General features: G+C 49.3%; 1 long non-coding RNA gene across 2 annotated transcripts; it reads right to left on the bottom strand.

Moving 5' to 3' along the window:
• Positions 1-43,917: 43,917 nt before the first annotated feature.
• LOC109768768 (uncharacterized) lies at positions 43,918-56,960 on the bottom strand. 2 transcript variants are annotated; one of them, XR_012182017.1, is made up of 5 exons: positions 56,685-56,960; positions 56,334-56,595; positions 55,898-56,253; positions 54,888-55,122; positions 43,918-44,756 (listed from the first exon to the last, which is right to left on the bottom strand). It is a non-coding gene; the product is annotated as an uncharacterized lncRNA (long non-coding RNA). The 2 variants fall into 2 exon arrangements; XR_012182016.1 differs by having other exon boundaries at positions 56,334-56,954.
• Between the last annotated feature and the right edge of the window lie 15,129 nt (positions 56,961-72,089).

Below are 72,089 nucleotides of genomic sequence, written 5' to 3'. Positions count from 1 at the left end.
AATTAGTCCCGAGGGACTGAGTAATCCCGTTACTCGTGGAAAATGGTACTCCCTCTGCAGAGGATATATCCTGTCAGATAGTCCTGTTCTTAAGTAAAGGCCACAACCCGAGTTGAGTCTCTGTAACGGCATTCGGATGGAGAACGATTTAATTAGAGCTTAGTAACGGAATTCGGATGGAGATACGGCTTGACTAAATTATCGGTTTTCGGATGGAGAAACGATTGTACTAAATTTTGTTTATGATTATGGCACCCTTGGATTATGATCTTTATTGTTTTGGACTAACCATTTATATTACGTATATTATTGAGTATCCCTGGGATGGTTCTACCTCCTGGATATTCACTGTGATTATTCTTTTATAAGCCCTTTATGTGGTGTCGCTCAGACGCCCGACTGCGGCATTATTATTTCTGCGTTTTCCGCTCGAGGAGTCATTCAGACACTCGTTTGGCACCAGTATTATTATTTCTGCATTTACCGCTCGAGGAGTCATTCAGACACTCGTTTGACACCAGTATTACTATTCTGCATTTTTCCGCTCGAGGAGTCATTCAGACACTCGTTTGGCACCCAGTATTTTATTTTGGTATATTTTTATCCATATGTGTGCATCATGATTTTTTTTGTATATTTCGTGACGGATGTATGATCATCTATTAAACCTGGAGTATGTTTGATATATTATACCCGTGTTCTTAATGTTTGCGAGTACATTCAAACGTACTCACTGGCTTGTCCCTGGCTATTGTCTTGGCCAGATTCCTTGCTTGGAGTTAAGCATCGCGGTGACAACCTCGGAACCTACGCTGTCAACGTTTGCAGCCTCGCGAAGATAGGAGTTATCCTGGTCAGCTGTTCTTGTGGGAAATGGAGCCCCATAGACGCAGATGTTTCCAACCGCTTCCGCCCTCAACTATTAGAAACCAAGTGTTGTACTCCCAGGCCTAAATGGTCTTGTACTACATATTTTTGTTCCTTGCTTGGAATTCTTGTATCAAGTTGGTACCTCATCAGCTAACAGTAATCCTGGGGCTGGTGAGCACACAGGCCGTTTTTCTGGGAACTTATATCCCAAAATCCGGTCGTGACAGACTTGGTATCAGAGCCAGGCTGACCATTGGCTAATCCTATCTTAGCCAGGTCGATAAACTTAGGTTAACCAAACCATCAGACCTTGGCCTAACCCCCGGTCAAGCTTCCCGCGTAAGGTAGCTCCACAATGACCCGACGACTTTTCGGCGGACGGTGCCCAACCTATCAGCCTAGCCCGTCGATCACGCGCCAGTGACCGACACCCAACCCGTCTCTATCGCAAGCGTGCGGAGGAAGACTCCGTCCCCTTTTCCTATAAAAAGGGCACGCTAGCCACGGCACAGCACAGCCTCTTTCCCCCAAACCCAGCCACGATGCCTGGCCCCATTGTTCACAATGAGACCACAGCGACCAACCTTGGAGGTTTTGTGACCATGCTCGCAAACCTCACCCGCCGTGCCTATGCGTTAGAAGAGCCTCCTGAGTATGTTGTGTACCAAGGACCCATGTACGGTGAAAGCCGTCAGTACTGGGCCACTGTGCACATCTACGGTAGGGGTCTGTCGCCAGAACGCCCCTACAGGTTCACTGGAAGGACAACTTCCTTTGAGCCACAAGCCATCCAACTGGCAGCCCGAGAAGCTATAGTTCAACTCCGGCACTTGTCGCCCAGAGTTAACTGTCGCTCGTTCTACTACTACCCCAGTCGTGACGGGTATGGTAGGCCGCCCCAAGTTGCCAACGGAGACCACGAGACGGATCCTGCGCTGCTGCATCTGGTGCGCTATGTAAGCGCACTAGAGCAACTGTTCGACCAGGTCACTCTGGATCTGATCGCAGCTCGTGGAGAGCTGGTTCGCCGAGCCCCGGCGAGGAGAGAAGCGGAGCCCGACACCGACAACCCAGTCGTGCTGTTCGGACACCCGATCGATCCCCCGAGGTCTGCTCCAGCCATCCACCAGAGCACTTTGGTGACACCAGAAGCGCTTCGTCGCCTTTTGGAAACTCATTCCAGCGGGATCTGGGCCAACAACCCCCGGGATGGTCATCACCATCTCCCCGACCCTGCAGCACCTCAGCCTCAACCAGCAAATCCCGACGGTGAGAACCGTGGAGAAGCATCGGCGTCCGCAAGGCCAGCCCACTTGGACATTAACGAAGTAGACTAAGTCGCTCAAAGTTATATCGAGCCTTAGTTTCCCTACGCTTTGTAATGTGTGGCCTTGTATCGCTTTTGTTGCATGCTGTCTGTTTGAGCGCTCTTATTTTTGGAGTAGTAGCTATGCATGTGTACGTTGGCGTACAATTGCATTTTTATTTATTTATTTTCTCGGGCGCAGCCACCTAGACCAACCCCGTCAACGCCCACAGTAATGCGTCACCTTTATGTGATATGTATATCTGTGGCTTTGACCCGAGTACAGGATCGTCAGCCAGTCGCCTTTTACCCTGGTAGATATCCCAGCCCCGGTGCTATATAAAGGCCACTCCGTGACCTTGCCGAGCACCCCTCACCTTTGTGCGCAGCACCCACAGCCATTCCTTGCCATGTCGACCCCCAGCATTTATCTGAGAACCCCAGACGCAACCCCCGGCAGCTTTGTCAAATTACTGTGGGACTTTACCTGCCGTACTATGAGTGCCACCCGTCCACCCCAGTACGAGTTGCTCAAATCGAGGATCACTCCATCCACCTCGAAATATTGGGCAGTGGTGCACATCCCTCCCGCCTACCCAAACCAAGATCCCACGGAAGTCTCCTTCATGGGGAAATCCATGCCGACTCCACAGATGGCCATAGAAGCTGCTGCGTACGAGGCGCTCACCCGCCTTCGATTCGCGGTGCCCTACGCCAGTGAGCGAGGGTACTATTATTTTCCGAGCCATGCAGCACCCGGAGAAGTTGCATCTTTCCCCGGTGGGCGCATTGAGAGAGATCCAGTACTGGCCAACCTTGCCCAGTACGTCATCGCCCAAGAGCGTTTAACTCAGCGGGTAATGGGTTATCTCCAGAGCCTCGCTGATTTAAATCCTCGGATCGCTATTGGCAGACCACTGAGGCCTGACCAAGAAGGGCGCATTCATCGTCTGCTCAACCCGCTTCCCCCGATAGAAGAGGAGTGTGCCCCAGTGCCAGAGGCGTTTTCTCAGGACCCTGTCGCTTTACCGTTTTCCATGTAAACGTCTCCGATATATTTATTGTCCAGTACTTGTATTTGTGTGTTGCAGCATGTTCGTAAAATCTTTGTGCAACGGATCCGACTTTCTTTAGTTCCTGTTTTATGAGCAGTGTTACTGCTGTTAGTGTTGTTTTAATTATTTCTTCTCTCGCAACGTGTCTTCGAGGAGATTTCTTTTCCCTGAGTTATTACTGCGCATATATGCATTTTTTCCGGCATAGTATTTTATTATTATTATTCGCGCAGCACCATTACAGCAGACTCTCAGCAGCCACTACTCGACCTCGAGCACTGTTACAAATCCCTGAGCACATTTTTGCGCCTATCTAACCACACTCGAGGGCACCACAGTCTCGGTAAGAGAGATTTGTGAGTGTTCATTCAGGCGCGAGCTGCCCCAGCACTCCGACGGCAGTCAGCCTCGATGCTGCGCCTAATCCACATGATCGCCGCCACCGCGAAGAGCTAACACTCGTGCGGCAGCATCACGACGATCGTCCAGGATCATCGCGCACAGGAGCACGGAGAACCCCAGCAGCACCGCCAAGCCCCCCACACACCAGGACCACATACCAGTCCGGCATTGCCTCCGCCATTGGAGCCTCGGCTCAAGCTCCTGACAGCAGCTATGGAGAAGAAGGAAGGAGGAGTAGGAGCGAGGCCGGGTGTGAGGAAGAAGAGAGGAGCACCGCGATCGTTTTATAGCCCGAGATCGGTGTACTGTGGGCGAGGTCCACCAGCGCCACTCGTCGCTCGACCGCCGGTGTTCGGAGGCAAGCCCGCGAGCAGTACCGACAGCGCCCTGGCCCGCGAGGTGAGTGCACGCTGCACCGGCAGCACGCACGCCGCGCACTACCCCGGTACGGCCTTGATGCCCTACGGGCTAGGCATCGCCGGTGGAGGAAGCGCGGGAGAACGCGCGAGGGAGAAGAGAGAGCCAGAGGAAGGAGAAGAGGCCGACAGTGGGCCCTGGGCCCACCTGTCCGCCAGAGAGAGCACGGTGCTCCCGGGTGCGACCAGCGTATTTTAGTAATTTAGAATTTATTCTAAATTACTGTATCCAGTAGAAATATCTCGTTTTCCCTAACCATGGATTTTTCCACGCTGCGCCAGTGTAGCACACTGCGGTTTTACCCCACTTATTGCCCTCTCACTGTAGCCTTTTGGTTTTTGTGCAACTAGAGGATTTCATTGATAAAAGCAATTTTATTTCAAAAACAATTCTTGTCCAAAACAGCTTTTAACAAATCTCGAGGACGAGATTTTTCTTAAGGGGGGTAGTGTTGTGACACCCCAAAATTTTGGCCTCGTTTTATTTATTAAAATGTTGCCAGGAAATAAAACTTTTCCAAATTGTCAAGTTTTACCTTTTGTGATTTTGGATTTTTGCCTCTAGTGGGAGAAACCTTCAAAGGTATTGTTGGATTTGTTTACTCTCTTTTATAAAACCATTATTTATCAGTGGATTCAAATGTTGCAAGATTTATTTATTCAAAAAGCTTTATCTCTTTAAAATGATTCCTTTTGCATTTGGGGCCTATTTGCACTACAACCACTTGACAAATGCTTTTAAAAATTCCACCAAAATTTGGGGATGTCATGTGATGTTTCCACATCACTTTTATGCAAAGATACCTTCTGGCCATTGGAGATTTTGAGCTCTACACCAATTTTTCCAATCTGGTCCAGTAGGCACTTTTGCACTGCAAACCATTTAAATATTTCTTCAAAAATTCTTCCAAGTATTTGGAGATGACAGTGGATGCATACAACTCATCTTCAAGCAAAAACCCAATGATGTTCTTTGGAAAATTTGAGTGGATCAACCTCTTTTGCTTTCTGGTCCAAATTGGTGATTTGTACTGCAACCATATTTTTCCTTGCTCTAGTGACCCTGAGCTTTCTCCTACTTGTAGCCCTCCCTACCAAACTCTTAAGTCCAAGAGATTGGGCTCATTGGAGGTTTTGAAGTGCATGCCCTAAACCCTTCTGTTTTCTGTCCAGAACTGGAGTTTTGCAAAGCTTGCACTATCAACTTTCTGTTTTTGCCAAACTGACCCTACCACCATCTCCTGTGTCTAAGGAGGAACTGATCTGGAGTTTTTGGCCACTCCAAGAGTTGCCTATGTGCATCTAGCATTCTGTCGAACACCTGGTGTGCACAGCCACTTTTGGCAAGCTCTCTGGTTTGCACTATGGACTTGAACCCCTGACCTACCCACCTTGTCCACTGAGTGCCTTGCTACCCCTACCTCCGTCATGTGCAGTGCCAGCTCCACCCTCGAGCTCTAGAGAGTGCTGGCATTGCGTCGAACAGGTGCCGTGCGTGCTCTGGGCGCGCCCAGAGCGCATGTTTTGCACGCGCGCGCACTACGCGGACACGCCGCACTGCCGCACGCGACGCGACCCGACCCTGGCTCCCTCTGCATCGCTGAGCCGCGCACTAGCCGCCCCCTGCTCCACGATCCCTCTGGTGCCCGGCTGCGCCGCTGGCCGCGCCCTTGGCGGCACGCCGGCGTCGGCGGCGGCCTCTGCCATGTTCGGCACCGCCCAGACCGCGCCAGCGCGCCAGCTGCCCCTAGGAATCGCTCGTGCCTATCCTCCTGCCTGTCGGAACGCGTTCGTCGCCGCCAAGATGCCCTGCACCTACAGCAACGGCTGTCGCCGGCGATCCTATCCTCTGCCACCGCGGGAACCTGCCTCGAGCGCTATATAAAGGGTCCCCGAGCCCCTCCGAGCACTCACGCGACTTCAGACACTCCTCGTAGAGCTTCCCGCGTAGTGAATCGAACAGTAGTGGCCGTCTCCCTCAACTCCGGCCAGCCCGACCGCCGCCAAGCTTCGGTGCGATTCGTCGCAACCGGCCACCCTCTCGCCCAACCAGCACCACCAGTCGCTCCCTCTGGTCCTTGCGGAGCTGCCCAGCTACTCATCTTCGATCAGAGACCACCAGAGCACAAAAAGCACTTCACCACCGCAGCTTTCCTCCGCCGCGGAGCTCGCCGCCGGCGACTCCTTCCACCTCCGCCGACCCATCAACCACCCCGAGGACCGCCTCGGTCTTGCCATTCCATTCCCGCCGGCAGATGCCCTCGAGGAGCCGCCGTCCGTCGCCGGCGATCGCCGGAGCCCCGCTCCCGTCGGGCAGAAGAGAAGAGAAGGAGGGAAGGAACGGTCGAACCTGACCAGTGGGCCCTCTGGACCCACTGTTAGTGACCCACGCAGCACCCTCTATCTGTTTAAGTGGAGGCGCAAAACCCCCGAGTGCGTTTCCTCTGCTGCGAAAGCGTATTTCTGCTGAAACGTTTTCCTTTTTTTTCTGGTTTTATTTAAAAACAGAGTTGACCAAACTTTGACTAGCTATAACTTTTAAAATAAAACTCCAAATGAGTTGATTCTTTTTCCTACCTCTCGCAAATTTCATCTAGTTTATTTTAAGATTTATTTCAAAAATATTTGAGACAGGTTTTGGTACTGTGTTTGAAATATTTGTATTTGTGTATTTTGCAAAATAGGATTTTTGGAGAAAAAGGAAAGCTTCCAATAAAGTGCATCCTTTGCATACTCTTGAAGGCAGGCATTTCTGAACTCTGGCATAATATTTGTTGTGGTGTTTTGATGCGATCACAGCACCTTTTGACTTGGAGTAGATGTGACAGTTTATGTATCGATGTAGTCTCGTGCATGAGTGCACTTTGGAGATTGTTTGTGGCCAGCAGTGGATACCCTAAGGATTTGTATCGCCCTCGTGAGCTTCTCTTGCACACCGGTAGGAAGCGGGAAAGTCGTGGTCTTGGGTAGACATGAGCTTGTCCCTAATCCCTCGTTGAGACGAGTATGCCCGGCATAGCATGGTGAGGCTCGAGGAGTGGTGATTTATTTCACTAGTGGTAATATTGTTGGTGGATACTTGGATCACCTGAGTCGGTTGTAGACCGAGTCTTGTTCAGTAGCTTCCTTTGTCGGTACCACCACTTGTCCCTGCAGGGGACAGGGTATGGTTCAGTAGGTTGCCAACCCCTTTCCAAAGCACACACCGTACAGAGAGGCCGTGATGAAGGTCCCGTGGCCACAGATTAAAGCCTGTCATTCGGTCCGGGGGCATGGGTGTTTCGGTTGTAGCCGAAGGGGATAGCTTCCCCAGTTTGCGCGCGGTATAAATTTTGTGATCCCATGCTATGTCGAGGTTGTAGCCTCCCCACTTAGAGTTTTGCTTGGCAGGTGTCGTGGGTGATTCCAGACACTGGTGAGTTAAGCTGGTGTGTGCAGGTCAGGCGTGTTTTCAATCAAAAGACCGTAGACGGAATTAGTCCCGAGGGACTGAGTAATCCCGTTACTCGTGGAAAATGGTACTCCCTCTGCAGAGGATATATCCTGTCAGATAGTCCTGTTCTTAAGTAAAGGCCACAACCCGAGTTGAGTCTCTGTAACGGCATTCGGATGGAGAACGATTTAATTAGAGCTTAGTAACGGAATTCGGATGGAGATACGGCTTGACTAAATTATCGGTTTTCGGATGGAGAAACGATTGTACTAAATTTTGTTTATGATTATGGCACCCTTGGATTATGATCTTTATTGTTTTGTACTAACCATTTATATTACGTATATTATTGAGTATCCCTGGGATGGTTCTACCTCCTGGATATTCACTGTGATTATTCTTTTATAAGCCCTTTATGTGGTGTCGCTCAGACGCCCGACTGCGGCATTATTATTTCTGCGTTTTCCGCTCGAGGAGTCATTCAGACACTCGTTTGGCACCAGTATTATTATTTCTGCATTTACCGCTCGAGGAGTCATTCAGACACTCGTTTGACACCAGTATTACTATTCTGCATTTTTCCGCTCGAGGAGTCATTCAGACACTCGTTTGGCACCCAGTATTTTATTTTGGTATATTTTTATCCATATGTGTGCATCATGATTTTTTTTGTATATTTCGTGACGGATGTATGATCATCTATTAAACCTGGAGTATGTTTGATATATTATACCCGTGTTCTTAATGTTTGCGAGTACATTCAAACGTACTCACTGGCTTGTCCCTGGCTATTGTCTTGGCCAGATTCCTTGCTTGGAGTTAAGCATCGCGGTGACAACCTCGGAACCTACGCTGTCGATGTTTGCAGCCTCGCGAGGATAGGAGTTATCCTGGTCAGCTGTTCTTGTGGGAAATGGAGCCCCATAGACGCAGATGTTTCCAACCGCTTCCGCCCTCAACTATTAGAAACCAAGTGTTGTACTCCCAGGCCTAAATGGTCTTGTACTACATATTTTTGTTCCTTGCTTGGAATTCTTGTATCAAGTTGGTACCTCATCAGCTAACAGTAATCCTGGGGCTGGTGAGCACACAGGCCGTTTTCTGGGAATTTATATCCCAAAATCCGGTCGTGACACTTCCGGAATTGGTGCAGCAACCCGTCTGTTCTTGTCATCATAACTTGCCTGATAGTATGAGAGATCAGCTTCTTTAGCCAATTGACAAGCCAGTGGACGTACTTCCCGGTTTATGGCGCGGAGATCCTCCTGGCCAAATTCTGATCCGTCTTCTTTTAAGCTTGGGAAGCCTTTAGCCACGTCCATCGGATCAAGATCAGGCACCCACGCCTTTGCCTGGGTTAGAGCGGTCAGAGCTCCGGCCCTTGCCGCAACTTTCTTTAGTTCTTCAACCCGGGCAGGCAGCATGGATAGCCTTTCTAAGGTGTCCTTGATCAATGTTGGAGGAGGTTTATTGTGTGAAGCGGTGCAGATGATCCGCTGCGCACCGGTATACAGCTGCTCTATCAGAGTATAGGCCGCTTTTAATTTCTTCTGTACGTCAGAGCCCAGATGGCTAATACGAGTTCCTGCATCATTATAAACGTCAGTAAACCAGCAACACATGGGAAGATATGTTGAAAGTATAAAGCAAGGATGCTTACCAAACACAGCAGCGGTCATAGCATGTACTTGCCGCTTTACACTAGTCAGCTCGTCTACCACCGGTTGAGAGCTGCTTCTGCGTTTTCAGCTCTTTTCTGCAAAGTGGATTTCTCTGTGTTCCAATCCGCCCGCTCCTTGTTGAAGCTCTCCTTTAGCTTTTCCATAGCGGCTAAGGCGCTCGTCAGCTCATCTTTTGCCTTGGAAGCTTCGGCCTGTTGGGACTTGATATTTTCTTGCAGATCGGCGGTTTGAGATTCCTTTTTGCGCAGTTCAGCCTATAAAGAAACCGATATATAATGAGCCAACAGTACATATTTGAAGTACCAAGCACATAACAGGTTATGCCCTTAGTACTTGGGGGCTAATGCATATTTGCTCTTTATCAGAAATTTTTACAAAGTCCCCAGCACAATACAAGTATTAAGCTTGGCACTTCGGGGCTAATGTGTATTTGCTCATAAAATGCTAATATGGGAATTCATCTACAAAGTCCCGGTTCATCTTTATAAAGTTAAACCGGCCCTTGGGGCATCAGTGAAGTTAAGATGCATTCTTGCAAACATGGAATTATTACTAAGTCCCGATTTAAATTGGTATCTTAAACCGTCACTTGGGGGCTACTAGAGTTGAGAAGCTGCAATTAAATATAAGAGAGAAACACTTATGAAGTTACCTCGTATCGCTCCTTCATCATATTTACCAAACCGGCTTCACAGTCACGGCTGGTGTACAGACGGTTCAGGAAGCCAGAGTGAAGGTCTTGAACATTCAGATGGGCATAATTTGACAGATCGGTGTTCCATTTGACTTTGCCAATTGCAGAGAGCTCGTCTTTGGCAGTATGCTTTGACAAAGCGACAGGATTGCCCGGAGCGGTATGGCCAGTGCCAGTAATCATAATATCATCATCTTCGTCATCAGCAGCCTTACTGGAGTTGGTGGTTTGTCAGTATCCTTAACTGGACTGACTGGTTTGTCATCAGTTCGGACAGGGCTGGTTGGCTGGTCTGCATGGCTCATAGTGTCAACTTGCACTTGCTCGGCAAGGAAGTCATGGTCTTGAGGCGACGGATCATTAAGCATGGCGTCGGCATCGGTTTCTTCCGGATCTGGAGTTTTTTCTGGTTCAACAGCTACATTATCATCAGCCGGTTTGCTTAACCGAGCCTTCTTGCTGGGTCTCGGTTTGGCTCTGAGAAAAGATAGACATGAGGATCAGTACAGTATATAAAGATAACACATCAAGAATAAAGACATCTGCATAGCTCACCCAGGAACTGTTTTGAGGGGTAGAAGCTGTGTGGCCGATGACTCGCCAGAAGATGAGTGAGAAGTACCTTGATAATTTGAATCAGACGGGTTAAGAGGCTGGCGGAAACAACCTGCTTTGGGGCATGAAATATCAATGGGATAAGAGACCTCTGATCGGCGTTTCCGAACCGGACTGTTCGGTAAACCGGTGGAGGTAACTACCTGGCCGCTGTGCCGGGTTGTGCGGCGAGCCTCGTGCTGCTGTGTCTTCAAAAGAAAGTTTGGGTCCAAGTAAGCAAGGGGGTGAGAAAATTTTACTTTCCGGTTTGCTCGACGGATTTTTGATATCGGCAGAGGATCTGAATCGGAGGAAAGAATGATTACCTCTACATCATCAGCATGACTGCCTTCAGCGTCGTCCTGATAATAATCATTGTCAATGAGGTGTACGAAAAATGAACCAAGAGAGTCAAGTTCTACCTCTGGTTTCGGATTACCCACATCGTCATCAGCTGGTAGATCGGAGGATGCAGTGGTCCTTTTCTTGGCAGGTTTTTTACCAACCTTGATCTTTGGACGAACTGGCTTGACCGGTTTGTCTTGCGGCTTCGCCGGTTTGTCTTGTGATGGTTTCTTGTTCCAGAACGGATCATCACCCTGTTAGAAAATAATCACACTTTCAGAGAATATTTGGACAGAAGCAACTTCAAATAAAAAGATTATATGATTCTTACAGCTGGTGGTTTGTTGAAGGTGCGGAAGGGGAGTAGTCCGGTTTGGGCACAGACAGCCTCTGGTTCGTTCAGTATCTTTTTTACAGCTTCAGTGACTTCTGCATCTGTAAGCTGAATGTCAATGTGCCGCTGAGCATCCTTCAAACTCCCCGTATACTCACACATCAAACCGGAGCGCCGGCTTAAGGGCAGAATACTCCAGCTTATCCAACAACGAGCAAGATCAACTCCTGTCAAACCGTTTGCCATGAAGGCTCTAAGCTTTGATAATTGAGGAGCATAGTTGGCCCTTTCTCTTGCAGTTAACCTCTGAGGAAAAGGATGTGTGTTGCTCAGGCGTTCAGGGCGGTAACCCGGCAGGGGGTTTTCATCAGGTGGAGATGTATCCATGCAATAAAACCAAGTCTGGTTCCACTCCTTGGGGTGACTATGGAGTTTGGGATGAGGGAAGGTGACTTCTTTCCTTTAAGTGAAAGAAATCCCTAAACAGTTTGACTGTAGGTTCCTCTTGCAGATAAACCTCACAGAAGACTTGGAAGTGGCAGATGTTGGTCACAGAATTGGGACCGATCTCTTGAGGTTGCAGCTGAAAATTGGCTAGTACATCTCGGAAAAATTTCGAACCGGGAGGGCTAAAACCTCGACTCAGATGGTAAGCAAACACGACTACCTCTCCGTCCTTGGGTGTAGGAGGATTTTCCGGGCCAGGGACCCTCCAGTGGATGACATCTTTCTTGGCTAAAGCGCCAGTTTTAACAAGATTGTTTAACTGTTCTTCGGTTACTCGAGAAGGAGCCCAATTGCATTCATAGACTTGCTTGGCCATGGCAATGAAAGATCTGAAACATGATTATTGCCGGTTTAAGATTTACAATGGACAACTATACAGCGGTATAAGGATGTAAGCATATTGTTAAACCGGAATTGATTATTCATAAACCGGAGTCTGACAGTGGAAACAGTACAATGATGAATGCATTGGCGGTTCAACAGGGGACTAATGGTATCTACTGGGTCATCATTCTGTATATGAAGTTAAACCACCCAATCTGGTATTAAGAATGTATAATTGAAGGAAGAAACAAGTTTCACATCTTGCCAGGGTAATTTCAGATCTACCGCGCGCTAGAAAAACAAAATATATTCTGACCTAATTTCCAGCGTGTTAAAGGTTCACCAAGTTCAGATGAGTTGGATATCAAGCAGGTGCCTTAACAAGAAGAAAGGATTCTAAACTACAAAAGGCGCTGCAAATAGTCAGATCTAACCGGCCATTGGTGCTACCGAAGGAAGAACAGCTTCAAGCTATGAAGAACATCGAACCCTAATGGCGGATCTAGGGCAAGAAGAAGAAGGACTTACTGGTGCAGGAGGAAGCAGCAGAGGATCACCGCTTGTCTCTTATACGATCAGGTTGATGCAGCGGCCTTTGTCGAAGCAGAGACGAAGGACGACGGCGGCGGCAGAGCTCGAGGGTCGGTCGGCTTGAGGAAGACGACGACGCGAAGAGGCACGAGGGGGAAAAATGGAAAGACCCCCTAGCCCTATTTATAAGGGCAGAAAGATAAGCGTCAGGCGCAAAAATCGAGGAGCCTAAATTTTGGATGAGGCAGAGCTGTCGCCTCGATTGTCGGAGGCTCATTAATGAAGGTGGATTATATACAGTTTTAAATAACAGGTGACGTCACAGCGGTTTACCATGGTCCTAGAAGATGATGTCACGACGGTTTACAAGATTATGTGAAGATGTTGAAGAAGAAAATTTCTTAAGTATTGAGGATTGACATGAACCAGTTCAAATCAATCTGGGGCCTAATGTTGGGGATATTACCACTGGGCGTAAACTGGCCAGGAGAGGCCGGGTTAACCCCACAAGTAGTTCATCTGTATCTGAAGTCCATGAAGATAGACGGTGATGCTTTATGAAGGCCCAGGGCCCAAAAGCCGGTTTATGGCCTGTAGACATAAACCGGCATTGGTATGTAAACTTGTGTTGTAAGATAGAAGTAGCAGAGACCGAGCCGGACACGGTTATGAGCCGGCCTCGGGATTCTGTAAACCGACGGGCGTCAACCCATGTATATAAGGGGACGACCCGGTGGCGGTTCAAGGACAACAGACAACAACTCGAGACCCAGGCAAAGCGTATTCACTCCCTGGTCATCGAAACCCCAGCAATTCCATCACAACTAGATGTAGGCTTTTACCTTCATCGTAAGCGGCTGAACTAGTATAAAACTCTCTTGTGTCCCTTGTCCGCTTTAACCCCTTTATGCTAACCCATAGCAATGGCTCCACGACTAAGTCCTTTCTCTAGGACATCTGCCGTGACAAAACCACGACAAAAAACATTGCAATCATGCTCATCATTCACATATTTTATGCCAAGCATTCTATTTAATTCTTATTCTAGTACTTGAGCACAATTTTCCTTCCCATCATTTTCACGAAAGACATTAAAAAGATGAAGCATATGAGGCAACCTTAATTCCATTTTTTTGTAGTTTTCTTTTATAGAATAAACTAGTGATAAAACGAGAAACAAAAAGATTCGATTGCAAGATCTAAAGATATACCTTCAAGCACTCACCTCCCCGGCAACGGCGCCAGAAATTGGCTTGATGTCTACTACACAACCTTCTTCTTGTAGACGTTGTTCGGCCTCCAAGCACAGAGGTTTGTAGGACAGTAGCAAATTTCCCTCAAGTGGATGACCTAAGGTTTATCAATCTGTGGGAGGCGTAGGATGAAGATGGTCTCTCTCAAGCAACCCTGCAACCAAATAACAAAGAGTCTCTTGTGTGCCCAACACACCCAATACAATGGTAAATTGTATAGGTGCACTAGTTCGGCGAAGAGATGGTGATACAAGTGCAATATGGATGGTAGATATAGGTATTTGTAATCTGAAAATATAAAAACAGCAAGGTAACAAGTAATAAAAGTGAGAGTAAACGGTAGTGCAATGCTAGGAAACAAGGCCTAAGGTTCATACTTTCACTAGTGCAAGTTCTCTCAACAATAATACCATAATTAGATCATATAAATATCCCTCAACATGCAACAAAGAGTCACCCCAAGGTCACTAATAGCGGAGAACAAACGAAGAGATTATTGTAGGGTACGAAACCACCTCAAAGTTATCCTTTCTGATCGATCTATTCAAGAGTCTGTAGTAAAATAACACGAAGCTATTCTTTCTGTTCGATCTATCATAGAGTTCGTACTAGAATAACACCTTAAGACACAAATCAACCAAAACCCTAATGTCACCTAGATACTCCAATGTCACCTCAAGTATCCGTGGGTATGATTATACGATATGCATCACACAATCTCAGATTCATCTATTCAACCAACACAAAGAACTTCAAAGAGTGCCCCAAAGTTTCTACCGGAGAGTCAAGACGAAAATGTGAGCCAACCCCTATGCATAAGTTCACAAGGTGTCGGTGTGGAACGACACCTATGGGATCACAAGAATCCCTACCATGGTTGCCGGGGCGCAGGGTTGCGAGAAGAGCAGGATCAGTAGTCAGCACAAGGATCCTTTACCTAGGTTCGGGCCGCGAGGATGCGTAAAACCCTGGTCCTGCTTTGGTGGGTGTATTTCAGAGAGTTCTTGAGCTCTCGAACTAGCTATGGTGAGTGCGTGGTTCAAAAGAGCCGAATCCTTCCCCAGTATGCCATGGGCCTCCTTTTATAGGCGAAAGGGGCTGCCACAGTGGCATACAGGAGGTGGAAAGGCGTACAGTATTGCGAGCTTATCGCTCGCATTACAGGACAAGTTGCATTTAATGCGCCGCTGAGGTGTCCCCTAGCTTTATCGGGGGCGGGGGTGAGGCCCCTCCCGTCCGTCGCCGCTCCTCCTTGCTTCGACACGCGCCCTGGCCAGCGATGCGTGCGGCGCCATGTAGGCAGGCAGGCAGCTGAGGTGGCGCGGTGGTAGGGCCTTCACAAAGATCTGCATGCCGCCACGCAGGCGCCTGCTGAGTTGGCCTGGAAGCTGCATGTTGCCACGCAGGTGCCTGCCCAGCTGGTTTGGGCTGGCAGCTGCATGCGAACGGCGGTGGAGACTTGGCTGGTGTGGGCCTGGCAGTGGTCCTGCTGGAGTCTTCGGCGAGAGCCTTGCCGGGGGGCCCGGCAAGGGTCTTGACGTGTCGCGCTGTCGTCCCCGGCAAGAATCTTGCCGGGGGGTCTCATGGCAATCCTCGGCAAGGATCTTGTCGAGGGTTGTTGCCTTCTGATCCTCATCTTGAATATGTCTTCACAAAGATCTGCATGCCACCACGGAGGTGCCTCCCGAGCCCTGGCCCTATGTGGCTGATGGTGTTGGGGACGTGGGCTCAAGGCTGGCTCGCCCTGTTGGTGTTTGGGCGTGCTACCCCGGCAAGAGTCTTGCCGGGGCTGCTGAGGCAGTCCCCGGCAAGGGTCTTAATGGGGGAACTACTCCGCCCCTCTGCTTCTTTGCATTCTTGGTCTTGGCGTTGCTCTGGCTGTCTTCGGCTTCGGTTTTTCCTTGGTTTACCTCCCCTGTTCTGCTTGGTGTGACCGCGGGCGCGGCTCCAACTGCCCGTGCATAGGTAAAGAGGTACAAAGGTGCGCCCCTTCTTTTGTACACCGGCAGGAGCCCCCGGGCCTGGGCCACACATAAGCGTGACGCGTTGTTGGGCCAGGCCCAAAATGGTGCGCGGGCAGGCAAGGCGTTTTTTTTACTGCGGTAAAACTTTTCGCGTGCTTCGCTTCCCACGACCCGCGCGCGGCGTGGCGCGGCGTGAAGGGGTGCGCGTGACGTGGACGGCATGCGTGGGGCGATTCCCGCATGCATTCGTCACATCATGGTAAAGAGGCGGCTCGCGCCTTCCCCATAAAAAGAGGGAGGCGTGGAGGCGCGGCTCATTTACCGCGTGGGGCCGGGTCGCGGTCTTCAAGGCGTCCACACCCCATGATCATGGGGTGGGGAGAGGTCGCCTCACCTGTCCCCTCGATTATGCACGTTCGCCACGCGTCCTCCATGCGCTTGGGGTGGCAAGCGGTGAAGGCGGGAAACCGGGCCGTCGCTGGTTGGGGCAGTGGGTCGATCCCGATTCCCTACGCCTCTGGTGGCTGGATTGGCCGAGCGGGGCGGCCGAGCCCCAACCCCACCCCTTTATAAGGAGGGGGAAGGTGGGATGGCGTCCCGCACTCTTCTGTCATCCATCTCCTCTCGCTTCTGCTTCTTCCTTTCACTCGCCATGGAGAAAGGGAATCCTGGTCCCTCGACGGTGCCGGCGAGGGTCGCCGCTCGACAACGCGTCCCTCCCCTCCTGAGCCCGCAGTGGTGGAGCCGGCCGCGAGGGGAAGGGGGAGGGGGCGAGGCCGTGGGCGAGGCCGGGGTAGAGGTCGTAGTGCTCGGGGAAGAGGAGGGCGGGGTGGCGCGCCGGCTTCGCCCCCGCCAATGATGCCTTTTCCGATGGAAGGCCATGTTGGAGACCAGCCCCGCGAATTCTTCATCAGGCTGCGCCGGCCTCCGCGTCGCCGTCTTCGTCTTCCCGCCCCGTTTGCTTGGGAGATGGAGCGTGACCCGCCCCAATCCCTCAGATTGCACATGAGGGGCTGTGGGAATTGGGGCACGCGGGTCGACGTCGACTTCCCGGCCCCTCGGGTCATGTACCTCCATCGTGGGTGGAAGACGTTCGCTCGCATCCACAGCCTGACGGCGGGGCTCGTCCTCTACTTCAAATTAATGGAGGACGGCCTGCTCTCCGTCAAGGTCTTCGGAGACTTCGGGACTCGCCTGAAGTGCTGCGTGGAGAGCTCCTCCGACGGAGATTCCGACGATGGAAGCTCTTCCTTGAGCGAAAGTGATGAGGAGGAACAGCGGGGGCAGATGACGGGGATGAGTCCGACTAGGCGTCGGACGCCCCACGCCTGGGCGGGTGCGGCAGCAGCATATGCACCTGGCCGCTCCTCCGGTAGAGTTTTGCCGGGGGTGGGGCCAGCTCCTTGAACTTCTCGGGGCCGTCTCCTTGGGCGGCTGGCGTCGGGAGGCTGCGGAAGAGGAAGAGGGCGGGCGGCAAGGCCGTCAACTCGGAGTACGCGGGCACCGACGCCTTCATCGCGTATTGCCGGTCCTGCCGCCTCGTCTTCCAGCTCCTTTCCCGGCACCGTCATCACCGGCCCACCCGTAGGCGGCCACCGAGGTGTTCTCTTGGTGCTTTCTGCTGCTCGTAGCTCGCCTAGGCGCCCCTTTTGCCCTTTCGCCTCCTTGACCTGCCTCTTGAGGAGAGGGACAAGGAAGGGATTACGGGCATCTCATCTCTTTTTTAATCTGTAAGCCTTCGGGCCTTGTTAAATTTAAAGCTTGTAATCCCCCTTGTTCATGCTTTTCATTCCGTACGGACTATACCTGTGTGGGATGTTTTTAATGAAAAAGGGATGTTTGCCGGGCTTTTCATTCGTGGGTAGACCCCGCGACAAGGAGCGAATCCTTGTTACAATTTAAGATAAACGTTTTCCGCCCGGCAACAGGCCTTGCCGTCCCCCTACTTCGCTCGACCACTCTCGCGCCCTTGGCGGAGGCGGGGATGAAGCGGGCTTAGGCTCCTCGTTCTACTTTGTTGCCACCGTGACTACAACCAAATCCGGGCCCAGGAGATAATCCTTGGGTATAGAAAAGGGGAGCACGGTGGCCTAGAAATAAAACGAGGTTTCACATATCCCAGCTCCATTTCGAAATGCATGATAGAGGATGAAAGACTTATCTGTATCTGCAGCCCCCAGCAACCTTGTCTTGCCGCGGTTGGATCCTTGTGCTTGCAGCCCCCGGCAACTCTGGTTTGCCGGGGTCGGGACGCCAGTCCGTTTCCTTTCTTCCAAGTAGCTCATCAGAAGTGCTCATGTGCCCTGCGAACCAAAGGAGGACAGAAAAGAAACAGATAGACGCGCACTCGACCTCTAGGCTAGGGGTTAGTCTCCGCTAAGCACTATCAACCCTAACCAAGGAAGAGACTCGACCTAGCATGCATGCTATAACTTAGGGTGTCAGCGCTTCATTTATTTATGATCAGGGTCTACGCCTGGCTTTGTACAAAGGGTTACATGCCTTGCCGGCAAAGCTTGTACAAAAGGTGGCTTGCCGGGAGGCCCGGCAAGCCGCGCATTATGGGTAAAACTTGCGAAGATGCTTGATGTTCCAGGAGTTGCTCACTGGGACAGCATCTTCGGTCTCCAGGCGGACTGCGCCGGGCCTGGTGACTCATATTACCCGATAAGGGCCTTCCCACTTTGGCGTCAACTTGTTGGAATTCTTGGCCGACTGAGCACGCCAAAGAACAAGGTCGCCTTCCTCAAAGCTTCGGGCATGAACCTTGCGGCGCAAGGCTTGCTGGTAGCGTGCTGCTCTCATAGACGCCCGAAGACGTTCTTCCTCAAGGAGCATTGCGTCATCTTGCCGCAACTGCTCTTGCTCAAGCTCATCATAAGCGAGCACTCGAGGTGACCCGTATATGAGTTCCGTGGGGAGAACTGCCTCCGCCCCATATACTAGGGCAAAGGGTGTCTGACCGGTGGCTCGATTTGGTGTCGTCCTGATCGACCAAAGAACCGCCGGCAACTCATCAATCCAGCGCCTTCCACTCTTGTGTAGCTTGTCAAAGGTCTTCGTCCTTAGGCCTCGCAACACTTCAGCATTTGCCCTCTCCGCTTGGCCGTTGCTCCGTGGGTGTGCCACGGAAGCAAAACAGACCTTGCTACCGAGGTCTTGAATGTATTGCATGAAGGTGTGGCTCGTGAACTGCGTCCGTTGTCAGTGATGACTCTATTTGGCACACCAAAACAGCAGACCAGTCCCTTGAAGAACTTGACAGCTGACTGAGCAGTCACCTTTCTAACTGCTTCCACCTCCGGCCACTTTGTGAACTTGTCGGTTGCAACGTACAAGTACTCAAAGCCCCCGACAACGCGGGGGAAAGGGCCCAGTATATCGAGCCCCCAGACCGAGAATGGCCAGGAGAGAGGGGTTGTTTGAAGGGCTTGAGCTGGTTGATGAAGCTTCTTTGAATGGAACTGACACACTTCACACTTGGTTACTAGTGCCGTCGCATCCTGGAGGGCGGTGGGCCAGAAGAAACCTTGCCGGAATGCCTTTCCGTCAAGGGCCCTCGACCCTATGTGGGAGCCACATATGCCTCCATGTATCTCTGCCGACAGCTCCAGTCCTTCCTCCCGGGGGATGCACTTCAATTTCACACCGTTCGGCCTTCTCCTGTACAGGACGTCGTCGATGAACTAGTACAGGGCGGACCGGTGGGCTACTTTTTCCGCTTCCTCCTGCTCCTCAGGAAGTTCGCCTATTTGGAGGAATCAGACAGTATATTGTGCCCATGCTGGAGCCTGGGGCTCGACGGCAAGGACCAAAGGCATTTCCTCAGCCATGGGCGCGGCTGTCTCCATGGCCAGGGCTTGACGCCCTGCCGGAGCCAGTTGCCCTTTGGCAGGCTCAGTGTCCGCGGCAGCACCCTTGCCGGCAGCCCCATGGGGCTCGGTAGGAAAGTACTTGCCCGGGCCTGACTTCCTCCGCTTGTTCTACCCCGTTGATGGTTTGACGGATGGTTGAGTTAACTGGAGCAAAAAGGTACCTGGTTCCATAGGTAGCTTGAATGCAGCATGCTTCGACAGGTAATCGGCAATGTCGTTCTCCATTCGGGGGACGTGCTCCGCTTGGATACCGTCAAAGCGTTCCTCCAGCTTCCTCACCTCATCTACGTAAGCCTCCATCAATGGGCTCTGGTAATCCTTGTTGACCTGCCTAACAACAAGCTGTGAGTCACCCCTGACGATGAGCTTCTTAACCCCGAGGTCTGCCGCGATCCTGAGACCAGCGAGCAATCCCTCATACTCACCAGTGTTGTTGGTGGACATCTCCCTGGGAAAGTGCATCTGGATCACGTACTTGAGGTGCTCTCCGGTGGGTGCGACGAGCAGCACACCGGCACCGGCGCCTTGCAGCGAGAAAGCCCCATCAAAGTACATGATCCAGTCGCGGTCTTGCTCCTTGCCGGGGAGAGTGGTCTCCTGGATTTCTTCGTCAGGCGTTGAGGTCCATTCTGCAATGAAATCCGCCAAGACTCTGCTCTGGATTGTCGAGGTACTTTCAAACTTCAAACCGAAACTTGATAACTCCAAGGCCCATTCCACAATCCTTCCGGTTGCATCTGGGTTATGCAGTATCCGTTGCAACGGGAGGCGGGTGACGACAGGGATCTCGTGGGCTTGGAAGTAATGACGCAGCTTCCTCGAGGCCATAAGGAGGCCGAAGAGCAATTTCTGCACATCGGAGTACCTCGGCCTAGCTCCCTGCAAGAGGGAGCTACCAAAGTAAACCGGGTGCTGCATCATCTTCTTCTTCTACGCCACCTCACTCGACTGCGCGGGCACTGCCTTGGTGGCATCAGACTCTGCCGGGGGCCTCGCCTTGCCGGCACCAGGCCCTGCCGGGGGAATCTTTGGCTTGCCATCCGCTGGTTCTGCCGCCGTCACTGCCTCCTCGTCGACCTCCCTCTGTGCCACCAGTGCGGCGCTGACCACTTGATTCGTCGCCGCCAGATACAGCAGCAACGGCTCTTGTGGTTTAGGCGCAACCAGTATTGGCGTGGAGGAAAGGTATTTCCTCAGATCCTGCAATGCTGCCTCGGCTTCTGGGGTCCACTCCATTGGACCTGCCTTCTTCAAGATTTTGAAGAAAGGAAGGGCGCGCTCGGCGGACTTGGAGATGAATCGGCTCATGGCGGCGACGCAGACGGTGAGTCGACGCACATCCTTGATTCGCTTGGGCGCCTCAATCTGCTCAATAGCCTTGATTTTGTCTGGGTTTGCCTCGATCCCGCGCTGCAAAACAAAGAACCCGAGAAGCTTGCCGGACGGAACGCCGAAGACACCCTTCTTGGGGTTTAGCTTGAGGTTGATCTTGCGCAGGTTGGCAAATGTCTCTTCCAGATCTTGCACAAGAGTTGCCCCGTCTTTGGTTTTGACCATTATGTCATCCATCTATACTTCCATATTTCTGTGGAGCTGGGGTTCAAAACCGATTTGGACTGCTCTTGCAAACGTCGAGCCAGCACTCTTCAACCCGAAAGGCATCCGTAAAAAGCTATACGTACCACATGGGGGGATGAATGTTGTCTTCTCTTCATCTTCTCTTGTCATGAAGATTTGGTGGTAGCCTGAGTAGGCATCGAGGAATGACAACAGATCACACCCGGCCGTGGAGTCGACAATTTGGTCGATGCGCGGCAACAGGAAGGGGTCCTTGGGACAAGCTTTATTGATATCTGTGTAGTCAATACACAGCCTCCACTTCCCATTTGCCTTGCGCACCACTACTGGATTGGCCAACCACGTGGGGTGAAGCACTCCTCTCACCAAACCTGCCCTTCCAACTTCTTGATCTCCTCTATGATGAACTCCTGCCTCTCCAGAGCCTGCTTTCTGACCTTCTGCTTGACGGGCCGCGCATGAGGACAAACAGCTAGGTGGTGCTCAATCACCTCCCTGGGAACACCGGGGATGTCGGATGCTTTCCACGCAAACACGTCGACATTCGCCCGCGGGAAGGTGATGAGCGCGCCTTCCTATTTGCTGTCGAGGGTGGAGCGTATGGTGAAGGCCCCTCCCATGCCATCCTCCCTGACGGACACCTTCTTGGTCTGCGGCGGCTCAGCTCTGGATTTCTTGCTCTTGACGGTAGATCTCTCTGGCACGTCCTTGATGGTAGCACAACACTCCGAGGAGGTGCGCTTGCCAGAGTGGGTGCGAGAGGTCTTGCCGGGCTTCTTCTTCCCTCCCGGGCCTTCAGCGGCAGGAGCAGGTGCCTTGACGGCAGCTGCTGCAATTGCTTCCCGGTAGAGTTGGTCGGTGCAAATCAATGTGTCCTTCTTGTCGGAGGGGACAGAGATGATGGTCAACAGCTCGGGCATCTTTAGCATGTTGTAGGCGTAGTGTGATGCCGCCATGAACTTGGCTTGTGCCGGGCGGCCGAGGATCCCGTTGTAGGGCAAGGGGATCTCGGTCACGTCGAAGATGATCCTCTCCGTCCTGTAGTTCAACTCTCCTCCAAACGTCACGGGCATTGTGACCTTTCCCTTCGGCTGGCTCCTCCCCGGATTGACCCCTTGAAACGTGCCCGTTTCCTCGAGGTCTTCATCAGGAATTTGCAGCCTTTTGATCACAACGGGCGAGATCAAGTTTAGGCCGGCCCCGCCGTCAACCAACATCTTGTTCACCTTGAGGTTGCGTATCGTTGGTGAGACCAACAATGGAAAACACCCGACCATGGTCGTGCGGTCAGGGTGGTCCTCGGCGTCAAAGATGAGGGGCGTGCTGGACCACTTTAGCGGCTTCTGAGCGTCGAACGATGGCTCCGCCGCTGTAATCTCACGCGCCCACTGCTTGAGCTGGCGGTGAGAAGTATGCAGCGAGGCGCCACCATCGACGCACATGGCCTCCGTAGCCTTCTGGAACTCTTGCTCACCGGACTCGTCGTCCTCGTCGTGATCATCGTCTTCTTGTTTCTTGTCACGGCCCCGGGCGGGCATCTCTTGCTGGTTGTCCTTGCCGGGGCGGCTTCCTTGGCCACCACGCTTCTTGCCGGATCCCTCGGCACCGTCCTGACCTTTCTCCTTGTCCCGCCTTTCATACTCGGCCTTTTGCTTTTCAGCAAGCAGCTCGACTTGTCAGCAGTTCTGGAGGTCGTGGCCCTTGGTGCGGTGGATCTTGCAGTACTGCTTGCCAGAGCCCCCTGGCTTGTCGGCAGCTGCTAAGGTTCGGCAGGCGGCGCACCCGGCAATCTCCTTGCCGGGGCCGTCTGCCTTGACCTTCTTAGCAGCGCCGGTGTCGTCAGACCCCTCGAAGGCAAGTACGGCCTTGCCCTTACGTTTCCTGTTGCGACACCGGCCCTTCTTCGTTGGGGTGGCGGCGTCTTCATCGGTAGAGTCGGTTTCTGCATCGGCGTCTTCGCCGGGGTACTTCCTTCCCTCTTCAGCTCGGACGCATTTATCGGCCAGAACGTAGAGCTCGGCCACATCCTTAACCTTGGTCATCGCCAGCTCTTCGCGCATCTTGTGATTGCGCATGTTCTGGTGGAACGCGCTGATCATAGCGGCGGGATGAACGTCAGGGATGTTGTACTGCACCCGGCTGAACCTCTGGATGTACTTGCGTAGGGTTTCCCCTTCCTTCTGGGGAATGATATGCAGGTCACTGGCCTGGCCATGAGCTTGGTGGCCTCCTGTCAAGGCGCCAACGAACTCATGGCACAGATCTGACCAAGAAGAAATGGAATCCGCCAGCAAGTGCATCAACCAAGACATAACATTGGGCTTCAGTGCCAGCGGGAAATAATTGGCAAGCACCTTGTCGTCGCGAGCTCCGGCCGCCTGCATCGCGATGGTGTAGATGCTTAGGAACTCGGATGGATGGGTCTTGCCAGTGTACTTCTCGCCGACGTCGGGCTTGAACGTGCGGTGGGACGGCCACTGGAACTGCCGCAGCTCACGGGTAAAGGCCAGGCAGCCCACCTCGTAAGGTAGGCCGCCGGGGCCCCCGGTGCTGGGTGGTCCATAGCGGGTCACGCCCGCTTGTCGACTGGTGGCGTGTATCACGCCGGCGCTCAATAGTGGTCCGAGCATCTTCGTGAGCTCGTTCTCGAAGAACTTGGCGCTGGTCGCGGTGGGTCCGCGGGTCAGACGACGCTATAGAGATGTTATCACAAGCGTCATCACGACGGGCAGACGCCCGCGGTGGCTGGCGAGGAGGAGGAGAGTGCACCGTGGCCGCAGCTCCCCCGGACCTCCCAGTGCCAGCATGGGGTGGCTCGGTGGAGCGCCGCCCCGAGGGCCCCGCCGGTCGCGCATCATCTTTGTTGGCGACGGCGACGAGGCTCCGGATGGTGGCCCTCCACTCGTCGAGCTTCTCTGCAGCAGGAGGGAAGTCGAGGAGCAGCTGCGCGCACGCCAAAGCTTCCGCTGGCGTGGGTGGCGGCGATAGCTGCGTGGACCATGGCGTGCTTCGACTTCTAACCATGCTAGAAGGAGCTCCACCACGGCCCAGCGGCTGCGCGCCATTTTCGCCAGCACTTCGGCGGGCATGCTGAACTCCTTCATCCCGCGGATGATGCACAGGGCTCTTCCCACAGCGGTGCCCAGGGTCGCCGGCGTGGTGACGCTGTTCGTCGCGCACACCATGGGAAGAGCGCAAAGTGGTCGCCGGCGTGGGTGTCTTGGAGGTCGCTGCGCCGCCCGGAGGTGGCACAACGACACCCCTGGAGGGCCCCGCGCCGCCTGCAGGGGGCCCAGCTCCGTCTTTGGATCTGGCGATGTGCGGCCGGTCGTCGAGCGTGCGAACAACGCCGCTCGCCAGGCTCTGACTGCCAGGGTGATGCTGGTGCTCACGGACCACGGCCCGGGTCATGTCCGCGACCGGGCCGCTGCTCGCCCGTAGTGGTACGGGCCGTTCGGCCCCCGACGAGCCGATCGTCGTGACCGTCTTCTTCTTGGGAGCCATAGTGATGAAGAGACGCTAGGCTAGCAACTAGACCAGATTCTCACAATTGCGCACCCCCTACCTGGCGCGCCAAACATGTCAGTGTGGAACGACACCTATGGGATCACAAGAATCCCTACCACGGTTGCCGGGGCACAGGGTTGCGAGAAGAGCAGGATCAGTAGTCAGCACAAGGATCGTTTACCCAGGTTTGGACCGCGAGGATGCGTAAAACCCTAGTCCTGCTTTGGTGGGTGTATTTCAGAGAGTTCTTCAGCTCTCTAACTAGCTATGGTGAGTGCGTGGTTTAAAAGAGCCGAATCCTTTCCCAGTATGCCATGGGCCTCCTTTTATAGGCGAAAGGGGCTGCCACAGTGGCATACAGGAGGTGGAAAGGCGTACAGTATTGCGAGCTTATCGCTCGCATTACAGGACAAGTTGCATTTAATGCGCCGCTGAGGTGTCCCCTAGCTTTATCGGGGGCGGGGGTGAGGCCCATCCCGTCCGTCGCCGCTCCTCCTCGCTTCGACACGCGCCCTGGCCAGCGATGCCTGCGGTGCCATGTAGGCAGGCAGGCAGCTGAGGTGGCGCGGTGGTAGGTGTTGGAAATATGCCCTAGAGGCAATAATAAATTGGTTATTATTATATTTCCTTGTTCATTATAATCGTTTATTATCCATGCTAGAATTGTATTAATAGGAAACTCAGATACATGTGTGGATACATAGACAACACCATGTCCCTAGTAAGCCTCTAGTTGACTAGCTCGTTGATCAATAGATGGTTACGGTTTCCTGACCATGGACATTGGATGTCGTTGATAACGGGATCACATCATTAGGAGAATGATGTGATGGACAAGACCCAATCCTAAGCCTAGCACAAGATCGTGTAGTTCGTTTGCTAAGAGCTTTTCTAATGTCAAGTATCATTTCCTTAGACCATGAGATTGTGCAACTCCCGGATACCGTAGGAATGCTTTGGGTGTACCAAACGTCACAACGTAACTGGGTGGCTATAAAGGTGCACTATAGGTATGTCCGAAAGTGTCTGTTGGGTTGGCACGAATCGAGACTGGGATTTGTCACTCCGTGTAAACGGAGAGGTATCTCTGGGCCCACTCGGTAGGACATCATCATAATGTGCACAATGTGACCAAGGAGCTGATCACGGGATGATGTGTTACGGAACGAGTAAAGAGACTTGCCGGTAACGAGATTGAACAAGGTATCGGGATACCAACGATCTAATCTCGGGCAAGTACTATACCAGTAGACAAAGGGAATTGTATACGGGATTGATTGAATCCTCGACATCATGGTTCATCCGATGAGAGATCATCCAGGAGCATGTGGGAGCCAACATGGGTATCCAGATCCCGCTGTTGGTTATTGACTGAAGAGTCGTGTCGGTCATGTCTGCATGTCTCCCGAACCCGTAGGGTCTACACACTTAAGGTTCGGTAACGCTAGGGTTATAGAGATATTAGTATGCGGTAACCCGAAAGTTGTTCGGAGTCCCGGATGAGATCCCGGACGTCACGAGGAGTTCCGGAATGGTCCGGAGGTAAAGATTTATATATGGGAAGTCTTATTTTGGTCGCCAGAAAAGTTTCGCACTTTATCAGTATTGTACCGGGAGTGCCGAAAGGGGTCCGGGGGTCCACCAAGGGGCTCCACCAGCCCCGGGGGGGCACATGGGCTGTAGGGGTGTGCGCCTTGGCCTATATGGGCCAAGGGCACCAGCCCCAAGAGGCCCATGCGCCAAGAGATAAGGGAAAGGGAGAGTCCTAAAGGGGGAAGGCACCTCTAAGGTGCCTTGGGGACGATGGACTCCTCCCTGGCCGCACCCTTCCTTGGAGGAAGGGCCAAGACTGCGCCCCCCCCTCTCCCTTGGCCCGATATATAGTGGCGGGGAGGGAGGGCAGTGTTGGGTAACGTAGTAATTTCAAAAAAATTCCTACGCACACGCAAGATCATGGTGATGCATAGCAACGAGAGGGAAGAGTGTTGTCCACGTACCCTCGTAGACCGACAGCGGAAGCGTTATCACAACGCGGTTGATGTAGTCGTACGTCTTCACAATCCGCCCGATCAAGTACCGAACGCACGGCACCTCCGAGTTCTACACACGTTCAGCTCGATGACGTCCCTCGAACTCCGATCCAGCCGAGTGTTGAGGGAGAGTTTCGTCAGCACGACGGCGTGGTGACGATGATGATGTTCCACCGACGCAGGGCTTCGCCTAAGCTCCGCAACGGTATTATCGAGGTGTAATATGGTGGAGGGGGGCACCGCACACGGCTAAAATATCGTATATCAAGTGTGACTATGGGGTGCCCCCCCTGCCCCCGTATATAAAGGAGCAAGGGGAAGAGGGCCGGCCAAGGGGAGGTGGCGCGCCCAAGGGGGGAGTCATACTCCCACCGGGAGTAGGACTCCTCCTTTCCTTGTGGGAGTACGAGAAGGGAAGGGGAAAGGAGAAAGAAGGAAGGGGGCGCCCCCCTTCCCTAGTCCAATTCGGACTAGCCCACGGGGAGGGGTGCGGCCACCCTTTGAGGTCTTTCCCTCCTTTCCCGTATGGCCCATTAAGGCCCAATACGAATTCCCTTAACTCTCTGGTATTCCAAAAAATACCCGAATCACTCGGAACCTTTCCGAAGTCCGAATATAGTCGTCCAATATATCGATCTTTATGTCTCGGCCATTTCGAGACTCCTCGTCATGTCCCCGATCTCATCCGGGACTCCGAACTCCTTCGGTACATCAAAACTCAATAAAACTGTCATCGTAACGTTAAGCGTGCGGACCCTTCGGGTTCGAGAACTATGTAGACATGACCGAGACACCTCTCCGGTCAATAACCAATAGCGGGACCTGGATGCCCATATTGGCTCCCACATATTTTACGAAGATCTTTATCGGTCAGACCGCATAACAACATACGTTGTTCCCTTTGTCATCGGTATGTTACTTGCCCGAGATTCGATCGTCGGTATCTCGATACCTAGTTCAATCTCGTTACTGGCAAGTCTCTTTACTCGTTCCGTAATACATCATCCCGCAACTAACTCATTAGTCACAATTCTTGCAAGGCTTATAGTGATGTGCATTACCGAGTGGGCCCAGAGATACCTCTCCGACAATCGGAGTGACAAATCCTAATCTCGAAATATGCCAACCCAACAAGTACCTTTGGAGACACCTGTAGAGCACCTTTATAATCACCCATTTACGTTGTGACGTTTGGTAGCACACAAAGTGTTCCTCCGGTAAACGGGAGTTGTATAATCTCATAGTCAGAGGAACATGTATAAGTCATGAAGAAAGCAATAGCAACATACTAAACGATCGGGTGCTAAGCTAACGGAATGGGTCAAGTCAATCACGTCATTCTCCTAATGAGGTGATCTCGTTAATCAAATGACAACTCATGTCTATGGCTAGGAAACATAACCATCTTTGATTAAGGAGCTAGTCAAGTAGAGGCATACTAGTGACACTCTGTTTGTCTATGTATTCACACATGTATTATGTTTCCGGTTAATACAATTCTAGCATGAATAATAAACATTTATCATGATATAAGGAAATATATAATACTTTATTATTGCCTCTAGGGCATATTTCCTTCAGTCTCCCACTTGCACTAGAGTCAATAATCTAGTTCACATCGCCATGTGATTTAACATCAATAATTCACATCACCATGTGATTAACACCCATAGTTCACATCTCTATGTGACCAACACTCAAAGGGTTTACTAGAGTCAATAATCTAGTTCACATCGCTATGTGATTAACACCTAAAGAGTACTAAGGTGTGATCATGTTTTGATTATGAGATAATTTTAGTCAACGGGTCTGTCACATTCAGATCCGTAAGGATTTTGCAAATTCCTATGTCTACAATGCTCTGCACGGAGCTACTCTAGCTAATTGCTCCCACTTTCAATATGTATCTAGACCGATACTTAGAGTCATCTAGATTTAGTGTCAAAACTTGCATCGACGTAACCCTTTACGACGAACCGTTTGTCACTTCCATAATCGAGAAACATTTCCTTATTCCACTAAGGATAATTTTGACCGCTGTCCAGTGATCTACTCCTAGATCACTATTGTACTCCCTTGCCAAAATCAGTGTAGGTATACAATAGATCTGGTACACAGCATGGCATACTTTATAGAACCTATGGCCAAGGCATAGGGAATGACTTTCATTCTCTTTCTATCTTCTGCCGTGGTCGGGCTTTGAGTCTTTACTCAATTTCACACCTTGTAACACAGGCAAGAACTCTTTCTTTGACTATTCTATTTTGAACTACTTCAAAATCTTGTTAAGGTATGTACTCATTGAAAAACTTATCAAGCGTCTTCATCTATCTCTATAGATCTTGATGCTCAATATGTAAGCAGCTTCACCGAGGTCTATCTTTGAAAAACTCCTTTCAAACACTCCTTTATGCTTGCAGAATAATTCTACATTATTTCTGATTAACAATATGTCATTCACATATACTTATCAGAAATGCTGTAGTGCTCCCACTCACTTTCTTGTAAATACAGGCTTCACCGCAAGTCCGTATACAACTATATGCTTTGATCAACTTATCAAAGCGTATATTCCAACTCCGAGATGCTTGCACCAGTCCATTGATGGATCGCTGGAGCTTGCATATTTTGTTAGCACCTTTAGGATTGACAAAACCTTCTGGTTGCATCATATACAACTCTTCTTTAATAAATCCATTAAGGAATGCAGTTTTGTTTATCCCTTTGCCATATTTCATAAAATGCGGCAATTGCTAACATGATTCGGACAGACTTAAGCATAGATACAAGTGAGAAACTCTCATCGTAGTCAACATCTTGAACTTGTCGAAAACCTTTTGCGACAATTCTAGTTTTGTAGATAGTGACACTACTATCAGCGTCCGTCTTCCTCTTGAAGATCCATTTAATCTCAATGGCTCGCCGATCATTGGGCAAGTCAATCAAAATCCATACTTTGTTCTCATATATGGATCTTATCTCAGATTTCATGGCCTCAAGCCATTTCGTGGAATCTGGGCTCACCATCGCTTCTTCATAGTTCGTAGGTTCGTCATGGTCTAGTAACATAACCTCCAGAACAGGATTACCGTACCACTCTGGTGCGGATCTTACTCTGGTTGACCTACGAGGTTCAGTAATAACTTGATCTGAAGTTCCATGATCATCATCATTAACTTCCTCACTAATTGGTGTAGGAGTCACAGGAACAGATTTCTGTGATGAACTACTTTCCAATAACGGAGCAGGTACAGTTACCTCATCAAGTTCTACTTTCCTCCCACTCACTTCTTTCGAGAGAAACTCCTTCTCTAGAAAGGATCCATACTAAGCAACGAATGTCTTGCCTTCGGATCTGTGATAGAAGGTATACCCAACTGTTTCCTCTGGGTATCCTATGAAGACACATTTCTCCGATTTGGGTTTGAGCTTATCAGGATGAAACTTTTTCACATAAGCATCGCAACCCCAAAATTTTAAGAAACGACAACTTTGGTTTCTTGCTAAACCTCAGTTCATAAGGCGTCGTCTCAACGGATTTTGATGGTGCCCTATTTAACGTGAATGCAGCTGTCTCTAATGCATAACACCAAAACGATAGTGGTAGATCGGTAAGATACATCATATATCGCACCATATCTAATAAAGTATGATTACAACGTTCGAACACACCATTACACCGTGGTGTTCCAGGTGGCGTGAGTAGTGAAACTATTTCACATTGTTTTAACTGAAGGCCAAACTCGTAACTCAAATACTCTTCTCTACGATCAGATCATAGAAACTTTATTTTCTTGTCACGATGATTTTCCACTTCACTCTGAAATTCTTTGAACTTTTCAAATGTTTCAGACTTATGTTTCATCAAGTAGATATACCCATATCTGCTCAAATCATCTGTGAAGGTCAGAAAATAATGATACCTGCTACGAGCCTCAATATTCATCGGGCCACATACATCTGTATGTATGATTTCCAACAAATCTGTTGCTCTCTCCATAGTACCGGAGAACGGCGTTTTAGTCATCTTGCCCATGAGGCACGGTTCGCAAGCATCAAGTGATTCATAATCAAGTGATTCCAAAATCCCATCAGTATGGAGTTTCTTCATGCGCTTTACACCAATATGACCTAAACGGCAGTGCCACAAATAAGTTGCACTATCATTATTAACTTTGCATCTTTTGGATTCAATATTATGATTATGTGTATCACTACGATCGAGATCCAACAAACCATTTTCGTTGGTGTGTATGACCATAGAAGGTTTTTATTCATGTAAACAGAACAACAATTGTTCTCTAACTTAAATGAATAACCGAATTGCAAAAAACATGATCAAATCATATTCATGCTCAACGCAAACACCAAATAACACTTATTTAATTTCAACACTAATCTCGAAAGTATAGGGAGTGTGCGATGATGATCATATCAATCTTGGAACTACTTCCAACATACATCGTCACCTCACCTTTTACTAGTCTCTGTTTATTCTGCAACTCCCGTCTCAAGTTACTACTCTTTAGCAACTGAACCAGTATCAAATACTGAGGGGTTGCTATAAACACTAGTAAGTACACATCAATAACATGTATATCCAATATACCTTTGTTCACTTTGCCATCCTTCTTATCCACCAAATACTTGGGGTAGTTACGCTTACAGTGAACAGTCCCTTTGAAGTAGAAGCACTTAGTCTCAGGCTTAGGACCAGACTTAGGCTTCTTCACTCGAGCAGCAACTTGTTTGCCGTTCTTCTTGAAGTTCCCCTTCTTCCCTTTGCCCTTTTCTTGAAACTAGTGGTCTCGTCAACTATCAACACTTGATGTTTTTCTTGATTTCTACCTTCGTCGATTTCAGCATCACGAAGAGCTCGGGAATTACTTTCGTCATCCCTTGCATACTATAGTTCATCACGAAGTTCTACTAACTTGGTGATGGTGACTAGAGAATTCTGTCAATCACTATTTTATCTGGAAGATTAACTCCCACTTGATTCAAGCGATTGTAGTACCCAGACAATCTGAGCACATGCTCACTAGTTGAGCGATTCTCCTCCATCTTTTAGCTATAGAACTTGTTGGAGACTTCATATCTCTCAACTCGGGTATTTGCTTGAAATATTAACTTCAACTCCTGGAACATCTTATATGTTCCATGACGTTCAAAACGTCTTTGAAGTCCCGATTCTATGTTGTTAAGCATGGTGCACTAAACTATCAAGTAGTTATCATATTCAGCTAGCCAAACGTTCATAACGTCTGCATCTGCTCCTGCAATAGGTCTGTCACCTAGCGGTGCATCAAGGACATAATTTTTCTGTGTAGCAATGAGGATAATCCTCAGATCACGGATCCAATCCGCATCTTTGCTACTAACATCTTTCAACATAATTTTTCTCTAGGAACATATCAAAAATAAACAGGGAAGCAACAACGCGAGCTATTGATCTACAACATAATTTGCAAAATACTATCAGGACTAAGTTCATGATAAATTTAAGTTCAATTAATCATATTACTTAAGAACTCCCACTTAGATAGACATCCCTCTAATCATCTAAGTGATTACGTGATCCAAATCAACTAAACCATGTCCGATCATCACGTGAGATGGACTAGTTTCAATGGTGAACATCACTATGTTGATCATATCTACTATATGATTCACGCTCGACCTTTCGGTCTCTGTGTTCCGAGGCCATATCTATATATGCTAGGCTCGTCAAGTTTAACCTGAGTATTCCGCGTGTGCAACTGTTTTGCACCCGTTGTATTTGAACGTAGAGCCTATCACACCCGATCATCACGTGGTGTCTCAGCACGAAGAACTTTCGCAACGGTGCATACTCAGGGAGAACACTTTTATCTTGAAATTTTAGTGAGAGATCATCTTATAATGCTACCGTCAATCAAAGCAAGATAACATGCATAAAGGATTAACATCACATCCAATCAATATAAGTGATATGATATGGCCATCATCATCTTGTTCTTGTGATCTCCATCTCCGAAGCACCGTGTTCGTGATCTCCATCTCTGAAGTACCGTGTTCGTGATCTCCATCTCCGAAGCACCGTGTTCGTGATCTCCATCTCCGAAGTACCGTGTTCGTGATCTCCATCTCCGAAGCACCGTGTTCGTGATCTCCATCTCCGAAGCACCGTCATGATCACCATCGTTACCGGCGCGACACCTTGATCTCCATCGTAGTATCGTTGTCGTCTCGCCAACTAATTGCTTTTACGACTATCGCTACCGCTTAGTGATAAAGTAAAACTATTACATGGCGATTGCATTTCATACAATAAAGCGACAACCATATGGCTCCTGCCAGTTGCCGATAACTCGGTTACAAAACATGATCATCTCATACAACAAATTATATCACATCATGTCTTGACCATATCACATCACAACATGCCCTGCAAAAACAAGTTAGACGTCCTCTACTTTGTTGTTGCAAGTTTTACGTGGCTGCTACGGGCTTAGCAAGAACCGTTCTTACCTACGCATCAAAACCACAACGATAGTTTGTCAAGTTGGTGCTGTTTTAACCTTCGCAAGGACCGGGCGTAGCCACACTCGGTTCAACTAAAGTGAGAGAGACAGACACCTGCTAGTCACCTTTAAGCAACGAGTGCTCGCAACGGTGAAACCAGTCTCGCGTAAGCGTACGCGTAATGTCGGTCTGGGCCGCTTCATCTCACAATACCGCTGAACCAAAGTATGACATGCTGGTAAGCAGTATGACTTATATCGCCCACAACTCACTTGTGTTCTATTCGTGCATAGCATCAACGCATAAACCAGGCTCGTATGCCACTGTTGGGTAACGTAGTAATTTCAAAAAAAATCCTACGCACACGCAAGATCATGGTGATGCATAGCAACGAGAGGGGAGAGTGTTGTCCACGTACCCTCGTAGACCGACAGCGGAAGCGTTATCACAACGCGGTTGATGTAGTCGTACGTCTTCACGATCCGACCGATCAAGTACCGAACGCACGGCACCTCCGAGTTCTACACACGTTCAGCTCGATGACGTCCCTCGAACTCCGATCCAGCCGAGTGTTGAGGGAGAGTTTTGTCAGCACGATGGCGTGGTGACGATGATGATGTTCTACCGACGCAGGGCTTCGCCTAAGCTCCGCAACGGTATTATCGAGGTGTAATATGGTGGAGGGGGGCACCGCACACGGCTAAAATATTGTATATCAAGTGTGTCTATGGGGTGCCCCCTGCCCCCGTAGATAAAGGAGCAAGGGGAAGAGGGCCGGCCAAGGGGAGGTGGCGCGCCCAAGGGGGGAGTCCTACTCCCACCGGGAGTAGGACTCCTCCTTTCCTTGTGGGAGTAGGAGAAGGGAAGGGGAAAGGAGAAAGAAGGAAGGGGGCGCCCCCCTTCCCTAGTCCAATTCGGACTAGCCCATGGGGAGGGGTGCGGCCACCCTTTGAGGTCTTTCCCTCCTTTCCCGTATGGCCCATTAAGGCCCAATACGAATTCCCGTAACTCTCCGGTACTCCGAAAAATACCCGAATCACTCGGAACCTTTCCGAAGTCCGAATGTAGTCGTCCAATATATCGATCTTTACGTCTCGGCCATTTCGAGAGTCCTCGTCATGTCCCCGATCTCATCTGGGACTCCGAACTCCTTCGGTACATCAAAACTCAATAAAACTGTCATCGTAACGTTAAGCGTGCGGACCCTTCGGGTTCGAGAACTATGTAGACATGACCGAGACACCTCTCCGGTCAATAACCAATAGCGGGACCTGGATGCCCATATTGGCTCCCACATATTCTACGAAGATCTTTATCGGTCAGACCGCATAACAACATACGTTGTTCCCTTTGTCATCGGTATGTTACTTGCCCGAGATTCGATCGTCGGTATCTCGATACCTAGTTCAATCTCGTTACTGGCAAGTCTCTTTACTCGTTCCGTAATACATCATCCCGCAACTAACTCATTAGTCACAATGCTTGCAAGGCTTATAGTGATGTGCATTACCGAGTGGGCCCAGAGATACCTCTCCGACAATCGGAGTGACAGATCCTAATCTCGAAATACGCCAACCCAACAAGTACCTTTGGAGACACCTGTAGAGCACCTTTATAATCACCCTTTTACGTTGTGACGTTTGGTACCACACAAAGTGTTCCTCCTGTAAACGGGAGTTGCATAATCTCATAGTCAGAGGAACATGTATAAGTCATGAAGAAAGCAATAGCAACATACTAAACGATTGGGTGCTAAGCTAACGGAATGGGTCAAGTCAATCACGTCATTCTCCTAATGAGGTGATCTCGTTAATCAAATGACAACTCATGTCTATGGCTAGGAATCATAACCATCTTTGATTAACGATCTAGTCAAGTAGAGGCATACTAGTGACTCTGTTTGTCTATGTATTCACACATGTATTATGTTTCCGGTTAATACAATTCTAGCATGAATAATAAACATTTATCATGATATAAGGAAATATATAATACTTTATTATTGCCTCTAGGGCATATTTCCTTCAGGCAGCAACAGCTAAGCCCTGGCGCCTCCCTCTCCCTCCCGTGACACATCTCCCTCCTCCCGCAGCGCTTGGCGAAGCCCTGTTGGAATCCCGCTACTTCCACCACCACGCCGTCGTGCTGCTGGATCTCCATCAACCTCTCCTCCCCCCTTGCTGGATCAAGAAGGAGGAGACGTCGCTGCTCCGTACGTGTGTTGAACGCGGAGGTGCCGTCCGTTCGGCGCTAGGATCATCGGTGATTTGGATCACGACGAGTACGACTCCATCAACCCCGTTCTCTTGAACGCTTCCGCTCGCGATCTACAAGGGTATGTAGATGCACTCCTTCCCTCTCGTTGCTAGTAAACTCCATAGATTGATCTTGGTGATGCATAGAAAATTTTGAATTTCTGCTACGTTCCCCAACAGTGGCATCATGAGCTAGGTCTATGCGTAGTTTCTATGCACGAGTAGAACACAAAGTAGTTGTGGGCGTCGATTTTTTCAATTTACTTGCCGTTACTAGTCTTATCTTGATTCAGCGGCATCGTGGGATGAAGCGGCCCGGACCGACCTTACACGTACTCTTACGTGAGACAGGTTCCACCGACTGACATGCACTAGTTGCATAAGGTGGCTAGCGGGTGTCTGTCTCTCCCACTTTAGTCGGATCGGATTCGATGAAAAGGGTCCTTATGAAGGGTAAATAGAAATTGGCATATCACGTTGTGGCTTTTGCGTAGGTAAGAAATGTTCTTGCTAGAAACCCATAGCAGCCACGTAAAACATGCAACAACAATTAGAGGACGTCTAACTTGTTTTTGCAGGGTATGCTATGTGATGTGATATGGCCAAAAGGATGTGATGAATGATATATGTGATGTATGAGATTGATCATGTTCTTGTAATAGGAATCACGACTTGCATGTCGATGAGTATGACAACCGGCAGGAGCCATAGGAGTTGTCTTAATTTATTGTATGACCTGCGTGTCATTGAAAACGCCATGTAATTACCTTACTTTATTGCTAACCGTTAGCCATAGTAGTAGAAGTAATAGTTGGCGAGACAACTTCATGAAGACACAATGATGGAGATCATGGTGTCATGCCGGTGACGAAAGTGATCATGTCGCGCCTCGAAGATGGAGATCAGAGGCGCAAGATGATATTGGCCATATCACGTCACTTTATGATTTGCATGTGATGTTTGTCATGTTTACATCTTATTTGCTTAGAACGATGGTAGCATAAATAAGATGATCCCTCACTAAAATTTCAAGAGACGTGTTCCCCCTAACTGTGCACCGTTGCGAAGGTTCGTTGTTTCGAAGCACCACGTGATGATCGGGTGTGATAGATTCTAACGTTCGAATACAACGGGTGTTGACGAGCCTAGCATGTACAGACATGGCCTCGGAACACATGCGAAACACTTAGGTTGACTTGATGAGCCTAGCATGTACAGACATGGCCTCGGAACACAAGAGATCGAAAGGTCGAACATGAGTCGTATAGTAGATGCGATCAACATGGAGATGTTCACCGATGATGACTAGTCCGTCTCACGTGATGATCGGACACGGCCTAGTTTGACTCGGATCATGTATCACTTAGATGACTAGAGGGATGTCTATCTGAGTGGGAGTTCATTAAATAATCAGATGAACTTAATTATCATGAACACAGTCAAAAGGTCTTTGCAAATTATGTCATAGCCTACGCTTTAGTTCTACTGTTTAAGATATGTTCCTAGAGAAAATTTAGTTGAAAGTTGATAGTAGCAATTATGCGGACTGGGTCCGTAAACTGAGGATTGTCCTCGTTGCTGCACAGAAGGCTTATGTCCTTAATGCACCGCTCAGTGTGCTGAACCTCGAGCGTCGTCTGTAGATGTTACGAAACATCTGACATACACGTTTTGATGACTACGTGATAGTTCAATGCGTAATGCTAACGGCTTAGAATTGTGGCACCAAAGACGTTTTGAAACGTCACAGAACATATGAGATGTTCCAAAGACTGAAATTGGGATTTCAGACTAGTGCCCACGTCAAGAGGTATGAGACCTCTGACAAGTTTCTTAAGCCTGAAAACTAAGGGAGAAAAGCTCAATCGTTGAGCATGTGCCCAGATTGTCTGAGTACGACAATTGCTTGAATCGAGTGGGAGTTAAACTTCCAGATGAGATAGTGATGGTTCTCCATAGTCACTGCCACCAAGCTATTAGAGCTTCGTGATGAACTATAACATATCAGGGATAGACATGATGATCCTTGAGCAACTCGTGATGTTTGACACCGCGAAAGTAGAAATCAAGAAGGAGCATCAATTGTTGATGGTTAGTAAAACCACTAGTTTCTGCAACGGCAAAAGGGATACTTCATGAAACAGCAAATCATTTGCTGCTCTAGTGAAGAATCCCAAGGTTGAACCCAAACCCGAGACTAAGTGCTTCTGTAATGAGGGGAACGGTCACTGAAGCAGAACTACCCTAGATACTTGGTAGATGAGAAGGCAGGCAAGGTCGACAGAAGTATATTGGATATACATTATATGAATGTGTACTTTACTAGTACTCCTAACAGCACCAGGGTATTAGATACCTGTTCGGTTGCTAAGTGTTAGTAACTCGAAATAAAAGCTGCGGAATAAACGGAGACTAGTAAAGGTGAGATGACGATATGTGTTGGAAGTGTTTCCAAGGTTGATATGATCAAGCATCGCATGCTCCCTCTACCATCGAGATTGGTGTTAAATCTAAATAATTGTTATTTGGTGTTGGTGTTGAGCATAAACATGATTGGATTATGTTTATCGCAATACGGTTATTCATTTAAGGAGAATAATGGTTACTCTGTTTATTTGAATAATACCTTCAATGGTCTTGCACCTAAAATGAATCTCGATCGCAGTGATACACATGTTCGTGCCAAAAGATATAAAATAGTAATGATAGTACCACATACTTGTGGCACTGCCATTTGAGTCATATTTGTATAGAACACATGAAGAAGCTCCATGTAGATGGATCTTTGGACTCACTCGTTTTTGAAAAGATTGAGACATGCGAACCATGTCTATTGGTATATATGCATGAAGAAACTCCATGCAGATGGATCGTTTGGACTCACTTGATTTTGAATCACTTGAGACATGCAAATCATACCACATGGGAAAGATGACTGAAAGGCCTCGTTTTCAGTAAGATGGAGCAAGAGAGCAGCTTGTTGGAAGTAATGCATTTTGATGTATGCAGTCCAATGAGTGCTGAGGCATGCAGTGGATATCGTTATGTTCTTACTTCACAGATGATTTGAGTAGATGCTGAGAATATTTACTTGATGAAACACAAGTCTGAATTATTGAAAGGTTCAAGTAATTTTAGAGTGAAGTTGAAGATCGTTGTGACAAGAGGATAAAATGTCTATGATATGATCATAGAGATATCTGAGTTACGAGTTTTGGCACACAAATAAGACATTGTGGAAAGTGTTTCACAATTAATACCGCCTGGAACACCACAGTGTGATGGTGTGTCCGAACATCATAACTGCACCCTATTGGATATGGTGCATACCATGATGTCTCTTATCGAATTACCATTATCGTTTATGGGTTAGGCATTAGAGACAACCGCATTCACTTTAAATAGGGCACCACGCAATTCCGTTGAGACGACACCGTTTAGAGAAACCTAAGTTGTCGTTTCTTAAAAGTTTGGGGCTGCGATGCTTATGTGAAAAGTTTCAAGCTGATAAGCTCGAACCCAAAGCGGATAAATGCATCTTCATAGAATACCCAAAACAGTTGGGTATACCTCCTATTTCAGATCTGGAAGCAAAAGTAATTGCTTCTATAAACAAGTCCTTTCTCGAGGAAAAGTTTCTCTCGAAAGAATTGAGTGGGAGGATGGTGGAGACTTGATAAGGTTATTGAACCGTCACTTCAACTAGTGTGTAGCAGGACACAGGAAGTTGTTCCTGTGGCACATACACCAATTGAAGTGGAAGCTTATGATAGTGATCATGAAACTTCGGATCAAGTCACTACCAAACCTCGTAGGACGACGAGGATGCGTACTACTTCAGAGTAATGCGTGATCCTGTCTTGGAAGTCATGTTGCTAGATAACAGTGAACCTACGAGCTATGGAGAAGCGATGGTGGGCCCATATTCCGACAAATGGTTAGAAGCCATGAAATCCGAGATAGGATCCATGTATCAGAACAAAGCATGGACTTTGGTGAACTTGCCCAATGATCGGCAAGCCATTGAGATAAATGGATCTTTAAGAAGAAGACGGACATGGATGGTAATGTTACCGTCTATGAAGCTCGACTTGTGGCAAAGTGTATTTTCACAAGTTCAAGGAGTTGACTACAATGAGATTTTCTCATCCGTAGCGATGCTTAAGTCCATCGGAATCATGTTAGCATTAGCTGCATTTATGAAATCTGGCAGATGGATGTCAAAACAAGTTTCCTTACCAGTTTTTGTAAGGAAAGGTTGTATGTGATACAATCAGAAAGGTTTTATCGATCCTAAGGATACTGAAAGGTATGCTAGCTCCAGCGATCCTTCCATGGACTGGAGCAAGCATCTCGGAGTCAGAATATACGCTTTGATGGAGTGATCACAGTTTTTGGGTTTATACAAGGTTTGTTAGAAACTTGTATTTACAATAAAGTGAGTGGGAGCGCTACAACATTTCTGATAAGTATATGTGAATGACATATTGTTGATCCGAAATGATGTAGAATTTCTGGAAAGCATAAAGGGTTGTTTGAAAGGAGTTTTTCAAAGGAAGACCTGGATAAAGCTGCTTACATATTGGGCATCAAGATCTATAGAGATAGATCAAGACGCCTGATGATACTTTCAAAGAACGCGCACCTTGACATGATTTTGAAAGAAGTTCAAAATAGATCAGCAAAGAAGGAGTTCTTGGCTGTGTTACAAGGTGTGAGTATTGAGTAAGACTCAAGACCTGACCACAGCAGAAGAGAAAGAAAGGACGAATGTCGTCCCCTATGCTTTAGACATAGGCTCTACAGTATGCTATGCTGTGTACCGCACATGAAGTGTGCCTTGCCATGAGTTGGTCAAGGGGTACAATAGTGATCCGGGAATGGATCACATGACAGCGGTCGAACTTATCCTTAGTATCTAGTGGACTAAGGAATTTTCTCGATTATGGAGGTGAAAAGGAGTTCGTCGTAAAGGGTTACGTCGAGGCGAACTTTGACACTAATCCGGATGACTCTGAGTAGTAAACCGGATTCGTATAGTAGAGAAGTTATTTGAAATGGCTCCAAGTAGCGCGTGGTAGCATCCACAAGATGACATAGATATTCGTAAAGCACACACGGATCTGAAAGGTTCAGACCCGTTGACTAATAACCTCTCTCACAAGCATAACATGATCAAACCAGAACTCATTGAGTGGTAATCACATAGTGATGTGAACTAGATTGTTGACTCTAGTAAACTCTTTGGATGTTGGTCACATGGTGATGTGACCTGTGAGTGTTAATCACATGGTGATGTGAACTAGATTATTGACTCTAGTGCAAGTGGGAGACTGTTGGAAATATGCCCTAGAGGGAATAATAAATTGGTTATTATTATATTTCCTTGTTCATGATAATCGTTTATTATCCATGCTAGAATTGTATTAATAGGAAACTCAGATACATGTGTGGATACATAGACAACACCATGTCCCTAGTAAGCCTCTAGTTGACTAGCTCGTTGATCAATAGATGGTTACGGTTTCCTGACCATGGACATTGGATGTCGTTGATAACGGGATCACATCATTAGGAGAATGATGTGATGGACAAGACCCAATCCTAAGCCTAGCACAAGATCGTGTAGTTCATTTGCTAAGAGCTTTTCGAATGTCAAGTATCATTTCCTTAGACCATGAGATTGTGCAACTCCCGGATACCGTAGGAATGCTTTGGGTGTACCAAACGTCACAACGTAACTGGGTGGCTATAAAGGTGCACTACAGGTATCTCCGAAAGTGTCTGTTGGGTTGGCACGAATCGAGACTGGGATTTGTCACTCCGTGTAAACGGAGAGGTATCTCTGGGCCCACTCGGTAGGACATCATCATAATGTGCACAATGTGACCAAGGAGTTGATCACGGGATGATGTGTTATGGAACGAGTAAAGAGACTTGCCGGTAACGAGATTGAACAAGGTATCGGGATACCGACGATCGAATCTCGGGGAAGTACTATACCGGTAGACAAAGGGAATTGTATACGGGACTGATTGAATCCTCGACATCGTGGTTCATCCAATGAGATCATCGAGGAGCATGTGGGAGCCAACATGGGTATCCAGATCCCGCTGTTGGTTATTGACCGGAGAGTCGTCTCGGTCATGTCTGCATGTCTCCCGAACCCGTAGGGTCTACACACTTAAGGTTCGGTGACGCTAGGGTTATAGAGATATTAGTATGCGGTAACCCGAAAGTTGTTCGGAGTCCCGGATGAGATCCCGGACGTCACGAGGAGTTCCGGAATGGTCCGGAGGTGAAGATTTATAATTGGGAAGTCTTATTTTGGTCGCCGGAAAAGTTCGCACTTTATCGGTATTGTACCGGGAGTGCCGAAAGGGGTCCGGGGGTCCACCAAGGGGGTCCACCAGCCCTGGGGGCCACATGGGCTGTAGGGGTGTGCGCCTTGGCCTATATGGGCCAAGGGCACCAGCCCCAAGAGTCCCATGCACCAAGAGATAAGGGAAAGGGAGAGTCCTAAAGGGGGAAGGCACCTCCGAGGTGCCTTGGGGAGGATGGACTCCTCCCTTGCCGCACCCTTCCTTGGAGGAAGGGCCAAGGCTGCGCCCCCCCCCCCTCTCCCTTGGCCATATATATAGTGGGGGGAGGGAGGGCAGCAACAGCTAAGCCCTGGCGCCTCCCTCTCCCTCCCGTGACACATCTCCCTCCTCCCGCAGCGCTTGGCGAAGCCCTGTTGGAATCCCCCTACTTCCACCACCACGCCGTCGTGCTGCTGGATCTCCATCAACCTCTCCTCCCCCCTTGCTGGATCAAGAAGGAGGAGACATCGCTGCTCTGTACGTGTGTTGAACGCGGAGGTGCCATCCGTTCGGCGCTAGGATCATCGGTGATTTGGATCACGACGAGTACGACTCCATCAACCCCGTTCTCTTGAACGCTTCCGCTCACGATCTACAAGGGTATGTAGATGCACTCCTTCCCTCTTGTTGCTAGTAAACTCCATAGATTGATCTTGGTGATGCGTAGAAAATTTTGAATTTCTGCTACGTTCCCCAACAGTAGGGCCTTCACGAAGATCTGCATGCCGCTACGCAGGCGCCTGCTGAGTTGGCCTGGAAGCTGCATGTTGCCACACAGGTGCCTGCCCAGCTGGTTTGGGTTGGCAGCTGCATGCGAATGGCGGTGGAGACTTGGCTGGTGCGGGCCTGGCAGTGGTCCTGCTGGCGTCTTCGGCGAGAGCCTTGCCGGGGGGCCCGGCAAGGGTCTTGCCGGGGGGCCCGGCAAGGGTCTTTCCGTGGCGTGCTGTCGTCCCCGGCAAGAATCTTGCCGGGGGGTCTCATGGCTCTCCTCGGCAAGGATCTTGTCGAGGGTCGTTGTCTTCTGATCTTCATCTGATCTTGAATATGTCTTCACAAAGATCTGCATGCCACCACGGAGGTGCCTCCCGAGCCTTGGCCCTACGTGGCTGATGGTGTTGGGGGCGTGGGCTCAGGGTGGCTCGCCCTGTTGGTGTTTGGGCGTGCTGCCCCGGCAAGAGTCTTGCCGGGGCTGCTGAGGCAGTCCCTGGCAAGGGTCTTGCCAGGGGAAACTGCTCCGCCCCTCTGCTTCTTTGCATTCTTGGTCTTGGCGTTGCTCTGGCTGTCTTGGGCTTCGGTTTTGCCTTGGTTTACCTCCCCTGTTCTGCTTGGTGTGACCGCGGGCGTGGCTCCGACTGCTCGTGCATAGGTAAAGGGGTACAAAGGTGTGCCCCTTCTTTTGTACACCGACACAAGGTCACTGAACCCGCAAGTTGATCACCAAAACATACATCAAGTAGATCACGTGAATATCCCATTGTCACCACAGATAAGCACATAAAAGACATACATCAAGTGTTCTCAAATCCTTAAAGACTCAATCCGATAAGATAACCTCAAAGGGAAAACTCAATCCATTACAAGAGAGTAGAGGGGGAGAAACATCATAAGATCGAACTATAATAGCAAAGCTCGCGATACATCAAGATCATGCCGAATCAAGAACACGAGAGAGAGAGATATATATATCAAACACATAGCTACTGGTACATACCCTCAGCCCCGAGGGTGAACTACTCCCTCCTCGTCATGGAGAGCGCCAGGATGATGAAGATGGCCACCGGTGAGGGATCCCCCCTCCGGCAGGGTGCCGGAACAGGGTCCCGATTGGTTTTTGGTGGCTACAGAGGCTCGCGGCGGCGGAACTCCCGATCTAGGTTATTTTCTAGAGGTTTCTATATTAATAGGATTTTTTGCGTAGGCCTCACGTCAGGGGGGTCTCCGAGTCATCCACAAGATAGGGGGGCGCGCCCAGGGGGGCAGGGCACGCCCCCCACCCTCGTGGACGGCCCAGGACTCTTCTGGCCCAACTCTTTTATGCCGGGGGCTACTTTTGGTCCATAAAAATCGTCAAAAATTGGCACGTCAATTGGACTCCGTTTGGTATTCCTTTTCTGTAAAACTCAAAAACAAGGGAAAAAACAGAAAACTGGCACTGGGCTCTAGGTTAATAGGTTAGTCCCCAAAATCATATAAAATAGCATATAAATGCATATAAAACATCCTAGATGGATAATATAATAGCATGGAACAATCAAAAATTATAGATACAATGGAGACGTATCACCGGGCAGCTAGTGGTGTGAGACTAAGTGGTGCATTTAATGCACCCTGACAGCCCGCAGAGTTAGGTATGATAGCACTATTTATTATCATATCAATGGGTAATGACTGTGTTTCCACTTTGGTGACCCCTTAATCTATAAAAGGAGGCCCATGGCAATCGTAGGAGGGGGTTGGAGGGTTGGAAACTTGACAAACCCAAGCCACCACACGCTTGTGGTCACCGTAGCCCTGAGGCAGGCCTTGCCGGGCAAGTGTACCACGCACCACCACGCTCATTTCCACCATCAATCCACCAAAGCAGGTCTCACGCCCAATATGCGACTCTATCCTAAAGGAAATCGAAGGTCCTGCCAAGGATAGAAGCACATATTGGAGACGCTTTTGCAAGGTGGATATCATTACATCGTACCATTACATAATAGTTGGGGATACATACAATGGCATACCAATGCCGCATAAATACATCAAACACCATACATGAGAACAACATCCGACTACAGATGAAACACAAACAGAAGCTCAAATGACATCCACCCTGCTAGCCCAGGCTGCCGACCAGGAACCTAACCCAAGATCGGCGAAGGAGAAGAAGAACTCCAAACAAGTAAACATCACTCTCGCGTCATGATCATCACATTACCTGTACCTGCAACTGTTGTTGTAGTAATCTGTGAGCCACGAGGACTCAGCAATCCCATTACCATGGGTATCACGACTAGCAAAGCTTAATGGGTATGGAAAGGATAAGTGGTGAGGTTGCAGCAAGCGACTAAGCATGTATGGTGGCTAACTTACGAGTACAAGAGTAAGATGAGAAACTACGCAAACGGTCGCAAACTAGTAATGATCAATAAGTGATCCTGAACTACTTACGTTCAAACATAACCCAACCGTGTTCTCCTCTCGAACTTTCCCGGAAAGAGACAGTCATAGTTACGCAACGCGGTTGGTGTATTTTAATAGAGTTTACTTCGAGTCCTCTACAACCAGATATTAACAAATTCCCATCTACCACATAACCGCGGGCATGGCTTTCGAAAGTTTAAACCCTGCAGGGGTGTCCCAACTTAGCCCATGACAAGCTCACGATCCGCGGAGACAATCCTCCATCGCGGGACCCTCCGATCAGACTCGGAATCCCGGTGCACAAGACATTTCGACAATGGTAAAACTAATACAGCAAGACCTCCCGGCGTGTCGACACCCTGATAGTAGCCGCGCGTATCTAGTCTCAGGCCATGTCCGGATTGGCTAAGTTTCCGGCTGGCACACCCGTTGGTGGCCCCGGCTACTACCGTTTGGGACCAACACCATCAGCGTTGGCCCCTCCCTGTATGTAGAAAAGAATCCTCGGGTTCATGACACCCTATGCCAATTAATTATTTAGCTCAATATTATTATGGCAAATATTAAAACCAATGTTGGGCCTTGCTGGAAGATTTTTATTCAAAGCAAACTATCAAGAGGGCCCATACCCCTCACCATGTTAGGGACGCAAAATCAAGAAACATAACAACGGTATGACGGAAACTAGGACAGCAAGAGTGGAACAAAACACCAGGCATAAGGCCGAGTCTTCCACCCTTTACCAAGTATATAGATGCGTTAATTAAATAAGAGATATTGTGATATCACATGATATCCATGATATCCAACATGGAACAACCAGCAACTGCAACTGCAACTAACAACGCTATAAGAGGGGCTGAGCAAAGCGGTAACATAGCCAAACAACGGTTTGCTAGGATGGTGGAAAAAGGTTAGAGGCTATCATGGCATATTGGGAGGCTTGATAAACAAGTGGTAGGTGGCGCGACATAGCGATAGCATCGAGTCAACTAGCAAGGCAAAGATAGTAGTGAGTGAGGGAGTCCTGGATTAGGGGGTCCTCGGACAGCCGGACTATATACTTTGGTCGGACTGTTGGACTATGAAGATACAAGATTGAAGACTTCGTCCCGTGTCCGGGTGGGACTCTCCTTTGCGTGGAAGGCAAGCTTGGCAATTCGGATATGTAGATCTCCTCCCTTGTAACCGACTCTGTGTAACCCTAGCCCCCTCCGGTGTCTATATAAACCGGAGGGTTTAGTCCGTAGGACAACAACAATCATAATCATAGGCTAGCTTCTAGGGTTTAGCCTCTACGATATCGTGGTAGATCAACTCTTGTAATACTCATATCATCAAGATCAATCAAGCAGGAAGTAGGGTATTACCTCCATCGAGAGGGCCCAAACCTGGGTAAACATTGTGTCCCCCGCCTCCTATTACCATTAGCCTGAAACGCACAGTTCGGGACCCCCTACCCGAGATCCGCCGGTTTTGACACCGACATTGGTGCTTTCATTGAGAGTTCCACTGTGCCGTCACGATAAAGGCTTGATGGCTCCTTCGATCATCGGCAACGATGCGATCCAGGGTGAGGTTTTTCTCCCCGGACAGATCTTCGTATTCGACGACATTGTACTGCGGGCCAACTCGCTTGGCCATCTGGAGCAGATCGATAGCTACGCCCCTGGCCATCAGGTCAGGTTTGGAAGCTTGAACTATGCTGCCGACATCCGCGGAGACTTGATCTACGACGGATTCGAGCCCATGTCAGGTGCGCCGCACGGTCACGACCAGCATGACTTAGCCCTGCCGTCGGATGGTGTTCGGGAGATCACACCTACGGCTACTCCGGCCCTCAATCCGGAGCAGATCGTGCCATCCGAGGACGGGTGGATGGACCCCGCCATGGAGGCCGCACACTTAGCGGCGATAGAGCTGAATACTGACTTCACCTCCTATGAGACCTGTGTCATCGGACCCTTGGATTCGTCCTCGGCCACAGGCTCTGAACCGCTTGCGTCCGTGCCTATCGAATCTGATTGGGCACCGATCATGGAGTTTACCTCCGTGGATATCTTTCAGCACTCGCCCTTGGGCAACGTGCTAAATTCATTGAGGTCTCTCTCCCTGTCAGGAGAACCTTGGCCGAACTATGTCCGGCTTGAGTGGGAAGCGGACGACGAAGAAATTTGTTCCCCACCCACCACCCACTTAATAGCCACTGTCGACGACTTAACCGACATGCTTGATTTCGGCTCCAAAGACATCGACGGTATGGATGACGATGCAGGAGAAGAACAGGAACCACCGCCCACAGGGCGCTGGACAGCCACCTCATCATATGATATATATATGGTGGACACCCCCAAAGAAAGTGATGGCAATAAGGTAACGGAGGATAATCCCCTCGAGAAGCAATCTAATCACCGGCGTCATCGGCGCCGCTCTAAGCCCCGCCATGGCAAAAGTAGCGAGACCGGCACAAGAGACAATAACGCTACGGATAGTGCCGAAGACGAAGACAATCCCCCCCAGCCGGGCTTCGAGCGGGAGGATGGGCAAGCTAGCCCTAAGGAACAGGCGACAGACGGAGAACCAGAGGATGACAATTACATGCCCCTCTCCGAAGACGAGGTGAGCCTCGGCGACGAAGAATTCATCGTGCCTGAGGATCTCGTCGAGCAGGAGCGCTTCAAGCGCCGGCTTATAGCCATAGCAAAAAGCCTGAAGAAAAAGCAGCAGCAGCTTCAAGTTGATCAAGATCTACTAGCGGATAGATGGACCGAGGTCCTGCCAGCCGAGGAATACGAACTCGAGCGCCCAACCAAAAGTTACCCAAAGTGCAGGTTGCTACCCCAACTCGAGGAGGAAGCATTAAAACCTACACTACCAGCGTATGATGCGGCAGACGGGCCACCTCGTGGACGAGACAAAGCGGCGTATCAGCCCGAAGTCCAGCCCGCACCATGTCGCCAGTCAACAACACCAAGGCCCGGGGCTACACGTAGGACCTGCGAGACGTATTGGAAAACAAAACAGGACAGTCAAGATCGATCTACGGATCACGGGGGCGCGACCCAACGCGTGACGATGACCGTCACGCCGCATATACTAAAAACAAATCCGGACGGGCCAAATACAACAGACCAGACTTATTTGAACTGCGTCGCGATGTAGCCCGGCATAGAGGCGCCGCACACCCCCTATGCTTCACTGATGAAGTAATGGATCATGAATTCCCAGAAGGGTTTAAACCAGTGAACATTGAATCATATGATGGTACTACAGACCCCCACGGTATGGATAGAGGATTTCTTCCTCCACATTCACATGGCCCGCGGGGATGATCTACACGCCATCAAGTATCTCCCACTAAAACTCAAAGGGCCGGCTCGGCATTGGCTGAATAGCTTGCCGGCAAACTCCATCGGAAGTTGGGAGAACCTGGCAGACGCATTACTGGACAACTTCCAGGGCACTTATGTGCGACCACCAGATGCTGATGATTTAAGTCACATAACCCAACAGCCCGGAGAGTCGGCCAGGAAATTCTGGACTCGATTCCTAACTAAAAAGAACCAAATTGTCAACTGTCCAGATGCCGAAGCCCTAGCGGCCTTTAAACATAACATCTGTGACGAGTGGCTTGCCCGACATCTCGGCCAAGAGAAGCCAAAATCCATGGCAGCCCTCACGACACTCATGACCCGCTTTTGCGCGGGCGAGGGTAGCTGGTTGGCCCGTAGCAACAACACAGCAAGCAATCCTGGCACATCAGAGGCCAGAGATAGCAACGGCAAATCCCGACACAACAAACACAAGCGTCGCAAAAATGGTGATAACGCCGAAGACACGGCAGTCAATGCCGGATTCAGTGGCTCTAAATTCGGTCAGCGGAAAAAGCCATTCAAAAATGACAATTCGGGCCCGTCCAGTCTGGACCGCATACTCGACCGTCCATGCCAAATTCATGGCACCCCAGGAACACCAGCCAATCATACAACAAAGAATGCTGGGTCTTCAAACAAGCCGGCAGTTCAGGTGCCGAAAACAAGGAGAAGGGGTCCCAAAGCGATGATGGCGACGAGGAGCCCAGATCACTGAATACAGGAGGGCAAATGAAATTTCCCCCGCAAATCAAAACGGTCAACGTGGTAAACGCCACCCACATTCCCAACCTGGAATGGATGCGCACCCTTAGGGATGTCGACTTAACGAAACCAGTCGCCCCACAATATATACTAGGGCCAATCACCTTCAACCACACGGATCGTCCGGTTAATACCAATCAGGGCAATTCAGCCGCACTAGTCCTCGACCCAATAATTGACGGGTTCCACCTCACACGAGTCCTTATGGACGGAGGCAGCAGTCTAAACCTGCTTTACCAGGACACAGTGCGCAAGATGGGTATCGATCATTCGATGATCAAGCCCGCTAAAGCCATCTTCAAAGGTATTATACCAGGTGTGGAGGCCAGCTGTACAGGCTCCATCGCCCTTGAGGTAGTCTTCGGATCACCGGACAATTACCGTGCCGAAGATTTAATCTTCGACATCGCCCTTTTCGCAGCGATTATCAGGCACTGCTCGGACGAACCGCATTCGCTCGATTCAATGCGGTGCCACATTATGCCTACCGTAAGCTCAAGATGCCTGATCCGCACGGCGTCATCACGGTTAATGGCAAGGCCGAACTCCCCCTCGGTGCCAAAGAGTATACCGCTGCTTTAACAGCACAAGCAACGAGTGGCACCTTTCAATCAAACCTCGAGCTGACGGTCAAGCTCCCGGACACTGTCAAAGGAGTCCGAACTACTTCGCGGCAGGATAGCCCGGCTCGTCCAGAGCTCAATTAAACACTCCGGCAAAGCCAGCACAGGCCACATACTGCGGCTCAACCGCTCTGTGGCATACAAACATTTCTTGCATTTTCTTTATAGGTTCATTTTTGCCCAGGCCAGAATCGGCGATATGGAAACAGCTCGAACGCGCAAGGGAACCCTTAGATATTCCCCTCGATGACCATCCGACTGCACTCCGGATCCGCACACAGCTTCTTCCCGCCCGGTCTTAGTATGTTTCGCAGTCATTTTCTCTTTTTATTACATTACACATACTCATACGCATCGACGTATTATTCAAGTACAACATGTGGATTTATATGACGCTTATCTACTGTTATCTCTTATTTAAACTCTTTTGTCAAATGGCATCCGTACACCGCGATATGCCTTAATATGCTAGGGGCTTCGTTTTACCCATAATACGGCAATAAAGTCCGAACACCTTCATGGTAGTTCGGCACCCCGAACTTACAGCATTATATGCATCAGCTCTGAATCATGTCTTGGGTCAAATGTTGGGTTTGCCCGGCTCCCATGTTTTGCTGCCTTACGTTCAGCTATATCGGCTAAGGCGGCACAGGGAGAACTACTGCGATTGTGTCCCGGTTCTTCCGGACGAGCACCTCAGTAGAGAAAGCCGAAAAATGACTGTCATGATACGGCGAGAGCTGGTCAGCTGTTCGAGAGGTTGTAAAATCTTTAAGGATTCCTCCCGCATAATGCCATAACCAATGCAGCGTGCGATGGATCGGCTTTTCTTCCGATCAGGTGCTTATAGAGCCCCTCGTGCGGTCTTCCGAACACCAAGGGCTGCGCCTACCTTCCTTTTCTAAAGCTCCTATGGCTAAGTGAGAGTGATAAAGCCCTATAGTCCGATTGCCTGGTTCGTTGTGCAGAACACCTCCTTCGAAGGACCCAAAACTGGGATAAAGAGTGTTCAGGTTTATCACGAACACCCCCATACTTCCTACGTGGGGGCAAAAGCCGACGACTGGCCAACTCTCAGGATTAATATATAAAACGGCCGCGCAGGAGGATAAACTTTCATATAACAGGCGATAAATAATAGAAATGACCTTGTTCAACATTACAAAAGACAACATGATTGTATTCATGGAAATATAATGTCCTTGGTGCATTGCTCCGCCGCAAGGCGGGATCCTTTCAAGACACTTTCATAATATAACTCGGGCTTGCGGTGCTCCTTTCCCTCCGGCGGTCCCTCGGTCACCAGCTTTTCAGCATCCATCTTCCCCCAGTGCACCTTTGCGCGGGCGAAGGCCATTCACGCACCCTCTATATAGACCGACCGCTTCATGACGTCCAGTCCAGGGCAGGCACTCACAAGCCGCTTCACGAGCCTGAAGTAGCTGCTTGGAATCAGCTCAGCGGGCCATAGCCGGATAATCAAATCCTTCATGGCTAGCTCGGCCGCCTTATGCAGTTCGATCAGCTGCTTCAGTTGATCGGCAAAAGGCACCGGATAATTTGGTGCCAGATACTGCGACTAGAAGAGCTTATCCACAGTGTTCCTTTCTTCGGCTCGGTAGAATTGTGTGGCATCACATATGTTGCATGGCAGCTCCGCAAATGCCCCTAGAGAAATCCGAACTCAAGATTAGAAACATGATTTTCTCCCCAAATACTTGCTTTACATGGAAAAAGCCTTACCCGACGCGATCTTCCTCGCCTCTTGGATCTCCTACAGGGCAACTTGGGTTTCCCCCTGGGCATCGCATGCGGCCTGATGAGCCTTGGTAAGTTCGGATTCTTTCTCCGTTAGACTCTGCTCCAAGGCCTCGCATCTTTTCACGACCTCTTGAAGCTCTTGCTCAGCTTCAATAACCCTGGCCTCGTGCTTCTCACGAAGAGCCAGCTCTGCGACTGCCTTTCTCTCAGCCTCGACCACAACCTTCTTAAGATCCTCGACTTCGGTCACCGCCCCTGGCGCAAATCATGAAACATATTTTAAACTCATTTGCACTGAACGTGAGCAAGGTTTGTGCATACCTTGTTTATCCTTTAACTACCTTTTCAACTGGACCAATTCTTCTGTGGCCCGCTCCAGACTTTGATTTAGTCCGGAGACTTCCGCAGTATGAGAGGCGGCAGTCGCTACAGATGCCTGTTTATAAAAGAAGAGAGGCAAATGTCATCAAGTGAGTCTCCTGCGAACATGGATTTGATCCTCTGTCCGGTTCTTTCTCTCACCGAACAGTGTATCAGGGGCTACTATCTATACTGTGACACTCTTCGAAACCTCATATAACATACCTCAAAGCCTCTTATAAGGCTAATACAGGCTTCATTCAGTCCACTCTCCGCAGACTAAATCTTCTCAATCACCGCACCCATAAGGGCACGGTGTTCATCGACGATGGAGGCGCTTTTCAGCGCCGCCAATAAAGTATCCAGCACCTCTGGTTGGACAGAGGTTGCCGGTGGAACAGGTACACCCCCTCTAACCGAGGGAGACCGCCTGCCTGATTCTGGAACCATATTGGTCTCCGGAATTGCGTCCGGCTGGGGGTCGAGTTCAAGATGGCTCCCGCCGACGACGCCCATGGGAGCCTTCTCTCCCATGTGTCCGGCCCCTGAAGTTTGACCTCCTGGCGCCACCTTTGCAATCTTTCCCCCCCCCCTCCTTGGCCTGGGTCCTCCTGGGACGAAGCCTCGGGGTCATTCACATATTTGGGGGAAGGGGCCTTTGGGGGTGTCCCGCTCTCCATAGCATCCGAGCCTAGCAAATCCTCCGACGAGGATTGCTCGGCGCGGGACCTTGCCGGACTTCAAAAAGTATGGCCCAGATTAAAATATTATGCCATGATGAGTCTGGACACATAAACGTGTTCAGATTTTGTATACTCACGAGTTCACCAGGGGCTGAGCCCTGGGATCCCACTCCGGGCTGCTATCAGCGGCGGTGGACTCCTCTGGAAGTGTAGTTTTTCCCTTCTTAGGCGACTCGGCCTCCAAGGATGTGGAGGCTGTCCTTTTCTTTCTCCCCCCCCCCCCCCGCTGGGGATACGTCTTCCTCCTCCTCGTCCTCTTCGGAGGAAGAATGGGCATTGGAGTCTTCGGATATCGTGTTCGAGGCGCCACGGTGATGGAGGCCGCCCCTGGTCTTCTTGGCTCTTTCTCGGCCTTCTTCTTCGGCGCCTTGTAGGGCGCCGGGACCAGCATCTTCGTTAGAAGTGGGTCGGCCAGTTCTTCAGGTAGCGGGGCCGGACAGTAGATCCGCCCCGCCTTCTTCGTCCAGCCCTAGGAGAGTTGTGGAAAACACATTAAGCGTTTCCCTTGGGTTATGCGAATAAAACTTATAATGGCTTACCGAACTTGCGGGGCGGGACAGGTGGTACCCGCGGTCCTCGGCTGAGTCCGGCCATAATTTGCCGAACTTAAAAAGCACCTTCTAGATGTCTTTGTGTGAGGAGACAAAGAGCTCTCGCAGGGTCTGGTGCTTGGCCGGGTCGAATTCCCATAAATTGCAAGCCCGGTGTTGACAAGGAAGGATCCAGCGAACCAACATCACCTGGACTACATTGACAAGTTTGATATTCTTGTCTTCCATATCCTTGACGCGCGTCTGGAGCGCTGACAGCTCGTTGGACGAAGACCAATCCAGGCCCTTCTTGGGCCAGGACGTAAGCCGCAGGGGGCTCTGGATCGGAATTCAGGAGCAGCGGCCCATCTTGTGTCGCGCGGCTCAGTGATGTAAAACCACTACTGTTGCCACCCTTTGACGGAATCAGTAAAAGTACCTGTTGGCCATGTGATGTTGGGCATCTTTCTCACCATGGCGCCTCCGCACTCGGCGTGCTCACCGCCCACTACCTTGGGCTTCACATTAAAGATCTTCAGCCATAAGCCGAAGTGAGGTGAGATGCGGAGGAAGGCCTCGCACACGACGATGAACGTCGAGATGTTGAGGAAGGAATTGGGGGATAGATCATGAAAATCGATCCCATAGTAATACATAATGCCGCGAACGAATGGGTGGAGGGGAAACCCCAGCCCGCGGACAAAATGAGGAAGGAAAACAACCCTCTCGTGGGGTTCCGGAGTAGGGACGATCTGTCCTGCCGTCGGGAGACGGTGGCTGATTTTCTGGGCCAGATACCCGGCCTCCCGAAGCTTTTTGATATCCTTCTCCCGGACGGTAGAGGCCATCCACTTGCCTCCTGCTCCGGATCCAGACATTTTCGGAAGGCCTTTGTGGGCAGAGAAGACGAATGCTTAGGCGCTGGGGCTCGAGCGAAGGGAAATGGATAAGCAGAAGAGGAAGGCGTGGGTGAAAAGGGGGAGTCCTTATCTCCTTATAAAGGCGGCAGGAATCCAGCGCCTCCCCACTTGCCCGGTAAACTCGCTTATTCCCTAAGCGTCGCGCTGAAGACGCGGCTGGGTTACCCATACCCATATTGATGAGAATCTCGAGATAAGGGGACACGATCTCTGCTTCGATAAGACATGCCCATAAAACCGCCTCGCGACATGCGCAGTAGCTGGTTAGGGAGAACGGTTTGAATAAAGACCGGGTCGTGGCGTGATTTCACGTTAGGAAAAGTTGTCAGCGGATTAGATTTGTGGAATATTATACTCTCTACGGTGGTATGTGGAATTTTTATTGCAGAGCCGGACACGATCCTTGTGTTCAAAATCTTCTATGGAGTATTCGGAGAGGGAACCCGCCTTGCAATGCCGAAGACAATCTGCGCGCCGGACTCATCATCATTGAAGCCTAGTTCAGGGGCTACTGAGGGAGTCCTGGATTAGGGGGTCCTCGGACAGCCGGACTATATACTTTGGCCGGACTGTTGGACTATGAAGATACAAGATTGAAGACTTCGTCTCGTGTCCGGGTGGGACTCTCCTTTGCGTGGAAGGCAAGCTTGGCAATTCAGATATGTAGGTCTCCTCCCTTGTAACCGACTCTGTGTAACCCTAGCCCCCTCCGGTGTCTATATAAACCGGAGGGTTTAGTCCATAGGACAACAACAATCATAATCATAGGCTAGCTTCTAGGTTTTAGCCTCTACGATCTCGTGGTAGATCAACTCTTGTAATACTCATATCATCAGATCAATCAAGCAGGAAGTAGAGTATTACCTCCATCGAGAGGGCCCGGACCTGGGTAAACATTGTGTCCCCCGCCTCCCGTTACCATTAGCCTGAGACGCACAGTTTGGGACCCCCTAGCCATGATCCGCCGGTTTGGACACCGACAGTGAGATCCAAGGTGACGGTCATCTTGCCTAAAATCCCACTAGGAAGAAGATCGGATCCATGAAGAAGACGAACGGGCATAGTCGAACGGATCCTCACAATCGCAACGTAACCGGAACTATCAAGGAGAAGCGCAACCGGAAAGAAGCAAATGACAAGGTAAACAACCAGCATAAACATGGCATGATGCAGAACCAAATATGATGCATGTTCGGTTTAACGAGGCATGGCATGGCAAAGTGCAACAAACAATACTAAATTAAGTGGAGCTCAATATGCAACTCGTTGCATATTGACGAAACACCACATTCAAGTTATTTAGTTCGCTCTCGTTTATGTACCCAGCAATATTAAATGTTGTTAAACATGGTAATAGGTGAAGCATATGTAAACTACACAATCTAAACAATTTAAATGGGGCCGAAAACAACAAACAACAAATCCAGAAAATCCCCATGTACATATTTTGGAAAATGGTCCTGTTCCACCTAAACCATATTTTAGAGTTGTTATAAACAGCAAAAGTAAGTGCATCATGTTAAACTATGCATTTTTCTATCCCATTTACATACAAAGTTTATTAAATTCGGAGCTACGGTTAATTAGTTATGAAATAAACCATTTTAACATGACATTTATACAAATTAATGCAAACAGCAAGTTTCAACATTTTTTTAACATGGATGAAAGTAGCATATTATGAAACTAGATGAAATTCTAAGCATTTTACATATATAAAACATTTTAATCCGATGCCCGGTTTGTGAGATATTAAATGCATGATCATGAAGGACTTTTGTGTAAAACCGTAAATCCAGGGATAATAGCTAAAATCGCTGGACAGGGAAAAAAACATGCTGGGCTGAAACGGGAATAGTGCAGTGGGCGCTCACCATGGGCAAGCCCAGCCGGTGGAGGTGGGGAGCTGGGCCGCGGTCAACGAGCGAAGGGGAGGCGGGCCGTCAGGCGAAGGAGGCCGCAGAAGTTGGCGCTAGGCTGAGCGGCGCGAGATGTGGCCCGGCCATGGTCAACGCGAGGCGAGCGAGCTGCTCCTTCTCGTTACTAAAGAATAGAGGCAGCTGCAGGTTCATGGTGACGCAGAAGGTGGCATCACCGAAGGTCCTGGCGCCGGGGTCGGCGGGAACCGACCGGAATGGGGCGGATTCGGCGGCTAGGCGGCGGAGCAGAGGAGATCCGGTCCAGATCGGGGCAGGGGCGCGAACTTGATGGGCGGCTATGGTGCTGTTGTCTGAAGAAAAAGACAGAACATTCAGAGGGGAGAACAGGGAAAGGAAGAAGGGAGAGACGGAGATGGCAGGGCATGGCGACCTGCGGGGTCCGTTGGTGCGGCCAGGCATGCGCGAGGAGGAGGCATCGGGCGCGCTGGCGACTTGCTGGTCGGGTGCTGGTCATGGCAGAGGCTCGGGGCAGGGAACCTCCAACGGAGCCATGACCGCGGAGACATGGCTGAAGGCGGTGGGGTCCTGGATCCGATCGAGATGGGGAAGGGCGGCCGGCATGGTCATCTCCTCATGGACCCAAGGCGAGGGTGAAGCAGAGCTTGGGGAGGCCGTGGCGTGGTGCTTTCCTCCTGTAGAGAAAGAAACGGGGGAGAGAGATGAGAAGTGAGAGAGAGGAGCAGAGGAGGAAAGAAAAGGAGCAGGGACGGCGCTCATCTGCTGGGTGCGCCCGCGACGATCGAGGAGCTCGGGAGTCGAGGATGCGAGAGTTGCTGCTGCTGCTGCCGGCGGCAGGGAGCCTCGGCTCAATGAGGAGAAGGAGCTCGGGCGCGGGATGGGGAAGATCGAGCTGGCAGAGGAAGGAGGAGGCGCTCGGCTGGCCGTGATTTGGTTGGGTGGCACTAAAATTGAGGAGGAGGCGGCGCTGGCTGGGTGAATCAAGGGGATCGAGAGGGATCCCGAGGAAGAAGGTGGCGGCGCTAGGGTAGGATCCCTAGAAATTAGGTGGTATGTCTAGATTAGGTTAGGGGTCTATATATAGGAAGGGTCTAGTTTGAGGTAGATTTTTGGTCATCCGATCGAAATCGGGCGGTTCAGAATAAATAGCTTAGGGGGGTCCAACAAATAACCAAAAATGTTTTAGGGATGTTTGAGGATGATCCGAACCCATCTGTCACGACTGCCCGGGACAGGTTTGGGACAGCTTTCGAACGCGCGCGAGGGGTTTGACAAAAGGCCATGGAGACAAGGGGGTTTGATGGGATCAGGAGAGAGAGAGAGAGAAGAGAGCGGTCCGGTTTATCTAAGAGAAGGTCAACAAACAAGAAAGAAGCGACAACTACGAGCAGATGCAAGTTTTATGAAAACAAGCAGATGCAATGCTCATGATGTCATGATGAAATGCAACAAAGAAATAAACACACAGCTGACACACAAAACATGGAAGGCGTCTGGAGCATCAGTCTCGGGGTGTCACAACACTCCTCAACTTACAAGAGATCTCGCCCCGAGGTCTAGGGATGGCACCGGAGAGAAGCGGAAGAGCAAGAGGTAAAACAAAGTTGCTTCTTTGACAAATGAGCGAAACCAGGAACCTTGATAGGTTGAAACTTGAAGAAATGACATGACGGAGATAACAAAATTGAAAACACTCCGTTAGACAAGAGGAACAAAGAATACGACAAGAACAAAGAGGCTGAAGGGATAAGATAGGCTTTGAAACCATTCTGGTTTAATCGAGATGGACAAATAATAAGAACAAAAGAATCCGAATAACACTCCGGTTGAAAAGAGAGGCAAGACTTCATAAGATGAAAGAAACTTGAAAAGAGTACACAACACTCCGGTTAACTGGATAAGGATGGAAAAGAACATGATCTTGCACTACTAGGGAAAAGCCTATACACAGAATCTTACCAGCAGCACGCTTTAAAATAAGGCGCTACTGCTAACTAGCAGCAGCGCGTGCGCACAAAACGCGCTGCTGAAATAAATGTATCAGTAGCGCGCCAGGTCTAAGATGTGCTACTGCTATAATTGCCACGACGCCGCCGCAAGGCTAGTTCTAGCAGCAGCGCGTTAACATGAAGAACGCTACTGCTACGGATCATAGCAGTAGCGCATTTGCACAATAACCGCTACTGATAAGTTTACTACAAAAATTTAGTCCCACCTCACTCCGTGAAGAGAGTTTGTACCACCTTAAATATGTTACTTCTCAAACTTTCACAAGCACTTGGTCTTCATTGAACTCTATGTGTAGAATTTGTGGCCGCAATATGAGTCTTCACCAGTTCCTAAACTGGTGAGGACTCATATTGACAAATCAGATTGTACACAAAAAGATCATTGATGATCAATGTATTTTTGATGTCTATTTTTACATGCTGACACATAGCAGTAGCGCGTTCTTTGTGAAAGGTGCTACTGCTAGGTCGTTTAGCAGTAGCGCCTTTTGCTATAGCGCGCTACTGCTAAGCCATTCCATCCCCCCCCCCCTCTCCTCTATCTGATCCACTCACACTCACACTCACTCGATCTCCCCCTCAACCCCCCACGCCGGTCCTCCCCCGTCGCCCCTCCTCTGATCTGCGCCGCCGTCACCTCCTCCTCCTCGCTGGACTCGATACCGGCCTCGTTCTCCGTCCTCCCTCCAGTCGCCGTTGGTCGGCCCCTCCTCGCTCCGCCTTCCTCCTCCGTCCTCCCTCCACTCGCCGCCGGCCGGCCCCTCCTCGCTCCGTCTTCCTCCTCCATCCTACTCTCTTCTCCCTCCTCGAGTCGCCCCTCCTTCTCCCTCCTCCCTCCTCCATCCACAACCCCTCCTCCCTGCTACATTTTGATTTAGTAGGCTAGTTGATTTAGTTGATTTAGAACATTTTGATTTAGTTGATTTAGTTGATTTAGAACATTTTGATTTAGTTGATTTAGTAGGCTAGTTGATTTAGTAGGCTAGTTGATTTAGTTGATTTAGAACATTTTGATTTAGTTGATTTAGTATGCTAGTGGATTTAGTAGGCTAGTGGATTTAGTTGATTTAGTATGCACCATTTTATTGTTATTTTTTCTGTACATGGATAGGTAGATGCTTTTTTGTAATAAGTTATTTTTTGGCAAAATGTAGGTGCCAATTTAGTAAATTTTCCACTTGTTTTTTAATCAATTATCTTAGGCAATAGGGGCCAAATGAGATGAAATGTCTTGGTAGGTGGTACCCTTATTTGGTAGATATTTGTGAAAAGTTTTTTCGGCAATAGGTGCCACCGAAATGCTTTGTCCATAAAATTGCTTCTCGCGGAAGAACCAAAAATATCACATGCTACTGTTTTTCTTTCCTGTAAAGTGAATCGTTAATCCTTCGCTCATATTGCTTTAGGAAAATGGTGCCACCACCACCACCACTATGTCGACTGTGCAAGTCAAGGTGCGCCAGCAGCCTTGCAACTGGCAAGCTGTTCGGCATCTACTTCCAGCCAAGTTTTCGTCATGCGGCGGTAAGAAATTAGATGAAATGTAACAACTATTTTATTTTTAGTGTTGGCATTACCGCATTGTGTCATTTTGCTTTTTTTACACAGATCGTCCCATGCAATGTGAGATTGAAATTCAACTAGCTGACAGGAGACACTGTGACATTTGAGGCTCCTGGGGGGCCGTACACTATGGAGGTCGAGAAAGGATGCAATATGTCACAGATTGGAGGAGATGGATGGGCCCGTTTCCTTGCCCGCATGCGTCTTACTGGTGGTGAGTTGATCAGCTTCTCCTTCATAGCAGAAAGACCCAAGCTGGCTATCATTTATCTCAACCTGGTGGAAGATGATGAAGATGACGAAGATGATGAAGATGACGAAGATGATGAAGATAATGAGGACCCACTCGATGAAGATGATGAGAACCCACTTCATGAAGCCATCGTAGCTCAAAGAATGAGGCTGAGCAAGGAGGAGGTGTGCAACCGATGGGACATAATTCCGCCACGTGATGACTTTGTCGGGGTGCCATTCGTGACCCGCCTGACAAGTACCATGGTCGATCGGCATGAAATGGTATGTTATACGTACTGACTGTAGTAATTTGATGATATATATATGCTTTATTGTTATACTTACAAATGCAGATTATCCGATGATATGCTTAGTGAATCCGATGATATGCTTAGTGTAGAGTCCAATGATATGCTTTGTGGAATCTAGTCGATGATATGCTTTAGTGTAGAGTCTGATCACATGCTTATTAATGTAGAATCCAAGGAACTATTAATAGTGTAGATAATCCAAATATACTTATTAGTAGAATTCATGATTAGTTAGTACAAATGCGTAGTACTGTGTCTTTTGATAGTGTAGAAATCTAGACTTAATAGAAATATATTTGCAAGAGTATGTGCGAGGCTATTTATTAATTGATATGTTTTTCTTATTCAGAAATTGCCAAAGAACCTATCTGTGAGTTGTGGTATCGAGCCTGATGAAGAAGGCTCAGCTGGACTACGCCTTACTGCAAGGGACTCCGTCACCACCTGTACTTACTGCATGGACACAGACGGTCGCGCACACTTAAACTCGGTTGGGTGGAAGAGATTCCTCGTTGGCAAGAATCTTCGTGTTGGACAGGCCATCCTAATTACTATCAGGAACACCCACCGCCCAGGCTTGAGGATGATGATCATCGTCGATATCATCTAGAACTACATATGTGTGTGTGGCTATATCATCTAGAACTACATATGATGATCGTCGTCGATATCATCTAGAACTACATATGATGATCATCGTCGATATCACCTTGTACTGCTTGAGGATGCATGTTGAGTGTATATGAAATTGTTATCTGGTACTCCCTCCATTCCAAATTACTCGTCGTGGTTTTAGTTCAGTTGGTTTTAGTTCAAAATTGAACTAAAACCACGACGAGTAATTTGGAACCGAGGGAGTACTACCTAGTACCTATAATGCTTTATGAAATTGATATCTAGTAGTACCTAGTATCTGGAAATTGCAGTTTATTGAAGCTAGGAAGCCGGGGGAAAATGATGAAAGATATAGCAGTAGCGCGGGGCCAGGAAATCGCTACAGCTAATTAATAGTAGCGCGCTCCAAAAACGCGCTGCTGATATAGTCCACAGTAGTAGCGCGGGTACAAACCGCGCTACTACTAACAGTTAGCTGTAGCGCCTTATTGGTAGCGCGGCTGCCCGCGCTGCTGATAGCCTCAAAACCCGCGCTACTACTAGGGTTTTCCCTAGTAGTGTTGGCAGAACGAGTGGTGGGACAAAGAGAGCGACCTCACAATGCCTCCGGAAGGAAAGAATAGAAGTTGGACCATTGGAAGGAAAATAATTGAGAAGAAAATGACATCTTCTACCACAATTGAATTTGAAAAGCATCCTTACAAATAAGGATTGAATAGAGCTGATGGAAAATCAACAACAAAAAGAATAAGCTTGTTGTGGGCTTATGGAAAACATCTCAAAACTTGAGGTGAAATTTTGCCACTAACGGAATCAATTGCTTGCCTGAGAGCAACGAAGAGAAGAAAACTTCTTTTACTGAGAGAATAGGAGGAAACTTGGATTATCAATAGGTACCACAATAGCAACATTTCTTAGGGAACGCTTTAGGTGAAATATAACCCAAGATAACTTCAACAAGGAGATTGATGGGTTGAAAAGATCTCTTGAACGAATAGAAAAAATGATGGGTTTAAATATCTCATTCCTGACAACTTGTGAATCAGGAAATTGTCAAGAGTGACATAGCACCACCGCAAAGATAAGGTATAAAGAATTGCACTTTGAAATGTAAGATGAAGAATACTTGAGCTCCTCCGACAAGAATCTTGACAACATCTCGAGAATGAAAGAAATCTTTGATGAACCACCATGAGAAACTTTCGAAGAACTCCGGATAGGTAACAAGATGATCGAAATGAAAGAAAAGTTGAAAAGAGCAAGAAGAAGCCTTGCAATGATTTAGATGGAACTTTGTCGGGATATAACCGAGAAAACTTGGAACTCCGGAGAAGGAAAAGATGAAACACATGAAATGGAGAATTGATAACATGAATGAAGTCCGGAAGAAGGAATTAATCACTTGGATGGAACAAGAATAAGAATTATGTTATGATTATCCTTCATCAACTTAAATTGATGACTAATAATGGATTTTTGCACACCACTTATTCTCGTTGAAAGGGGTTAAGGAGAGATATAAGGCGAACTTGGGAAGGTCTTCAACAAACCACTGGTAGGATTTGGAAACAACGAATGAATTGATACGATAACAAAGGAATAGAAATCTTGAACGAACCACCGTAAGAATTGAAATGAACGATTAAAAGACAATGTCTCTCTAGGAAGCATTAAAACGCATGAAGATACTTGAGAGAATTTAGATATGAGAGGTTGAAGAAATCAAGAGATGACTAAAGAATGCTTGAGTGAAGCACCGGAAAAATTGGAGATGAATGAAGAAATAACAATTTAGGAGAATTGGTGAACAAGAGCTGAATGTTGAGAACGAATATATCTTCTGAAATGATGGCATTTGGATGATCAAGAAACGAAAACAACTCCTGAAATGCTCTGGATGGGTGAAAATAATTCTCACAATAAAAAACAATCATGAGAATGGCATGAAGCTAGAACCATGAATCTTCAATAGAACAGACAAGATTTAGGAGAAAAACTCTTCTTCGGTCTTCCAATGTTGAGAATGACGACGAGGAACACCACCAAAATTGTTGAGATACTCCGGGAGAATGAAAAGTGAAGAGGTTGAGCCAACAATGAAAATGATCTGAAGGCGATCTTGGAGAAGCAATATGGTTGCTGATAATTCATTCTTACGTCAAACTTTGAAAAAGAATTAGAGAATAGCTCCGGGAAAAATTAGAAGAGTCAGATAAGATCCTAGGAAAAGACCTATGGGTTAGGGCCCACTCAAGCGAAACACCGTTGAAATGATTTTGAAGAGAGATTGCACCGGTTGAATTAAATGACTTGAATGAGATAATAATCTCCAAATAGCTTGAACGGATTAAGAATGGAAGCATGAATCTTCTGAGATATCTATAGCACCCCGGATATGAATAGAGAGAGGTGAATAAATAAGAGAGACTTGGTTAAGATATTCCAACATGATAAAACATGTGAAACAAAAGAAAGGGATATGATTAAGATAGAAGCTTGAATTAAGTCCATCGGAGAAGAAAAGGGAATGAAAAATGATAAACTTGAAGCACCTGAGCATCTTCCTGAGAATCATCGGATAAGAACATTGAAAGAAAAAAAGAAGAGACTTCACATCCATAAGATGGATACTTGATTAAGAAATATGAGTCATTGAAGAACAAAAAGGGGTGGGAGGGTGGGAAAAAACAAATGCAACTTGGGACGGATGAAACGAACGAATCTTCAGGCTCCTCAACGGCGCCCGTATGGAATAACTTGAAGAGAAGTGCACCGGTCGAAAAGGGATTGACATGACAATCTCGATAAACAAGAAGGATTAGCACTCCCATAGAAATATAAGAACACCGTTTAGAAAAGGTATGGAATCCACATTTGACATTGAAGCAACTCGAATAGCACAACTCAAAACAAAACAAAGATTTTGCTTGCAGAATAAGCTGGAACAAATACATATGATAGAGATTTACCCAATCCCATATCATGCATCTGTCGGAAAGATATTCTAGGAGCTACTTGAATTCCCACCTATTAACTCTTGAAACTTTTTGGTTATGCAATCTGGTGTCGGGGATACAGGGAGGCACAATATATATCACACAACTAACAAGCCCTACGCTCCAACTGTATCCATCCGTCAACACATAACCAAGAAAACTCCAGAAATCGTGTACCTCGACCTTCGAAAAGCATCCGATATACGAGCTGTGGCAATACTCCCAAACTCCCTCCCAAGTACTGGGTGGGGTCGAGGTTATCTCACCACTAACTCCATATAAGAGATTTTCGATGTCAGCAAGCTCAGGTATACCGGAACTGCAACGATAAAATTGTGACGACAACACCTCAGAGCTCAACTCCCCGGGACACTGCCACAACCCCTAAATGTCAGGAGGCACCAAGAACAATGTTCTCGTCACAACAATATCGGAACGATCCCAAGATACCCGCATGATCCTAAAATTTTATTTAGTGAAAATGAGGAGAGGAAAGTCAACACATCTACGTCAGGAGCCCTCACCAGAGCAACGAAGGGGGCTGAGGTGTAAAAAGAATCCTACTCTCCGATATATATAATCCTAAGACTCAAAATAGTTTTCTTCTAGACTCAACAACGGCCAACTACAAACAATCAAGGGGGCTCCTATAGTCGGTCGAGGCTCTGATACCAACTTGTCACGCCCAATATGCGACTCTATCCTAAAGGAACTCGAAGGTCCCACCAAGGATAGAAGCGCATATTGGAGACGCTTTTGCAAGGTGGATATCATTACATCGTACCATTACATAATAGTTGGGGATACATACAATGGCATACCAATGCCGCATAAATACATCAAACATCATACATGAGAACAACATCCGACTACGGATGAAACACAAACAGAAGCTCAAACGACATCCACCCTGCTAGCCGAGGCTGCCGACCAGGAACCTAACTCAAGATCGACGAAGGAGAAGAAAAACTCCAAAACAAGTAAACATCGCTCTTGCGTCACGATCATCGCATTACCTGTACCTGCAACTGTTGTTGTAGTAATCTGTGAGCCACGAGGACTCAGCAATCCCATTACCATGGGTATCAAGACTAGCAAAGCTTAATGGGTATGGAAAGGATAAGTAGTGAGGTTGCAGCAAGCGACTAAGCATTGTATGGTGGCTAACTTACGAGTATAAGAGTAAGATGAGAAACTACGCAAACGGTCGTAAACTAGTAATGATCAATATGTGATCCTGAACTACTTATGTTCAAACATAACCCAACCGTGTTCTCCTGTCGAACTTCCCCGAAAACAGACATTCATGGTTACGCAACGTGGTTGGTGTATTTTAATAGAGTTTACTTGAAGTCCTCTACAACCGGATATTAACAAATTCCCATCTGCCACATAACCGCGGGCACGGCTTTCGAAAGTTTAAACCCTGCAGGGGTGTCCTAACTTAGCCCATGACAAGCTCATGATCCGGAGACAATCCTCCATCCTCCGATCAGACTCGAAATCCCGGTGCACAAGACATTTCGACAATGGTAAAACTAATCCAGCAAGACCTCCCGGCGTGTCGACACCCTGATAGTAGTCGCGCCTATCTCGTCTCAGGCCACGTCCAGATTGGCTAAGTTTCCGGCTGGCACACCCGTTGGTGGCCCCGGCTACTGCCGTTTGGGACCAACACCATCAGTGCTGGCCCCTCCCTGTATGTAGAAAAGAATCCTCGAGTTCATGACGCCCTATGCCAATTAATTATTTAGTTCAATATTATTATGGCAAATGTTAAAACCAATGTTGGGCCTTGCTAGAAGAGTTTTATTCAAAGAGAACTGTCAAGAGGGCCCCATACCCCTCACCGTGTTAGGGATGCAAAATCAAGGAACATAACACCGATATGACGGAAACTAGGGCAGCAAGAGTGGAACAAAACACCAGGCATAAGGCCGAGCCTTCCACCCTTTACCAAGTATATAGATGCGTTAATTAAATAAGAGATATTATGATATCACATGATATCCATGATATCCAACATGGAACAACCTGCAACTGCAACTGCAACTAACAACCCTATAAGAAGGGCTGAGCAAAGCGGTAACATAGCCAAACAACGGTTTAATAGGATGGTGGAAAAAGGTTAGAGGCTATCATGGCATATTGGGAGGCTTGGTAAACAAGTGGTAGGTAGCGCGACATAGCGATAGCATCAAGTCAACTAGCAAGGCAAAGATGGTAGTGAGATCCAAGGTGACGGTCATCTTGCTTGAAATCCCGCTAGGAAGAAGATCGGATCCATGAAGAAGACGAACGGGCGTAGTCAAACGGATCCTCACAATCGCAACGTAACCGGAACTATCAAGGAGAAGCATAACCGGAAAGAAGCAAACGACTTGGTAAACAACCAAGCATAAACATGGCATGATGCACAACAAAATATGATGCATGCCCGGTTTAATGGGGCATGGCATGGAAAAGTGCAACAAACAATACTACAAATTAAGTGGAGCTCAATATGCAACTCGTTGCATATTGACGAAACACCACATTCAAGTCATTTAGTTCACTCTCGTTTATGTACCCAACAATATTAAATGTTGTTAAACATGGTAAGAGGTGAACATATGTAAACTACACAATCTAAACAATTTAAATGGGGCCGGAAACAACAAACAACAAATCCGGAAAGTCCCCATGTGCATATTTTGGAAAAATGGTCCTGTTCTACCTAAACCATATTTTAGAGTCGTTAAACAGCAAAAGTATGTGCATCATGTTACACTATGCATTTTTCTACCCTGTTTACATATAAAGTTTATTAAATTCGGAGCTACGGTTAATTAGTTATGAAATAAACCATTTTAACATGACATTTATACAAATTAATGCAAACAGCAAGTTTAAACATTTTTTAACATGGATGGAAGTAGCATATTACGAAACTAGATGAAATTCTAAGCATTTTACATATATAAAACATTTTAATCCGATGCCCGGTTTGCGAGATATTAAATGCATGATCATGAAGGACTTTTCTATAAAACCGTAAATCCTGGGATAATAGCTAAAATCCCTGGACAGGGAAAACATGCTGGGACGAAACGGGAACAGTGCAGTAGGCGCTGGGGCGCTCACCATGGGCCAAGCCCAGTCGGTGGAGGTGGGGAGCTGGGCCGCGGTCAACGGGCGAAGGGGAGGCGGGCCGTCAGGCGAAGGAGGTCGCAGAAGTTGGCGCTAGGCCGAGCGGCGCGAGATGTGGCCCGGCCGTGGTCAACGCGAGGTGAGCGAGCTGCTCCTTCTCGTTACTGAAGAACAGAGGCAGATGCAGGTTCATGGCGATGCACAAGGCGGAATCACCGAAGGTCCTGGCGCCGGGGTTGGTGGGAACCGACCAGAACGGGGCGGATTCGGCAGCTAGGCGGCAGAGCAGAGGAGATCCGGTCCAGATCAGGGCCGGGGCACGAACTTGACGGGCGGCTATGGTGCTGTTGTCTGAAGAAGAAGACAGAACATTCAGAGGGGAGAACAGGGAAAGGAAGAAGAGAGAGACGGAGATGGCAGGGCATGGCGACCTGCGGGGTCCGGTGGCGCGGCCAGGCATGCGCAAGGAGGAGGCATCGGGCGTGCTGGCGACCTGCTGGTCAGGTGCTGGTCGTGGCAGAGGCTCGGGGTAGGGAACCTCCAGCGGAGCCATGACCGCGGAGAGGTGGCTGGAGAAGGTAGGGTCCTGGATCCGATCGAGATGGGGAAGGGCGGCCGGCATGGTCATCTCCTCATGGACCCAAGGCGGGGGTGAAGCAGAGCTTGGGGAGGCCGTGGCGTGGTGCTTTCCTCCTGTAGAGAAAGAAATGGGGGAGAGAGATGAGCAGTGAGAGAGATGAGCAGAGGAGGAAGGAAAAGGAGCAGGGACGATCGAGGAGCTCGGGAGTCGAGGATGCGGGAGTTGTTGTTGCTGCTGCTGCTACCGGCTGGAGGGAGCCTCGGCTCGATGAGGAGAAGGAGCTCGGGCGCGGGATGGGGAAGATCGAGCTGGTAGAGGAAGGAGGAGGCGCTCGGCTGGGCGTGATTTGGTTGGGTGGCGCTGAAATTGAGGAGGAGGCGGCGCTGGCTGGGTGAATCGAGGTGACCGGGAGGGATCCCGAGGGAGAAGGTGGCGGCGCTAGGGTAGGATCCCTAGAAATTAGGTGGTATTTCTAGATTAGGTTAGGGGTCTATATATATGAAGGGTCTAGTTTGAGGTAGATTTTTGGTCATCCGATCGAAATTGGGAGGTTCAGAATAAATAGCTTAGAGGGTCCAACAAATAACCGAAGATGTTTTAGAGATGTTTGAGGATGTTCCGGATCCATCGGTCACGACTGCCCGGGGCAGGTTCGGGATAGCTTTCGAACGCGCGCGAGGGGTTTGACAAAAGGCCATGGAGACAAGGGGGTTTGATGGACTCAGGAGAGAGAGAGAAGAGAGCGGTCCGGTTTATCTGGGAGAAGGTCAACAAATAAGAAGCGGCAACTACGAGCGGATGCAAGTTTTATGAAAACAAGCGGATGTAATGCTCATGATGTCATGATGAAATGCAACAAACAAATAAACACACAGCTGACACGCAAAACATGAAAGGCGTCTGGAGCGTCAGTCTCGGGGTGTCACAGTAGGAGTAGGGTCTTACGCCTCGCGGCGGCCCGAACCTGAGTAAATCGTTTGTGTGCTCTCTGCCATGCTGCCGCGCGCCGGTCTGCTCTTTGTGCAATGCGACGCCCCCCGCCGAACCAGCAAGGGACTGCTCGGTCCCATAGGTGGCTGCGGATATCCCGTGACATCTTTGGCGCGCCAGGTAGGGGCATCGCTTGTGCGAACCTGAAAGCGTGCGCAGCGCGTCATCTTCATCGCCATCCTCATCTCCGACGACGCCATCGACCATGACGCCCAAGAAGAAGAAGTCCGGGCCTTCGGCCCAACCATCTACCTCGAAGGCTCCGCCGCCCGTGGCCTTAGACGCCGCGGGGGATGCGGGGACAAGTGAGGACATGAGCGCTGCTGGGGGCATGGCAGGAGCAGGTGGCACCATCGCCACTCCCCCAGCGGCCGACACGGGGGCTGAGGGCGTCAAAGGAGAACAGCTTCGACAGCGTGTCGACGGTCAAGCTCCGCAAGGTACGGAAGGGAGGGTGACTCCGCTTACATCCCCTCCTCCCACCGACGGGCGCAGCCACAGCAACGGCGCTCGGCCTGGGATGAACCACCGCCCTCCAGCCGTCCCTGCCACGGGGGCGGTCACGGCACATGTGTCTCCTCCCGGGTGAGCCGACCCAACTGCTGCACCTGACGGAGCCGCAGACCCTCGAGCGCCATCACCGTGCGACCCCACTGCCCAGGTGCCGCCCCACCGCAGCGCGGGCGCGCCACCGCCGCCGCCGCAGGCAACGTCAGGATCCAGGCGACGGTGCGGTTGAGGTCATCAACTTCTATGCCAAGCACAGCCACGGAGGCTATGACGTGGGCCCAACTGCTACTAAGGTTCCCGCCAGCAGCCGAGCAAATGGATAAATGGCGTGCCACCATCCAGAGTCTGCTCGGTTTCGCCGAGGCTGGGGGCTCGCGGCGCGCTGGCCTGCCACGACCTCCCCAAGTAACGACGACTGCTCGTACTGCTGGCCGAACGGAGGGGGCCGTCCCCACCGTGTAGTCCCCACCATGGCAGCAGGCGCGGGCGCAGCAAGATCAAGATCTTGATGACGTCTCGATGGCCTCTTCCGACCCTCGAGCACGTCAGGGCCAATGACGAACCATGGAGGATAGGCGGCGGGGAGATGCACGCGTCGTCGTGGGACAGCCTCTCAACGACCCTCGCCAGACCGATGGGTGCGGCGGCCTCAACGTCGACGAACCTGCGTTCGGTGTCGGTGGGTGCATACATTTCGTGGTCGGCTGCCCTGCCTTTACACGCGAGCTGTGGCAGGTCTGTTGGCCGTCCGTCCGCACGTTCAAGCCGGAGATACCCGAGAAGTATGATGGGATACTAAACCGGGCAGAGTTCCTGAGCATCTACACTATCGCTGTTCAGGCCGCCGGGGAAGAGACGAGAAGGTGTTCGCCAACTACTTCCCGTTAGCTCTCATGTCCAACATGAGATCTTAGCTCATGCACCTGCTGGAGAACTCCATTTCATCGTGGGTAGACCTGTGCCATGAGTTCATCGGTGCCTTCACCGGTGGCCACCAGGCCCAGCGATCTACAGCTTCTCCAGCAGAAGGAAGGAGAAACTCTCCGTAAGTATTTACAAAGATTCAGTAAAGTCCATAGGAATATTCTGAATATCCATCCTGCAGCTGTTATAGCAGCCTTCCAGTCCAATGTGCGCAACCATCACATTCGTTCTAAGATGAATGTGCAGTTGCCCAAGACTGTGAAGGAGCTGTACGCACTAGTGGATAAGTGTGCCCGGATAGAAAGCAAGGAAGTTCCCCAGAGAGGAGGATTGCATCAATGTTGATTCAGAGGAAGAAGATGAATCAACCAGTCAAAAAAAGGGCAATAAGCGCAACAAGAAGCCAAGAGATAAGACAATGATGACTGTGGAAGGTTCTGGTGCGCCTAGTACCGGTAAGAAGGCCAAGGCTGAGGCCCCCGGCAAGGAAGTTACCGCGTGCACTGCCTGCCGAGAAGCCGCTGCGAGGAAGCCGGGAAAGGTGATGGGCCGTACTGCAATATCCACCGGACCAAGGGCCACGACCTTCATGAATGTTATCAAGTTGAGGAGCTTGTCAAGAGACAGAGAGTAGAGTATGATAAGCGTGATAAAGAGAAAGGTCAGAATGCTGCTGGCAGAAAGGGCCGAGGCGGTGAAGCAAACCATCCCGACAAACCCTTTCGAAACCAAGGAAAACCCGCCAGGGGCCAAGAGAAGGAAACTTGTGATGATTTGAGTGATGGAGGGAATGAAGAGGAAACTAGTGAGCAGGAATTCCAGAAGGCCACTGACGCCCTATGCATTGATGGGGGTGCATCTTTCCACTCCTCACATCGCCATCTCAAGCGATGGGCGCGAGAGGTCAATGCTATTGAGCCAGCGCCGGAGGCCTGGAAGCCGCTCAAATGGTCCTGCATGCCCATCATCTTTGATGAGGAGGACTACCCTTGCCGCACCACCGCGGTAGGGTGTTTGCCGTTGTTGGGCTCCCCAACAATTCGCAACCTCAAGGTCACAAAGATGCTAGTGGATGGCGGGGCCGTGTTGAACCTGATTCCCCCGGCAGTTATTAACAAGATTCAGATAGGAGAGGAAGAGTTGGAGGTTACCGGCACGTTTCAAGGAGTCAATCCCGGCAGGAGCCGTCCCAAGGGAAAGATTACGTTGCCGGTGATGTTTGGGGGAGAGCTGAACTATAGGACTGAGAAAATTGTGTTTGATGTGGTTGAGCTCCCCCTACCGTATAATGGGATTCTGGGATGACCGGCCTTGGCGAAGTTCATGGCGGCATCCCATTATGCTTACAACACCTTGAAGATGCCTGGGCCATTGGGAGTCATCACCATCCCATCAGATGAGAAGGATGCAATCATCTATGTGGACATGATGTATCAGGATGCAGTCGCAGTAGAGGCTACGGCGGCAATGGTCCCTGCCAAGGAAAGCAAAGGAAAGAAGAGGGATTGTAGGACCTCCGGCAGGGAGTCCGGGAAGTGTGCCCCTCCAAGTGCACGGCACCCGCTGACGACGTGACGGAGTGTTCCAACAGCAAGAGATCCAAGGTTGCAGTACCCCAAGTGAAGAAGGTCCCAACAGGGTTGGCTGATGTTGATGGTACTTTTACCATTAGCGCCACCCTTGACGACAAATAGGAAAGCGCGCTCATTGCCTTCCTGCGGTCGAATATCGATGTGTTTGCCTGACAACCATCTGATATCCCCGGTGTTCCCAGGGAGGTAATCGAGCACCACCTTGCTATCTGCCCACATGCCCGACCCGTCAAGTAGAAAGTTAGGAATCAAGCCTTGGAGTGGCATTAGTTCGTTGCCGAGGAAATCAGGAAGTTAGAGGCAGCTGGATTGGTCAGAGGAGTAATATACCCTACGTGGTTGGCGAACCCAGTGGTAGTTCGGAAGGCGAATGGGAAATGGAGGCTTTGCATTGATTTCACAGATCTCAATAAGGCCTGTCCGAAGGACCCATTCCCCTTGCCGCGCATTGATCAGATTGTGGATTCCATTTCAGGATGTGATCTGCTCTCCTTTTTGGATGCACACTTCGGATATCACCAGATCTTCATGTCCAAAGAAGATGAGGAGAAAACATCGTTCATCACGCCATGTGGTACGTACTGTTTTATCCGCATGCCTTTCGGACTAAAGAGTGCCGGGTCCACTTTTGCAAGAGCAGTCCAGATCGGTTTTGAGCCACAACTACACAGAAACATAGAAGCCTATATGGATGATATTGTAGCCAAGACCAACG

The sequence above is a fragment of the Aegilops tauschii genome, chromosome 4 (assembly GCF_002575655.3).
Source record: "Aegilops tauschii subsp. strangulata cultivar AL8/78 chromosome 4, Aet v6.0, whole genome shotgun sequence".
NCBI classification, from domain to species: domain Eukaryota; kingdom Viridiplantae; phylum Streptophyta; class Magnoliopsida; order Poales; family Poaceae; genus Aegilops; species Aegilops tauschii.
The sequence above is the reverse complement of the archived record's forward strand: the minus strand, read 5'-3'. Positions and strand labels throughout refer to the sequence as shown.